Source organism: Galendromus occidentalis, unplaced genomic scaffold (genome assembly GCF_000255335.2).
Source record: "Galendromus occidentalis unplaced genomic scaffold, Mocc_1.1 scf7180000077526, whole genome shotgun sequence".
Classification (NCBI taxonomy): Eukaryota; Metazoa; Arthropoda; class Arachnida; order Mesostigmata; family Phytoseiidae; genus Galendromus; species Galendromus occidentalis.
Window position 1 is genome coordinate 814,891 of NW_003805514.1, and position 52,967 is coordinate 867,857.

At 51.8% G+C, this 52,967-nt stretch overlaps 9 protein-coding genes and 1 pseudogene across 9 annotated transcripts; 5 read left to right on the plus strand and 5 right to left on the minus strand.

Annotated features, from left to right (window-relative positions):
* Nucleotides 1–2,307: 2,307 nt before the first annotated feature.
* LOC100899939 (kynurenine--oxoglutarate transaminase 1-like) lies at nt 2,308–4,286 on the plus strand (annotated as a pseudogene).
* Nucleotides 4,134–7,803, minus strand: LOC100900082 (RNA polymerase-associated protein CTR9 homolog). Its single transcript, XM_018641240.1, is given in 6 exon segments — nt 4,134–5,108; nt 5,248–5,854; nt 5,937–6,061; nt 6,063–7,205; nt 7,313–7,502; nt 7,646–7,803. Coding segments are annotated over 6 exon segments (2,802 nt in total). The 3' UTR covers nt 4,134–4,529.
* A 1,467-nt stretch (nt 7,804–9,270) lies between these two features.
* LOC100900226 (thioredoxin-like) lies at nt 9,271–10,244 on the plus strand. The gene is made up of 3 exons (XM_003747954.1): nt 9,271–9,297; nt 9,420–9,524; nt 10,053–10,244. The coding sequence occupies exons 1-3, from the start codon at nt 9,271–9,273 to the stop codon at nt 10,242–10,244; spliced, it is 324 nt and encodes a 107-aa protein (XP_003748002.1).
* A 1,241-nt stretch (nt 10,245–11,485) lies between these two features.
* Nucleotides 11,486–13,832, minus strand: LOC100900367 (transitional endoplasmic reticulum ATPase). The gene is made up of 3 exons (XM_003747955.2): nt 13,634–13,832; nt 13,152–13,302; nt 11,486–13,064 (listed from the first exon to the last, which is right to left on the minus strand). The coding sequence occupies exons 1-3, from the start codon at nt 13,663–13,665 to the stop codon at nt 11,874–11,876; spliced, it is 1,374 nt and encodes a 457-aa protein (XP_003748003.1). The 5' UTR covers nt 13,666–13,832; the 3' UTR covers nt 11,486–11,873.
* A 9,942-nt stretch (nt 13,833–23,774) lies between these two features.
* Nucleotides 23,775–26,080, plus strand: LOC100900653 (tyrosine-protein phosphatase non-receptor type 3). Its single transcript, XM_029112751.1, has 8 exons — nt 23,775–23,884; nt 24,187–24,343; nt 24,484–24,559; nt 24,751–24,921; nt 25,022–25,098; nt 25,199–25,606; nt 25,706–25,867; nt 25,996–26,080. Exons 4-8 carry the CDS (start codon nt 24,786–24,788, stop codon nt 26,065–26,067), a joined length of 855 nt encoding a protein of 284 aa, XP_028968584.1. The 5' UTR covers nt 23,775–23,884; nt 24,187–24,343; nt 24,484–24,559; nt 24,751–24,785; the 3' UTR covers nt 26,068–26,080.
* A 503-nt stretch (nt 26,081–26,583) lies between these two features.
* LOC100902856 (RNA-binding protein NOB1) lies at nt 26,584–28,414 on the minus strand. The gene is made up of 5 exons (XM_003747897.2): nt 28,307–28,414; nt 28,028–28,159; nt 27,626–27,866; nt 27,325–27,521; nt 26,584–27,229 (listed from the first exon to the last, which is right to left on the minus strand). Exons 1-5 carry the CDS (start codon nt 28,382–28,384, stop codon nt 26,612–26,614), a joined length of 1,266 nt encoding a protein of 421 aa, XP_003747945.1. The 5' UTR covers nt 28,385–28,414; the 3' UTR covers nt 26,584–26,611.
* A 1,080-nt stretch (nt 28,415–29,494) lies between these two features.
* On the minus strand, nt 29,495–30,940 carry beg (malonyl-CoA-acyl carrier protein transacylase beg). The gene is made up of 5 exons (XM_003747959.3): nt 30,887–30,940; nt 30,498–30,798; nt 30,164–30,384; nt 29,908–30,066; nt 29,495–29,789 (listed from the first exon to the last, which is right to left on the minus strand). Exons 2-5 carry the CDS (start codon nt 30,778–30,780, stop codon nt 29,553–29,555), a joined length of 900 nt encoding a protein of 299 aa, XP_003748007.2. The 5' UTR covers nt 30,781–30,798; nt 30,887–30,940; the 3' UTR covers nt 29,495–29,552.
* Nucleotides 30,941–31,809: 869 nt separating this feature from the next.
* On the plus strand, nt 31,810–33,488 carry LOC100901087 (uncharacterized). The gene has a single exon (XM_003747960.2). The coding sequence runs from the start codon at nt 31,901–31,903 to the stop codon at nt 33,095–33,097; it is 1,197 nt and encodes a 398-aa protein (XP_003748008.1). The 5' UTR covers nt 31,810–31,900; the 3' UTR covers nt 33,098–33,488.
* A 629-nt stretch (nt 33,489–34,117) lies between these two features.
* On the plus strand, nt 34,118–35,099 carry LOC114828471 (uncharacterized). The gene is made up of 4 exons (XM_029112744.1): nt 34,118–34,123; nt 34,201–34,374; nt 34,473–34,676; nt 34,797–35,099. Exons 1-4 carry the CDS (start codon nt 34,118–34,120, stop codon nt 35,097–35,099), a joined length of 687 nt encoding a protein of 228 aa, XP_028968577.1.
* Nucleotides 35,100–38,938: 3,839 nt separating this feature from the next.
* LOC108864862 (mucin-17) lies at nt 38,939–45,452 on the minus strand. Its single transcript, XM_029112745.1, has 7 exons — nt 45,418–45,452; nt 45,043–45,303; nt 44,262–44,846; nt 40,404–44,101; nt 39,896–40,244; nt 39,648–39,865; nt 38,939–39,498 (listed from the first exon to the last, which is right to left on the minus strand). Exons 2-7 carry the CDS (start codon nt 45,276–45,278, stop codon nt 38,939–38,941), a joined length of 5,646 nt encoding a protein of 1,881 aa, XP_028968578.1. The 5' UTR covers nt 45,279–45,303; nt 45,418–45,452.
* Between the last annotated feature and the right edge of the window lie 7,515 nt (nt 45,453–52,967).

Below are 52,967 nucleotides of genomic sequence, written 5' to 3' on the forward strand. Positions count from 1 at the left end.
CCCCCCCCCAAGATTTTCAGTCGACCTGTCGTCAGATGGACGCTTTTTCTTCCCGATAAATCGAGTTCTGATTCGGTTCCTCCCGGTCTATTTCGATTCTCTCTCGGTCTGATGAGAACTATTGAATGGCTTGACGGCGTTGAAAATTCATCGAGAAATGCCGCTTACTGTTGAAGAGAATGTGGACTACATGGCGGCTAATCCGAGAAAGCTCGAAATGGTGTTGTGAAGTAGTTTCGGGGAAGTAAATTAATACTCGAATAGTTCGATGGTTGTGCTATTTGTGATGGATTAAAATCTGAAGTTCCTGCATTCCCCTCACTTATGGTCATGATTGTAAGTACGGGGTTTCGTGCTTTATCTCGAGAATCACCATCTCCGGACAAAATCGAGAAATTGTTCTTTTTCATGCGACTCAAGAAATCGGCTGCCCCCCCCCCAAAAAAAAATCGTATGGACGCGCCTGGTACCCCGGGACTGTATCTTCGTCCAACCCATCACTCGCTCAACATGTCTGGCTCTGCTCCACCGCTTCGAGAAGAACGCAGATACACTCAAGTGGGGATTGCGCGGAGCTCAAGGATATTCGCGAAGCGCGCATTACGATCTGGCTCCGGAATTTAGATTCTTCCACTGGGAATGAGTCACTGCTGCGATGAGCACTCTGTGCCGAGGGTCCTGATTATCAGTCTAGCGTCTAATGGGAATGAAGCCCGAAGGATTCGACGCTTACTCGGCTTGGTTCGCCTAAGTGTCGTATCCGGGGAGTCGAGTTCAGAAATGACCCGCAATAGAGTTCGACTCACTTCAAGTTACCACCCCTAAAAGATTCCGGAAGGGTTTGAGGGGACTTCGGGAGCTGATGGAACTCTTCAGAACAGGATCATGAAGTATCGACAGATTCCGAGTCCAGATCAAGACGTTCCGAGGAACGAGCCAAGAATCCACGTCCCGATCAGCGATTAGCTGCGCGGGTTCTAGCTAGCAGCCACTTAGTGGTCGGGCTCGGATTAGCACTGGAATCACTTGACTGACCAGGCCGTTCTGAGTTTCGAGAGCGCTTGACGCATTGACGAATTCAGACCGGTTCCGACTCTCACGGTCTATGGCTTTTGAAAATCCTTAGGAAGTGGACACATTTATTTTTCAGTAATGTATTTTATTCCAACGCCCCGCGGCCTAGCTAACCTATGTTTATCACCCCTGGCTTCTACCCGGAGCCGCGTCACAATCGCTCAATGCATGCGTCGAGACAACCCAATACCACCACGCTCTCAGGACTCTCCAGGGCTAGGTACTATCACATGCGTTTGGAGACTTCATGAAATCAGGTCAGTTTCCAGTCACGTGTATATGTATTCACAACTATGAGTGTATAACTTTGTTGGCTACCGCCAACCACGAGATCGCTTCTAAGAGATCGTCAATGAACGAGGAGATAAGGTTGGACCGCGCGAGAATTTCGCGAAACGCGGTCAATTTGAAAGAGCAAGAATGCAATCACGCTCTCTCTGAGGCTTGATTCCACCGATCGACTTCAGCGTTTCATCATCTTTTTCACTATGTCTATGGCCCTGCTGAAATTTTCCATGGATACCTCCGTGTCGATCAGCTCGTTCTCGAGATAGTTGACCAGCATTCTCTCGCGGATGGGCTGCAAGGCAGCCTCCGAACACAACGCGGAAATATCGGAGCCTACGAAACCGTGGGTTTCCGCAGCTATTTTTTCGAGGTCTACATCATTCGCGAGATTCATGTTCTTTTTGTGAATACGTAGAATCTCGAGGCGATCCTGGAGTGATCACGCGCGGCCATGGAGGATCATCGAGCAACTTTTTCTCGGGAAATCGTATCCTGAGGATCCGAAAAAGAGTTGTGAAGTACGATCGATTCTCCATGTAGGACATGGCTCGCTGTCGGAAGTCTCGATCGAGTCGGGTTGGATACCTGAGAAATGCGAGCCCCCGTTTCCGATTTCTCGGAGCCTCTTGGAGTGTTGCCTCTCACAACCCGCATAAGTTTAATGGGAAGCAGTCGCCACTCTCCACGAAAAGATTGGGTGGCAGCGACGGGCGGTACGTCCAGAAGGCGCGACACACTCATTGTCAGCTCTGATTTGTGAATAGCTCGCTTGTCACGTGCTCGATGCTGCCCCTTAGAATCAGCGCGGTAGTTCGTCATTGTCGGCATCGTAAGTGGTTTCCAGTAGCGGCATCGAGACTGGCGCTCTGGGGAGTGAATCACCTGGGAATCATTCACGAAACGCGATCCTATCAACGGAGTCATCAGCTGAGCGCCGGAGTCAGAATGGAGAAGTTCAGCCCAGCTAAAAGACTCGGGAATTTGCGATTGAACGTTTGGTAGGTTCGCATGCGAAATCGAAACAAAGGGTCTTTCCGGCTCTATGTCGAAACTGAACCACTGGTTTCTGTCTCATCAGATTATTTATAGACACCAGCTTCGAAATTCCACAGGGAAATCTTCAGCCACTTAGCTCGCGAGCATGAGCCAGTGCATCTGGGGTCTGGTTTTCCTGACATGCCTCCCCCGGAATTCATTGCTGAGGCTCTCCGGACGGCAGTCTCGAATCCGGAGGTTCACCAAGAGACTGTAGGTCAGGTGAGCAGTTCGGAGGGCGGACGATAAAATTAGTCTCCAAGGAATTCGCCGCGTCGAATCACGAAATCATCTCCATGTTCAATGACAGGAGTCCAATCGATTGATTTGGCCTTGAGGAGACTGTATTCGAGAGACCTCAGACGCGAAGTCACTGACCGACAATTAGTTGTCACCATCGGCGCTTACGAGGCACTTTTCGATGCCTTCATGGGACTCTCGGATAAAGATGACGAGGTCATCCTGATCGAGCCCTTCTTCGATTGCTACGAGGCGATGATACGCATGGCCGATGCACGACCAGTCTTCGCTACGCTGCGTCCGGTTTGTCCTTCTCGCTGGAATGTCTCGCTGTCTCGGATTCTGCCTCATCGAATTGAAACTCGATCCTCTCCCCCAGAATGCCTCGGGAGATTGGGTTCTCGATATGGATGGTCTGCGATCGAAGTTCTCTCGGCGCACCAAGATGATCGTCGTGAATACACCTCACAACCCTCTCGGGTAAGTCTTCACAGAGAGCGAACTCTTCGACATCGCATAGCTCTGCCGAGAGTTCGACGTTGTGGCTCTTATGGATGAGGTGGACGAACGTACGGTTTTCAGAGGTCATCACGTGAGGATGGCTACTCTACCCGGCATGTGGGAGCGTACCATCACGGTCGGCAGTGCCGGCAAGAGTTTCAGCGTGACAGGTCCGACGGGTAGAAGGAAATTCCATTGATGCAATGTGAGCGCACGACCTCCGTACCGATTCCTCGACTCACAATCTCCGCAGGGTGGCACATCGGCTGGGCATACGGCCCAGACAACCTCATTGGGGCTCTTCGGAGGGTTCATGAGTTGGCGGTGAATCCATGCCCGACCGTGATACAGGAGGCACTTGCGATCTCGATTGGAAACGAGATGAGCCGCTTCGGGACAGATGCCTCCTTCTGGTCGAAGCTCCCCGCTCTACTGGAAGAACGCAAAGACAGAATGTGCTCAATCTTGACCCGGGCAGGCTTCCGCGTATTCGAGCCCAGCGCCGGGTATTTCGTCGTGGTGGATTTCGACAGATATCGTGAGTGTATTATGCATCCGGATGATGTTGCTCTTGGGCCTCTTGATCGCGAATCCTCCCGCATTTACAGCATATTGCAGCGGGGAAACCTGTGAATTTGCAAAGCGATGAAAACTCCCGCCAGCCCGAAGACCTACTCTTCGCCAAGTGGCTCTGTATACGGAAAAAGGTGTTGGCAATCCCTCCGTCGGCATTCTACTCCGAACCGAACATGCACGAAGCCAAAAGCTTGCTCCGTTTCTGTTTTTACAAGGTTCGGCACTTTTCCCGAGTTCATCTTCAAGAGCCATCGAAAGTCAATCACTGGTCTCTTCCGGAGGTTGATCGATCCATACTTGAAATTCGATGTGTCCATCTGGACTCCCGGACTCTCGACCGTCTCGAAGAATACTTACTGGCAGAGCGATGAGTCGGGAGCTGATTCTGCCAGAGATTCACAGCAATAAATGTCTCTCGGTTTAATGTAGAAAAAAAATACTTTATTTTTAATTAGGATACTGCGATCATATCGACGCCGGTGAATATCGTTATCAAAGATCTCTTCATTGGCGGTGTCGAACCAGGCTTTGGAAATAGCCATTTGACTCCTATCGTAGCTCTCGACATGTGAGTTCGCTCTTCAGATCCAGATCTTGATCCATGAGTACAGATAGGCGGAGAGGGAATCTTCAGATCTATGTCCGATGTACATACATATATTTCATGGGAATGACTTGATACGTTCAGACAGGGATGGCCACGGTGTACGATCAGTTGCGGGGTACCAATGCCCGCGGCTGACGGAAACAAAAAACGTGGGGAACGTTCTTTTCGTTTTGAAGTGAACCTGGCCAAGGCTCCGAGAGGGGCATCTCTAATCGTACTCATGGGAGTCGATACGACAAGACTTCTTGGCTTTGCCTTCCGGCGCTTTGAGGCTTCGCTTCCGCTTACAACTCTGTTTTGTTCCGTCAAATTGTTCCTTCCTTTCCTTTGTCGCCTTAGTCTTGTGTAGGCTCTGTTCAACAAACTGCTGACGTTTGGCAACAAGCTCCTCACGTTCTCTCTGTCTCCTCTTTTCTTCCTCTTCCTCATTCTCCTGAAGTTTGGCCCGGAGCTCTTCACGCTCTCGTTGTTGTTTGATTTTGAACTCTTTCTCCTCCTCATCGAGTTTCCTCGCCCGAGCAACGTGATATTGCGCTTGATTGAGAAGATCGGAGCACTGTCGTGCTTCGGCCATGGCCTGTTCGGGGTTGTACTTTCCGCCTGTGGTTTGGCTGAGCGTGGTGAAGAATTTGTGAGCGATGTCAAGCTCGGAAACAGCTTGCAGCACTGTTCTCAGGTTCGACTTTTCATCCTTGAGCACTTGCATTCCGAGGCGTTGGAGGACCAAGGCGATGTTGTACAGGATTTGAGAATCGTTGGGGACCGCTCGCCTGGCCCTCAGAAGAATCTGGAGAGGGAAAAAATTGAATTTTACCGTGAGCTGGCTTCGATCCGACAAAGAGTCAATCGGTATCGAATCTAGGAGTTTCTATGCTACTCTCAGTCAGTCCCAGCCGGGCTCAAACTCTCGCTCATGGAGTACTCACCTTCTTGCACTCCTGGAGTTTCCCCGAGCGGTAGAGGACTCTCGCCAAGTACAGGAGAATTTCAACATTATCGTACTTGTAGAATTTGTGGAGGCAATTCTCGTACATTTGGATCGCCCATACATATTGTTTCAGCTCGACGTAGATATGAGCGATGTTCAGCCACACGTCAGGGAAGTCGGCTGTCGCCTCTCGGACCTGCGCGAAAACTTCCAGAGCTTCGTGGATGTAGCCTTTGTGGGCGAGCACAGCGCCGATTCCGTTCGCAGCCCAAATATTTCTGGGATCTATCCGCAGGGCTTGTTTGTACATTGACAGAGCTCGATCCTGATAACGCTTCTCCTTCTCTTTGTCCATTCTCGTATCGTGCAACGTCGACAGCCAAACGTTCCCAAGAGCAACAAGGGCGTACGTGTCGGATTTCGTGGTTTCATTGTTGAGAATCTTCTCGAACTTTTTCTGTCCCGCACCCACTTCCCGGTTATGCAAATGTAGGTTTCCGATGAGAGACCAGCAGTCTGGGTTCTGAACGTCAACCTGGAGGGCGTCTTTGAACCACACAGAGGCGTCGTGGATTTGACCCAAATCACGAGCCATACAACCCAACCTGGGAAAAAGGTTACTCCAGTGAATCCGAGTAGTGCGTGACGAGAAAAGTCACTCATCCATCTCATCCAGAGTTCACTCACCTCAAGTAGCAATCGATATAATTGGGGTACTCTTTGAGGATGTCTTTGTACAGTTGGGTGGCCTTGTCGAGCTGATTCAAGCCTTCGAAAACTCTGGCGAGATTGTAGTTTATCATCACGGACATTGGACTTATAGTAGTTTTCATCGTGCTCCGATTCGATCTGACATCTCTCAAGGGCTGTCTCGTAGAGACCTTTGGCCTCGTCGAGTTTGCCGAGCCGATACTCGAGTGACGCCATGTTGTTTAAAATTTCCGGAGGTATCTCCGCTTGATCTTCTTGTAAAATGCTCTTGACAGTCTCGTAGGCCTGCAATGCTCCCGCAGTGTCGCTCTGTTCCAAGATCTGAGCCATTTCGATCCAGGCTTCAACATCGTCTGGGAACTGCTCGGTCACTTTCTTGAGGAAGTTGCGGGCCTGCTCCCGTTTGTTCTGGTTGCCCGATTGAGCGTAGAGTGAGCCCAAGATCTTCATGGTCTCGTAGTCATTAGGATTAGCTTTTAAAACTGTCTCGAAGCACGACATTGCATTCTCGTTGTCCTCCCGGGCAATGTACATCTGCCCGAGGCCGAAGTGAGGCAACACGAAATTCGCAGAGGCAAAATTTGTCGCCTGGTAATAATACTGGAAAGCTTGGTCGTAATCTTCCTGGACGTGGAAACAACGAGCGAGCTGGTAACAGCTCTCCGCTCGGATCGCCTCGTTCTCCGTGTTGTGGAAGGCGCGCAAAGCTAGCGTTTGAGTTTTCTGAAAATCACGCTTGAAGAAGAAATGATCCGCCAGAAGATTGAGAACCATCGGATTCGCTGAATCGATCTCATATGCCTTCGATAAGATCGTCACTCCGCTCTGAATGCCTTCAGCTGACTCGGTATTCAACTCCAGGATCGCCAAACCCACCACCGCGCCGACGCATTTGGGATTCAACTCTATCGCCCGTCCGAAAGCCAGACGAGCTTTCTCGAGATTCCCAAGTTCGAAGAAGCACAATCCCATGCCCAGGCGGACGTCCGCCGGACAATTTGGATTCGTGCGGAGAGCTTTCTGGTAGAATGCCAGCGAGCCTCGATAGTCTTTCTTGTTATAGGCGATGCAGGCTTTCCCAAGCAGCGATGGAATGTTGTTATTACTCTGATTGAGCACGAAGTCGAACTGCGCATCGGCTTGATCCATTTTGTCGCCTTCGAGCAGACAGAAGTACGCTCTACCGAGCACATGGTTTTGGTTAAACATGTTGATTTTGTCCGCAGCGGTATACAAGAGACGAGCCTGGGGGGAATCGGATCGCTGAGTTGAATTCTGATACTTCTGCGAGCGTTGGAAACTACGTCTGCCGTCAAGGGGTTCCTACCCATGTAATATTTCCAACGCCCTACCTTGGTGAATATTTCGGTTTTGAGGTCCTTGTTCTTCTCCCGCTTCGCCTCCCGCACGTACCACGCGGCGAGAGTATCCAAACACCTCATCTGGTCTTGTTCGTGCTCGGGATAGTCCAGAGATGCCCAAGTATTGAAACCTTGCCGCGCGCAATCCAGCAAGGCCACCATGTCAGCTTCTTTTCCTTTCCTGGCGGAACGACGAGACAGACTATGAATATCTCTCGGATCTCTTTGACATATCCAGCGCGGTCCGGAGTTTCCAAGGCTCAAATAAAGGCCCTGAGGCTCAAATAAATCAGAGAAAACTTTGCTCTGATAGCGCCTGCTGACCTGTAGTAAGCTAAGGCCAAGTTCACCCAGATGTGCAGCTGTGCTTTCTCCTGTTTCAAGATCGTCAGCGTTTCTTGGCCGTCGGGGAGCTGGTTCAAGTCGAGCTCGATGACCTCATCTGTATCCCTGAGCGGGATCTCTATCGATCCCGATTCCATACTCATGCTGATTGTCAGAATTTGTGATTCCAAGTTTCTTGCTTTAGTCAGGAGCTGGCACTGATCGAGAGTAGAGGTCTATTCTGAGTTTAGCAGGTCCTTATAAACCTATCTGTTGAGTAAGGGACTTGGGAGAGTACCTCCTTTATGTGAGGATCACCGTATCTATCGGGTTCTGAGATGTGGGGTTCTAATGATTCTAGGAAGCGGGTTCAGAGTGCGAATACGAAGTGGGAGATATAGACGGCTTAGATGTGTGCGGGGTTCTGAAGAGACGAGGGTCCGGGTTAAGATGAGACGAGGATTCCAAGTGTTAGAGATTCCAAGTTAGAGATTCCAAGTTAGACGCTTCGCTCGGTATGAGGTGATGGGGTCGGTTTCCCCGTATGAGTTTTCTTGAATTCATACCAGAAGTTTTTTCCCCCGATTGGTGGAGAATCTTTTCTGAGACAAACGATTTCTGTCGTCGCCTGTCTATGACAATCGAGTGATTCCGAGAGACAGAGCGTTTTGAAGTCGAGCTTGAATTTCTCTATGATACAGCTGAGATTCTGCGCTGTACAGGAATCAGGACAATGGGAATAATAATAGAAGTAGTTCCTGGCTGCGGTGTGGTGCGGTCCCCGCAAGGATTGCGAGCCGACCTTCAAGGTGTGACAGAGGGGGACCTGAGCTCCGGATCGAATTCTAGAGAAACTGCGCGAATCAAATCAGTCAACATTCTCATTCTGATGAAGATGGAATATTTTAGCGCTTGGCGGATAAGTACTCGAATGAGGTCATGTTTCTCAAAGTTGATGTCGACGATAATGACGAAGCGGCGGCAGAATATGACATATCGAATCTGCCGACTTTCCTCTTCATACGCGGGTGAGTCAATACACCCCCAGAGGAGGCATGAAAGTACTAAGTCCGATTCTTCCAAGGCAAAATGAGCAGGTGATCGAGAGCAGGCTCTGAGCGAGAGAACTCTCAGATATCGCGATAGCAGAATCGCGGAAGTATCTCAATATATCCACATGGCACAAATATTTTCGATCACATTTGGGTGTTCGACCCTTGTCTCAGGGGTCAAGTCCTGCAGCGCCTGAATGGATTCATGACTTATGATAAGTCGCACGAAGCCGTTGAGGCGTACAAATAGCACCCCGTTCCCTCGGACCCTAGAACAGGTAAATCTGCGACGACGAAAACTGGGAAAATGTGAGGGCAAAAGTCCGTATCAGGGAGAAGCTCGGCGACCGTGTTCCTCATCTCTTGCGCTACACCCATCAGGCTGCTTCAGGATGTCTTGTCACTAGGCTGACCATCAGGTCTCGAGGGGTTCACGCTAGGAAGCTTCATATCGTCTCCGATTCACCATCGATGGCCTGCACGTCCCTCTTTACCCTCTCCTTCCCTCACCGACTGGCAACTTGGCGTTTGGATCGCGATCTAGAGCTCGTAAAGTTCTCGTAGAGCTCGGAGATGGTGTACACGTTGGTCAACGAGAAAGTAAGTCTACTTTGTGAGCGTGAGCTGCGATTTCCTCAAGGATTCTTTGACCGGGCGCTCACAACTCATGAGTCTGAAATTTATGAGAGATCGGTAGGAAATTAGGTGTGTGTGATTTCCAGGATGAATTCAATGACAAGATCAGAACTGCGGGTGACAAACTCATGGTAATCGACTTTTCCGATACGTGGTGTGGTCCATGCAAACAGGCCGAACCTATATTTAAGGTGAGTTGAAGTCTTTCGAGCGATATGCTTCATGAGATCGAGATCCACGTTCATCCACGCTCGGGCAACAGATGCCTCATGTCGGAGGAATGGATCCGTGGCAAGCGGATACGCGACTTGTCTCCTCACTCTCATTCGACTGTTCGAGTTGGTCTGCGGTGCGTTATCAAAATCCGCTCCGCATGGGGAACTTCGCAGTCGTATACGGGATATTATTCAGTGGTCTCTTATCGGGAACTGTCACGAGGAGGATTTTGAATGCTCTGCAGGGTATGAATGCACGATCGGTCGAATTAATGGGAATCTATTCCTAGCTCGTATCGGAAGGCTGCATAATTTCGCTCCATTCTTCGAGCAAATGATTCTTGGGCGTCAATCGATAATAAATGATTTCCCATGCACCACTCGATCTCTTAAACACGCCCAGCTTCAATCAAGCTCGTTCTCTATTTCTGAATCCCGCTTCAGAATCAGGAGCGGGTTCTGTAGTTGAGGAAACCTCTCAAGAATCTCATGTGGAAATTCCAGAGGATCTCGGAACAGTACAGCGACGTGATTTTCCTCAAGGTCGATGTGGACGAGAACGAAGATGCTGCCACCGAATACGAAATCACTTCTTTGCCGACATTCATTTTTTTCAAAAACGATGCAGCGGTCGACACCTCGATGGGAGCCCTGACTTCAGATAAACTCACCGAAGCCATCGACAGGAACAAATAGGAGCACTCCTTAGCGAACCATGATCCGCGTGCTGACCGGAATACGCCACCAATGTCCGTGCTTCTGATGAGACTGTGTACCCCTCAGGAGATAACTGAGTTCCTAGTTGAGAAGTGTAAGAAGCGCGAGCAAGAGTGGCCGTTATGCCGCTCCTACACGTATGGCTGAGGCAGGGGCTCTCCTCAACCCGTCACGTCAGGACGCTCAGCGTGCCGCGTCTTGTACCGCTTCGGATTCATCGAAACACGTCTGAGTTTTCAATGCGCGGGTGTACTCCTCCGGGTGCCACCTAGCGAAACAATTCCTACGCATATATTCATCCAGGGAAGGATATTCCTGCCGGGAGTTGCTTTCACTTGCCGCTAGCAGCTCAAAACATAGATTTCTATCAAGCTAAAAATGTGCACGCAAGCGAATCCACTCATGCAGTACATTGTAATGTGAAACCCTCAATAAACTCATACTTCATCACTCATGGCGTCGCCTGGTTAGTGCTCACTGAACGCGGATTTCTCGATGGGTGAGGGCTAATTCCGACCCCTGTCGATCGTGAATCGCGGGAGGCAATGATCTTTCTCTGTACCCCGGGACTGTATCTTCGTCCAACCCATCACTCGCTCAACATGTCTGGCTCTGCTCCACCGCTTCGAGAAGAACGCAGATATACTCAAGTGGGGATTGCGCGGAGCTCAAGGATATTCGCGAAGCGCGCATTACGATCTAGCTTCGGAATTCAGACTGCTGCGATGAGCACTCTGTGCCGAGGGTCCTGATTATTAGACTAGTGTCAAGTGGGAATGAAGCCCGAAGGATTCGACGCTTTCTCGGCTTGGTTCGCGTAAGTCTCGTATCCGGGGAGTCGAGTTCAGGAATGACCCGCCATAGAGTTCGACTCACTTCAAGTTACCTCCCCTAAAAGATTCCGGAAGGATTTGAGGGGACTTCGGAAGCTGATGGAACTCTTCAGAACAGGATCATGAAGTATCGACAGACTCCGAGTCCAGATCAAGACGTTCCGAGGATCGAGCCAAGAATCCACGTCCCGATCAGCGATTAGCTGCGCGGGTTCTAGCTAGCAGCCACTTAGTGGTCGGGCTCGGATTAGCACTGGAATCACTTGACTGACCAGACCGTTCTGAGTTCCGAGAGCGCTTGACGCATAGACGAATTCAGACCGGTTCTGACTCTCATGGTCTGTGGCTATCAAGAATCCTTAGGAAGTGGACAAACTTATTTTTCAGTAATGTATTTTATTCCAACGCCCCGCGGCCTAGCTAACCTATGTTTATCACCCCTGGCTTCTACCCGGAGCCGCGTCACAATCGCTCAATGCATGCGTCGAGACAAAACCAATACCACCACGCTCTCAGGACTCTCCAGGGCTAGGTACTATCACATGCGTTTGGAGACTTCATGAAATCAGGTCAGTTTCCAGTCACGTGTATATGTATTCACAACTATGAGTGTATAACTTTGTTGGCTACCGCCAACCACGAGATCGCTTCTAAGAGATCGTCAATGAACGAGGAGATAAGGTTGGACCGCGCGAGAATTTCGCGAAACGCGGTCGATTTGAAAGAGCAAGAATGCAATCACGCTCTCTCTGAGGCTTGATTCCACCGATCGACTTCAGCGTTTCATCATTTTTTTCACTTTGTCTATGGCCCTGCTGAAATTTTCCATGGATACCTCCGTGTCGATCAGCTCGTTCTCGAGATAGTTGACCAGCATTCTCTCGCGGATGGGCTGCAAGGCAGCCTCCGAACACAACGCGGAAATATCGGAGCCTACGAAACCGTGGGTTTCCGCAGCTATTTTTTCGAGGTCTACATCATTCGCGAGATTCATGCGTTTCGTGTGAATACGTAGAATCTCGAGCCGACCCTTCGCTCTGGGCGGACGGAGATCGCTCTGCCAACCGAAAGAAAACAAATTACGGACAGCGGGATCGATCGACTCGGGGCGACTCGTCGCGGCTATGACCATCACCTGGCCTGCATACTTGAGGTCGTCGATCAGGGTCAAGAGTTGCGGCACGATTCTCCTCTCAACCTCACCGAGGGTGTCCCGTTTCGGCGCGAGGGTATCGATCTCATCGATGAAGATGATGGCGGGTGCATTCTTCGAAGCTCTCCGGAAGGTTTCGCTCAGTCTCGCTCCGGACCAATCGCCGAGCTCGGACACCATTTCTCGTCCGTTGATCGAAATGGAATATACTGCGGTTTGATGTACGATCGCTCGTGCGATGCGTGTCTTGCCGACGCCTGGGGGTCCTTGCAGCAAAATGTTCCACCAGGACTTCACTCCAAAACTTTTCAATAGCGTGGGACGGCGGAGCGGCAACTCGACCATCTCCTTGATGAGCGCCAGTTGCTTTCTACAACCACCGATATCGCTGTAACCGACGATCTCCTCACCCCGCTTGATCGGGGCACCCGCGCATAGTATGGTGGTGTCGGCGTCCACAATACAATAATCAGTGGGATCGGTTCTGATCACTCTGAATGCGACGGAGCGCTTTCGACCCCGGACAGTGAATGTATCCTGTGCATGGATTGGCTTGGCGTGGTCGTAGGGATAGTGGAAATACGGATAGAGGAATTCGTATAGAAGACTACCGTTGAAACCTTCGACGGTATCCTCGATCGGTAGCACACGGATACTCTTGCCGTTTATGATGTCACCACAGATCTGGATTGTGATCTCTCCTCCTATACGTGTACGGAGATTGTTCCGGACGCTCTCGCTCACACGAATTTTCTCGTCCAGACAGCTTTCATCCGTGAGAAGACGAGCAACCGTCTTGCGACGTTTTGGGCCCTGTAATCAATTGGAACGTGCACGTCGCGGAAATCCGGATTGCTTACAGTTCGAGCAAAATAGAATCCGTCCATTCTCTTTTCTCACCTGGAGAAGGACGATGCCACCATGCGGTAGATCCAATTCACGGATCTTTGTCGGTGCAAGGTACACGCACGAGTCGTCTCCGGACACAGCTTCATCGACAATGAGACGTTTGGGCACGGGCTTCGTTTCATCCGAAAGCGGAACGCTCGTCCTGGAAGATGGTTAAAAGCATTCGATTAGCTTGATTCCGGATAAATGCTTGTCAAAAACTCGCTGTGGATAGGTGTCGAGTTTGTGGCAGACAAATACACCTTTCGGGTCGTAAAGGAGCCCGCGAGTTTCACGGGACACGGTATTGATCAGATTACTCTGCCGCTTCCAGACCTGGTGGCCGTCAGTGGACTCCGCGGATGCTCAACGGGATTCGCCGAAAAGCGAGCATGACAACTAAGCCAAGCCCAAGCTCCAACTCACGGTGTCCCCTCGGCAGTTTGAAATACTTAGTCGGGAGAGAACCCTGGTGCTCATCTGGAGAAACTTACAGTGGACGTTCCCTAGATTCCTCTGCAGCCATAGTGGGTCTGATCGGAGCAATTATCCTCAAGAAGCATTCCAAAATGATGAGTAGAACTTCAGCATGATCAGATCCATGCCCTCCACGCCATGGGCAGGATATATTCAACAGTTGGTCACAGAGGATACAGGTTCGAGTTACGATTCACGACCTGTCCGACAGAGACATGACGTCTTCTGGGACACTGTCCACGATTCCATTGTGATGAGGGAATTTAGCTGCACAGACGAATCGGCAATATGGGCGTTTTTTCAGCGCGGGAGGAAGCCGTGTTGATTTATCGATAGAGAGAGCGCACGTGACTGTGGGGGTGTCTAGCTGTGCAGGATACAGGAGGGCAAGTACACTGACCCGTCGTATACGACGACGGGAGAGGGAGAGCGATGCTGTTAATGATCTTCGCTTCGAGGAGGCGAGCAGCGGCCAGCGGCGAGCGGTGCACATCATGGTGGGGTTTTAGTTTAACCCGCTTGTTCCGATGTCACTACAAGGCGATTATTCGAGCAAGATTTATTGAATTCGCCGGCTTTCTGGACGGGATTTTCAGCGGACTCGATTCCGCCGACCGAATGAAAATGTTTCGATGTATCACTCGACAAGTAGCGCCCCCGGTCGTCTCCCCTGAGCTCTCCGCGGGAGTCATTAAACCTGAGCATCGATGAACAATTGTCGAGCATCGATTGCCTCCATTCAGGAGTTCATGATGCGAGACTCAACTCGGACTTGGAGAGTCGAACAAGTTTTCCAGCTTTCCGACTTCCGATCAGGTACTTTGTCGCGGGATCTGTGACCGCGGTATCGACAGAAGCAAAATAGAATGCACGCGACCGTCAAGGAAATGCCGATCTCTCCGGGCGACGATCCAAGGAGGACGAGGAGCATTGCGGGCATTCTCCCTGGGTCTGACTGCGCCGTGAGTCAAATTCAATGGTTTTGGGCCGCTTGCCGCGAACGGAGCATCGGAGCGCGACCACGTTATATATTCCGTCAGCAGGATGGATGAGTCCCCGCCGAGCCGCGATTCGGAAAGTTCGGAGTCTACTTCTAATACTTGAAACTCTTTCTCACAGCGACCGCACAACGACACAGGCGCTATCGGAGGCGATTCTCTCGAGTTCGGCTCACGACCGAAACGCAGTGCAACTGAGGGCCTCGTTCTGATGCACCTCAAACTAACGCAGCAATAGTCGGGTGAAATCCGTGCTCACTCGAGGCTCAGTTTTCACCGCAGGGAATTGAGGCAGGGCGCGTATTACGTTCGGTGTACAAAAAGTCTGGTCCCCCATGCTCTTGTGCCCTCATGCTCCCGGCAGAGCTCGTGACGTCAAAATCCTAGGTCGACCCTTCAATGCAAGTTGAATGACCGTGAGATTTCAGTCGACATCTTTGCATTCTCGTCGCAATCACCGCAACCTTGGAGGTGCCCGTTTCCCATGTATCGTACGAGATCTCTCCACTAATGAAATACATTTCGATTAGAGACCTCTGCATCAAGGAGCTCAATGTCTAGAGGAGTTTTCCCGGAATCACGAAAAAAATCTCCGGGAAATTACTCAATCGAGAGGCTCAGCGAGACTGTGATTGAAAGGCCATTGCGACATTTCTAATCTTGTTTGTAGTAAATGTTATGAGACCTCAAGTGAGTCAGTGGGTCTTCGACTACCTGGTGACCTTTCAAAGAGTAAGCTCCGATGTAGACCCAGCCTGCCATAGGCTGTCTTCTCAGAGAAGCTCTCCCTCTCGTTGCCAGACCACCGCTTACCACCATAGCTCTGTGGTCTAGTAGAGCGCAGTGTCTCAGTTCTTCTAGATGGACGTTCGTTTCGTCTTTTAGCCTTGTGACACTCTTCAGAGCCAGCTATCAATTGGAACCACCGAGTGCGACCACGAAAGCCTCTGTGCGCTTTCGAGATGTGTTCCTACCAGAGCTGTTTGGAATTCAAGTGGTCGGTCTGAGAAATCGTCCCTTCGATTCGAAGGTCGCAACTCGTCGACTATCTGATGCATGAAGAACCCATGCCCCCTGGCTACCCGGAGCTCGACCGTCAGAAATGTGTATATCCGAATATTCCGTGCGCGGAGACGGGTACCACGGAGCCCTTATGGCCCGAGCGGTGCCGTCAGCGTTCATTCGAAAATCAACGACGCAACTCGGAGGCGAAAGACCCGCTGCCGCGTACTACGTCTCTGAATCGGGTAGAGAGAAAAGGATTATCTCCAAAGTCGCGCAGCAACAATGATCTCACTGACTTGAGGGCGTCCCTGAGTCCTTCGCCGGAACCTCGAAGCGTTGTGCTCGATTCCGACGATCGATCACGGCCTCTGCAAAGATACTACTATCCAGGCAAGTCCGATAGAACTTTCCACATCGCGTTACCGGATCCCGTCGACGACCGCAAATCACAAGTCAGCCGGTCGTGTCCACCGATACCGACCATCAACGTCGATCAGTTCTACCACTGGCTGGATAATAACGAGTTCAAGCCTCGAAAGAAGCTCGTCGACGCTCCGGAGTACAAGAATCCCTCGCTAGTACAGTGGGCAAGCATGAGTCCGACGAGACTGGACGAAGCTCCACCGCCGAGCGATCCGAACCGGTCGTCTAGCCCCTCCGAATCGATACACTTGAATGTGCCGCCCAGGAGTCGCTGCGACAGTGGAGGCAGCAGTACTTCCAATAGTCTGCCGGATCTCTCAGAGCTCGCCGATGTCGCGCTATCGCAAACCGAGCTAGAACTCCACGAGCTTGCCGGTGCACTGCATACTTTAGGAAACCGAGCTCCATCCCGACTGAGAACGGGCTCTCCCGACGGCTGCTCACTTAACGAGATCACGAGTAATTATTTGACAACCAGCGAAGGCGGGAGTGTTCATCGGAACGGGAGTTTGGCCGGTAGTTGTTCTAATTTGAGTGACGCGAACGCAAGTTTTGCGACCGGCTTAGATGGCGGTCCAGACGTCGACAACTCGTATGTGAATCGAACCGATCGCCCCTCAAGTGATATGAGTGGAAGCTATGTGAACGTCGACGATGGGGTCGCTTCGAGACTTTCGCCTAGAACGGATGACGACGCCGATATCAGCGATCTCCTGCGTACAATCGAAATGCTGGAGAGCAGATGTACGATGTTTCTTGACGACTGGCTGGTGAGTCCCGTCTGAAGTTTGTCCCGGAGTATATTGGGGTACAGAGGAACTCTCATTCATAGAAATCCACAACTGATTACATACCGTTATTTTGCTACTGAAGAATCATCAAACGAACAAATGAGCGTTCGCACAACCTTCGAACACGTTCGCATCGGCGATGACGACAAGACGGCGAGCGATGATCGCCTGGCTATTAGTAGGCTGTCGCTTATGTATGCGCATATGTATTCAAACTGGACCCAGAAACGTACATTGACTGAATATACATTCAACCAGCCGACGATCGCGATCTACGCACTAAGGATTGTCCGAACGACGAGCAGCCCGCTTTGTCGACAACCATTTGTTTGATTCGTTCTCAAACGATTATCGGTCCGTCGATCACTCGGAAGCGATTGGCGGAGTGCTCTGGTCGTTGATGCAATGATCTGGTGGGAAGAAATCCTGCATGTCCCTATCAGCATCGTCACGCAGCTGCTCTTGTTACGAGGGCTCTACGGGACTGCTCCCAGATTGCCTGGAAGATGTCGCGCAAAAAGAATCTCTTTACGATATGTGTACGGCGCGATTGAGCTCGGCCTCATGGCCTGACAGCTCTACGCCGCCGCAAGAATCCACTAGCCACGGTCTTGGCTTCTCGCGGGCGAGCGGCCACTCTGTTCTCGACTCGATGATTATGTCGTAGTCCGTTGATAGTCGAGAGCTGCGGAAGAGCGCCCACGACGCAATTTACGATTTCTCCGAAAATTCTCGGAGTTGTGAAAAGCTCGGTTTTCCCGCATGACTCAGATTTTCCGAATCCACCGCTACGCAAAATCAACGACCGGATGAATCACACCGGATTTTCGGACTTGAGTGATTTGTCAGCGAAAAATGCTTCCCTCGAGCTCTGTACAAGCGGCGATATGCAGTAAACGAGCTCGGCGCTGGAAAACTCCGAGCCAATTAGGAGAAGCTAGCTCATCATGGAAACAATACGAATAGTCCAGAAAATCAGATATTAGAGCTTTGGGTCAGACGTCAGATACCCGGGGCGGTGTTCCCTAGGCGGCGGCAGCAGCAGCAGGGATGTCGGTGGCCGGCCAAGTCCGCGGCTGGTGGCAGCGACGACCGCGCCGGCAGCGGTCGGTAGGGATATGGCCGAGGGAGAGAGTGAGACGCCCCGTGAGCCGCTAGCTGTCCACCACCAGCAAACGGTACAAGTTCGCAGAGAAGTGCGCCGGTGAGAAGCACCGCGGAGTCGAATGACCCGAATTTCGGCAAAACGTACTCCTTTCTGAACAGCATAGTCGGCTGTCCGGAATAGGATTTGTGTTCTGTGATATACTGGGATTGTTCTGAAAGCCTAAACTTCGAAGGATTCCACCGACTCCTCTGTCCTGGAAGAGTTGGGAATGAGAGTTCGGAATGAGCTCAAGTTGGATATTGTTTTCGGGTCATCCTGCCGATTCCGTGCATGCGGCTTCTAAACCAGAATCTTCATCGCCAGTGTTGTAGTCGCGGGATGAAATCCCGGATTCCGAGGATTTCCGACTCCCCGTCGAAGAGGACAGTCTAACAAGCGTTCGTTGATTGTCAGATCTGTGGTCGGGAGTAATTTCCAAAGTTGACAGCATGAGCTCGGATCAGACGTCATCTGTCCCCGACAGCGAACAGAGTCGATCACGGTACGAATCGTTGTTGGCGCGTCTCAAGTTGCCCAAAATGACGACCAAGGTGAAACAGAGGTACAACATGAGCAAAGTCCTCAAACCCGCTGACGATGACGACGACGACTCTTCTGGTGGTCAACAACTGGAATGTGGACGGTTTTTGGAGTACTTCAAAAAGCCTTCGTCTATTCGTCATCATGGTGTGTCGGGACTCCCACGTTGAAGCAGTGCAGCTGGTCGCAAATATCCATCCTGCACAAATCAGGAGACGAGTGCTGCTCGAGCTTATCGACGGCTTCGATATCCGACTCGGGTCTGAGCTCAGGGGATGACGTCAGTGCGGAGTCTTCTCCCAAACTTCAGAGCGCTTGCGATCATTCGAGTAATTTTTGCGAGGCTCCCGAAGAACCCCCGATTAAGCCTCCCAGACTGTTGAAGAAACGGAAGCAGAGTCTCTGCAGCAATCGCTCCACTGGCGTTTTGAGTCTGACGACCACGATACCCGTTGTGCCAAGGGATCCGAACGACATTCTATTGATGACACCGCCGGTCATCCTTCAGGTTGGTAGCCCACGGATGCTCGAGTATGGCAATTTCGGCGTCGAAGACGATATCTCCTCCCTGTCGAAGTTAAAGGCACTCTTAGTTTAAAGCTCAATCGACACGGATGGCTTCTTTTTTGGTTCGGGGATTCGCGGTTTCGGTTCCGAGTGGGGAAGCACTGGCTATCTCGCCCCTGAAATAATAATGATCCTAATGACGATTTTGATGGCAATGTCGAAGCCGGCTCGCTACGCTGGCTCTTCCCGGCTTTTGTTTCGTTTTGTCTTTCCCCCACTCTTCTTTTCATTGTTCATCGTTCGAGGCGAGCATCCTGCTCGGGGAACGAATTTGTGCGGAACACGGTGCGTCGAAAAGCGCTCGTTGCTCGTCGAGGATATCCTGACGGCGCGGCGGCGGGAACCAGAATTTGATTTGGCGAAACTTCATTTCTAATGGAACAGTCTTCCCGAACCGATGCTCAAAAAAAGCAATGACATTCGGGCGTGTTCAGAACCGGGGACATCTTCTTGGGGGCTGGAATCGATTTCACCATCGCAGACCCGCATGAATCGAGCGCATTGACGCACCGCGCTGGACGGGAGATCGATTCCCTTGTACAGGCAAGCTCGCGTACTCCGCGACCGATTCTTTGCCGAACTTTTCCGTCAATCGAAGCCGAGGAAGCGGCCGAGCAGGAAGAAAGATTGTCGATGTCCGACATCGCCGCGTAAAAAGTACGGCTTGTGCACGTTCTTTCCGGTACGTGTGCGACTGACACGCCGAAGAACTCTCTTTTCGTCCGGACTTTCCGACCGGAATGCCGGAACGACATCCACCTAAATCCCATGATAAAATCACTAGTCAAAAGAATATATATTTTCCCGTTATCCGTGATCGGCGCGATTCCCGATGACGTTCTCTGGCCATGAACAGAAACTCGGGTCAACTGCAAGGGACCGCGTCTAGTCACGTTACGGATTCCGTCGAAGGAAACACGCGAGGATTCCGAACGTCGAACAGAGCCGGCTCAATCCGAAACCTTCCGGACGAAAATTGGTTTCCGCTTCTGGACTATGTCCTCAGCGGTCAGTAACGGAATGTTTGCACCGGAACGAGAAGATTCAGAGATAGAGCGACGATCAAAGTCACAATCCTTGGAATGGACTTCTCCATCGTTGCTTAAACCTTCATGGAATACTGTGAGCGAAATTAAGGTGCCTATCCGTCGTCTGAAGTCAAACGGTGTCGATTCAAACCAGCGGGAACAGAAAACGTTCCTCAGTACTAGATATAAGACTGAACGGTGGAATCCGGACGATCCACTCGACATCGAGATGCATCTGATTCCGTCGGCAGTCACGCGACGCGACCGAGACGCAGATTCGGGAAGTTTGGCGGACCCGGTTCGCAGGCGAGCTGGGATCGACTCGAAGGTGCCTGCTTTGGTCCCATTGTCTTCCCTGCCCATCGAATGACTCTCCTTAATCTTCCGCAACCAATTCCGAGGACTTGGGGAGCGTCTTTGCCAACCACAAAAAAACGGCCACTACAGACCGTCACGGGCCTTTCCAAGTAAATGAAGCTTTTCTGCCCTACTCCGTGCGCTTCGGCGGGAAACGAATCCCCCGAAGCGGGTTCTGTGAGTGAGCAATGAGATTGAATTGTGTGCGACGAATCGCTGAATGCTGTCGCCGACGACCACGGGTTGACGGTTGTCAATGGCCACCGAAAGTAATTTTCGACATTTCTTTCTTCTGCGACCGCTGAACGAATGAGGTCCCGTCCAATCATTGAAGTCAGCGAGAGAAGAAGTAAACATCGCTGAACGCTTGTCGCAAGCCTCGCTCCTCTTACCAGAGTCGAAATCTGCACAATCAAGGGTCTGAACTTTGCAATGAGTCACAAGCCTTCGAACGACGGATTGGTTGGAGGGGTATTGCGTTAAGTCATCGTTTAGCACGAGCGTCCTTCAATACTGTCTACTTCTGCGAAAGTTTCCATGATTCATCATGCGCGCCAACGCGCTTTCCATCGGATTCGAATCCAGAGGGAGCAAATTGAAAGCTGTGACGGCGAACATGACTCGGTCACGTCGTGGATCGTCCAGCACGGTTACGGAGGCCCATTTCATTGATTTCTGCCACAACCCCCGATGGCAACACTCATTTGCTCGGAAAAAAAACAGCATAATCGGAGACAGGTATGGAAAATTGAGCATGTCGCGCATCTTCTGCGTCGTTCGCGGGTGCTCGAGCTCCCGGGTGAGTAGATCAGCTGGTCATGGATCACGGACTAGAAGCGATCGAGTCGGAAATTCATTCGACGACGATACCCGCATCGAATTGATCATTGGAAATTCCTCCGGTTTTCATTGGAATGGAGCGGTCCGCTCATGGTCTAGATTCCCGTCGAAATTTCTCCATATTCTTCACACTATCCCTCGAGCGTTCCCTTAACCGGGTTGAGTCAAAAGTCAAACACTGTGCTCGTTTGAGCTTCCGTCTCAAGCGAGCGACAACGCAGTTAAACGAATGCAGCCCGAAAATGAGGCGTCTAAGCGACTGCCTTTCGCCTCGCGGAACAAGATGTCTCGGAAATCCGGAAGGGGGGAATGTGTGAGTATCTTCGCCCGCGAAGAATCGCTCGAATTGGATTTTGAGATCCGGAGCTCCCGAGGAGTTTCCCGCAATTTGCGAGGGAGTAATGCCGCCTCGCTTTCCTCAGGTTCCTTGGTTGCAAGTCAAATCCTGTTTCGGACAGATTGCTCGCTGGTTCGTCCTACCGGAGATGATGTGTCGGAGGAGAACTCGAAAGGTTTCTAGAATTCCACGACCAGCAAGCTCTCACGATTGGCGGGAAAAGCTTCATTACGGAACCGAGCGGAGATGCGATTTCGGTAGTGAAGGTGGGACGATGGGAAGGCGGGATTTAGATGGCGTCGTTACGACATGACGGATATCTTGTTACATTAGAATGCTCCAGACACCCGATCGAAAACCCATGTCGCTACAGCGTCGGAGGATCTTTGTTGCTTCGCATTTTCTGAGTCCCGTCGGATCTCACTCATTTGTCCGCATCAGATTTGGGATAGCCCAGAAAAGGGCTCGGATTACCGTATGCCGCGGGGGAAGAAAAGTCATCGTAGACTTCGCTGCATTCGCCGTCTTTCGGAGCTGCGGACTTCTCCCTCGGGACAACCTTCAGGCCCGGCGCTGATTTATCTGTGGTCAGTCACCGTTCATTGGAATTGGGTTAAACTTGGAGCCTGAGCGAGTTTTATGATGAATTCGGCTTTGCGCGTCAGCTAGACAGACGAGCGTTCGTGGAACCATTTGGCGAGCTCAGTTTAGCATCCCCGCGGGATGCGCTTAATCCAAAGCGGCTCAGAAACACCTATCTCCGATTCTTTTGTTAAGTCCAAAGAACCCCGAGTCACTCCGAGCAGCTGCGTGATGTCGGAGTTTCTGACCGCCAAAAAGGAAATATCATCGGAAATTCTGTGGTTTGCGAGCCATGGGCTGAGTCAGCCGAGGGAGTCGTTCGTATATTCCGAAATCGACTGATCCGAAGTGCCAGGGGCGGGACATCTCCCTGTTAACGTGAGAAGTTATTGGTGGCTCGGAAATTGAGACCCGAGAGTTAGCGTCAACCAGATTAGGTGAATGGCGACCCCACAGCGGACAATTTGCTAAATACATCGGAAAGTCGCGGTGTCGGTTCCTCATCTTGTGGCTGCTTTTTGAGCCGATTCGGCTGAGTGGATGCGCTTTCGCTGCTACTCACGCTTGACTCTGCGATGCTGAGGGTCCTTCGGAAAGGGGAAATGCAGCAAATGCCCGAATAGTCAAATGTTGATATGCATCGACCGCCGTTGTCGGCTTTTGTAAGAGCGATAAAATCTCGATTGGAATAACTGAAAACGTCAACATCGGATTCATCCACCCGGCGAACTAGATAGTTCACGACCGACGACGGGTTTTCGCCCGCCAAGACCGAAACCGAGAACAAAGCGAAACGTTCGCGCGGTAACTTGCTTTCACGTCGTAGGGATATCGGATGGATCAGTCAGATTGGGATATTCGACATGTCGTCTAGAATGGAACATCCAAACAAATGCCAGTCTGAGCTTTTTCGCAACAGTAAGAATGTCGACAGCCAAGACTCCGTTGAGCGAGTACTGTTCAGCAGAATTTCCATCTTGTCTTTGGGAGGGCTAGGTACTTCTATTCATTCGTCAGGCGTCTCTTGTGAGCCGGCTTCGTGCTTCGAAATGTCACCAGCTACATATGTCGGAGCATCTCCATCGGTGACATAATTTCCTTTCCTGGAAGGAAAGCTTTCCGCTTCATCTGACGAAGAAACTGTCAGGCCGCTAGGATTCCCGAATGTAGAAACGGCGTTTCACGTATAACGACAGAAGGGAGTTTTCGTTTGAAATCCCGCGTCGAATGCATGTTGGGATCTCGGTTTGGAGCCTGAGCTTCGTTGAAAAGGGACTCATCCGAGCAGGATTCATGTCTTGAAGCGGGAGCACACTCGTTTCCCGGGCCAGAAATCCGGGGAGCACAACATGAGGAACACTAGGGGGAGCAGGCCGTACACCGTTGCAGCTGTGCCCTCCTCGGCTAAGTTGGAGGCATAAGAGCGAGGAGAGTGACGGTTGGCGACCGTGGTCGCATATAGCACTGAGACTGAATCGCGGGCGTATACGGAATCGATCCCGACCCGACAATTCTCAGAAGTCAAGTGATACGGATCCCGCCTCACAAGACAATAATTTCGTTGCAGCCCTCAGCATCGAGTGAAGATCATCCCATACATTCGCGGTCTCCAATCATCTCGCACTCAGTGAGTTTGCTCTCCCACGGTCCGAGGTGAGTTAATATTGTTAGGACTGACCTTTCGTGGTTCTACTCGAAGCTTTTACTGAGAGGGTCATGTGGCTGGCAGCTCGGGTCGCGCTATGTGTGTATTGATGGCCCAAGCGACGAACGACTGTTGGAACTCCGAGATCGTGAAATCTCCCTCAGTTTTGGCGTTCGAGGGCGAGGAGATCATCTCCGCCCTATTAGTCCAACCTCTCTGGGGTATCACATCGAATATTCTCTACTAGATCTCGAGCGAATTGACTCGATAAATTGAATAAACTGATCGGATCGTTTCCATTGCAACGCAGGAGAATCGGTGTGGAGATCTCAGGCGGGATCGATGCTGAAATCCCAGTAGTCATTGAGCGCGTGGATGACGATTCTCCGTTCAAGGGCAGAATTTTCAAAGGAGATTACCCATGGACCATAAACGGAGTTCATGTGCAAGGTCTCAAGAACGCACAGGTAAATATTGACTCCGATGACGCCATCGTCCGCTTGCTCTAGATAGATCGGTGACTCCGGGAATTATTTCAAGGAGAGCTGAAATGAGATTTGGATTATTCCTAGTTGTGAGCGTAATACATATATGGCTGCTGTTCCAGATAGCGCAGTTACTCCGCGGTGACAGCCATCACGACACGGTGAAGGACGATGGGATCTCCGTGAGCGTACTGCCCTGTGAGTCTCCTCCCAGCGAGCAATCTCGTGGACTTGAATACAGACATATAATAATAATATATCAGCCACCGAATTGAATATCCTCCACTCTTCTGAAATCCAAGCGCTGGTGCAAGATTTCTTGAGGATCAGTGAGTCTTTCATAGTCTGGTTCCAATCCTCGACACAACGCTCTTTCATCTACCCCACAGGTTCATCGCGAGCTTTGGAAGCGTCGATAGTCGAAATGGAAGCAGCCGTTCAGTCTCGATCATTGGGAGCTTGGTACTCGAGCGTGCCACGATACGACCTTCGACAAACTCATTCAGCGTCCAGAGCTCCGGGGAACGTCGAGAAGAATAGATATTCCGACATTGTTGCCTGTAAGGATTTCTGCCATTCTTCACCGGTTACATAGATCGCATCGTGGTTCATCCCCGATTCTGGAATGAGCGGAAATAATATCTTCTTTCGTTTGCGTAGACGATTCCACGCGAGTTTTGCTCACGCCGAATGAATTCAACGGGCAATCTGATTATATCAACGCCAATCATGTTAACGTATGTACATAACCGCCGAGACATATAGCCCTCGCCTCCTCCAATACACCAATATGATGTGAGTCCGGCTTCGAAGCGACTGACCTTCCCCTCGTTCCAGATGACTTTGACGGGTTCGAACACCGTGTATCGATACATCGCGACACAAGGACCGAAGTCGTCGACCGTGAGCGATTTTTGGCAACTGATCCTCGAACAAGGGATCCGTCAGATTGTTATGCTGACAACGCTTCAGGAAGGTGACATGATAAAATGCTTCAAATATTGGCCTGAAGAAGGCACGAAAATGAAGGACCTACTCGGCTCATGGAGCATCCAGCAAGTTGGCATGTCGCAAGAGGACGCCTGGATCCAACGGCAGTTCGAAGTGAAAAACGAGAAAACCGGAGAAGAGCGACACGTCACACATTTACAGTATGTCAAGTGGCCTGACCACGGTGTGCCTCAAGATTCGCAAGATTTCGTCGATTTCGTTCATCTCGTTCGGGAATTCAGAGCTGAAGCGCCGGTGAGTCAGAGCTGGAATTCACGACACCGGCGGTGAAGGATACATTGAGTTCTCCATGATGATCGATGCTCCGGTCTGAAGGGTCTCTCTCTCTTCCAGATTGCACCTGTGGTCGTTCACTGCAGTGCCGGCGTCGGCCGGACGGGCGTATTTATCATGATGGAAACCGCGATGGGTCTCATCGAGGAGGGTCAGGCGGTTCGACCTCAGCAGCTGCTCCAGATCATGAGGGAGCAGAGACCTTCCTTAGTCCAGACGGAGGTGAGTTTGCCGAGGAAGGAACGATTTTTCCCTTCTCTGCCGGTCAGCCGCCAGGCGCTTTTCCGTCGTGAATGACCTGGAGGATGCCGCTCAATTCTACTCTAAATAGAAATTTTCCTTTACCGCAGTCCCAGTTCAATTTTGTTGTCGGAGCTATTCTCCGAGTTTTCATCGAGGGCAGCGTACAACCCTGTTCGTGACTCTAGTCTTCCCCTGAAGGTGTACAATTGATCCAAAGCTTCGAGAAATCTCTCGGTGCAAGACTCAGTGCGAATGTAATGATAGGTGGTATCCCATGGACGAATCTTCTATAAGTGCGTGGATAAGGACTGGTTGAGGATGAACTTGATGTAAATAAACCCATACTGGTTTCTGGGGATTGATGTATTCCTTTGATGACGGAAAAAATCCCGCTCAAACGGCTTACTATTTTTCGACAATCAAATCGCAGGATCGATCCTGCAGCTTTTCCTCAAATCAGATGCCGAGCTAGAACAAACCAAAGGGAGAGACATCTCACGGTGGTCGGCTGGGAGCTCTGGAGACCCTTCAGTGGAGACTCGAAGCCGGAGTTACATCTGGATCTGGGAATCTCAGGCGGACTCCGGGAATCCACATACGTCAGGGATCTCATGATGCGCGGCATCGTTTCGGGCAAGAAAAGAGGCGTATCGAAGCATCAAACTCATTTATAGTCAACGCCTGAACTGCTGTATGTACACTTGACAATCAACGGAGTCGGACTCAGAGTCTATTCTTTTTCTTCTTGTTCCCGGTTCTAACTCGGTTCATGTAGGGATCTCTGTCCAGACCTGGCTTCACAGCACCGATATGACGGACATCGAGCATAGCTGCCCTGCTCTGAACATCCTTGGCCGAGAACGGGCTGTCTTGAGCCGCGTAATCCGGATCTAGGGCATTCAATTTCCTCAGAGCTTTCTTCGGGAGTTTATTCTGCGGCCTGGGCTGATATTCGTTGAGAACCGGATTATTCGAGTGCTTCCCGCCTCTGAACAACGGAATACTGTATCGTAATCCTCTCTGATTTATGGGTTTCTTGAAGTTGATGAACATCTTCATTTCTCCGTTCTCGTCGATCTCGACGGCAACTTTCTTCAGGGTCCCTTTGTTCCCACAGGACTTGCAGAAGATTCTAGTCATTTCAGATGTACGTTGGAAGCAAGCGAAGCAGCGGAGAATGTAAGTCTGCGCCCGGCGGATACACATTCCATCCATAGAGAGACATTTCAACCCCATCTGAATCAAGACGTTCTGCATGGAGAAGTCAGAAGTGATGCACGCCACCAATGGCATATCCTCATCCTGACTCGTTATCCCACCGAAACCCATGGTTCTCTTAATCTGAAAGGAAGCATGAAGCTCTGTGAATGATCCAAAACGGTCCACATTCGATAAATAAAATCTCCTCACGTGAGGAGATTTTACGTACAACGTACATCTTGGATGTTGTCTGTTGTGATCCATCCCTCGTCGTCATGTTCCTCTTCCTCCCCACTGTCCACTTCGGCATCTGAGCTGTTTTCCATTTCTGCACCACTGTCTTCAATATCGACATTCTCAATGCGTTTCAGCAGGCATTCCTCTTCCGCCTCTCTACGAGCATCCTCCGTCTCGGGCACGTCCTCTGAGCGATCTGGGGGCGAAACGATCGATTCGCGGTTATCAAGAGGCTGACCAAGAATACGTCGAATGACAGTTGAGAGGGGACACGGAATCCATTAGCTACCGTATTCTTACCCACGAACTTGTCGAGCTCGCTCCCGTTCGAGACAACAGGCATCCGAACCCCGCCGATGAGCGTGAGCTCGCCACTTCTCTTGGGATTTATCAAGGGAGCGTTCTGTTTAGGTGTAACACTGAGATGGTCGACGTTGCCATGAACTTCTCTTTCGAGGAAATGAGTTAATGCCAGGATAGAGAGATCGGTTGCCGACAGGGACGGATAGTCACCAGTCTTCTTCGAGAAGTCTGTCACAGCCTAGAACAACATGATGAAGTTTCATAAATTCCGAGTGTCCGGCTCGCCGAAGAGGGTCCCAATAGTCGAGTTCACGTCCTCGATCAGCATTGTCATCCTTGCTCAAAACTTTATCACTACAGCCACGCAGCGTGCGGGAACGCCGGAAAACCAGGACTTACACAGAGGCTCTCTGTGGTCGGCGTTCGATCCAAGCGCAACTTGTACGGTAGAACTTGAAGACGTTGTCGCGTCGCTGAGTCCCGGATTTCTTCGACGACATTGGGCAAAGAATAGATGTTCTCACCGATCTCCTGCGGAGTCGGTAAACGGGAGCTGAATTCAAGTAGGGATATCTAGCCCCTCAAATAATATAGCAGTCTCATGAACTCGGTCCTGGAGAAGGGACAGGAAGATTCAGTTGTAGATAGTGAGGTAGGATGATTGCGAGATTCATTTACCTGGAGGTTGACATTCCGGATGAAGGCATTTGCATCCACCACCAAATGTTTTACTTTCGTTCGTCTTTCCGAAGCCATTGTTCCAGCTCAAGATTCAGAACAGCCACCATGTGTGGACGACACCTGCCTCGTGCTCGTACGAGCGCCCAAGAACAGCTGCGAAAGACGGGCGAGCTTGAGCGTTCCCGATTCGAAATCCTACCGAGTGCCGGCCGCGATGTAAACAAAGAACGTCACATCCGTCTTATGTGGAACCCCGAGTGGAACGAATGCAAACTGAAAGCCAGAGACCTTCGTCGACCGGGAAAAGTTTTCGTTCGGAGGCTCCAACTGATCCACAATCATCAGTGAATAGATTCTGGTGAGTTGAGGTCTCAGCGACCTTTTGCAAGGAACTACGACGGAACACAGTTCGAGTCGTCAGTCCGTATGGTGGCGTGTGAGCGTGTTGTGTGAAATCTTCTCTATGCTCTCTTACTTCCAAGAGCCGTTCTGAAACAGCGCGACGATATTCCGGCGTTTTCGAAACACTCTCAGACCACGCAAGACCCTGAAGCACGTCAAACCGCGCTGAGGTTCCGCCTCGCGCATTAGTCAGAATTTTCGGAAGTCTCAGCCGCCGACCAGTAGCACGGATCCGACGGCCGGGAATTTCAGGTTCTCCGATGAGTTTCTGATTTTTCGCGGTGGATTAAAATCGAAATTCTTCTGCAGACAGTTTGAAGATGGTTCTAATCGCGTCCTGGGACGAATTCTCCCGAGCGGCCGAACGACTATACCTGAACAATCCGGACCGATGTCGCTTCATCCTGAAGAATCGTCACAAGGATGGCCGGCTACACGTCAAAATCACAGATGACAGTACGACGTACCAGTACGTGACCGAAATCGCACAAGATGTGAAAAAGATCGAGAATCTGACAAGTCTTCTGCTGAAAGCGATGGTTGCCCAGCCGGAAACTAAATGAGTGCGGACTGTATGGATGTGCAGATTGATTGTGAGGAAGCAACTGATTCCATTGTGTGGCTGCGATATACTATTACGATGAATATATACTTTTTTCTACATTCAATCGTCTTGTCCTTCCCAAGGGTCTCCCGAATGCGCAGATATCGATTCCGAGAAATACGCCCCCGGATACGTCCGAAGGAGCGCTTGAGGAGGACATTGAGCGAGCCCCGAGCTTGAAAAATCGGGCTTTATTGTCGATGCAATCACGAGACCTTTCTTTTCCCGGACGCACAATCATAATTGAACTTGATGAGATTGGCTGTATGCTCTGTTATTTAACGCTCTCAAGAGGGGTCGCAGGGTTTTCCCGGGGCCTACTTCGTACGTCTGCGGATACTCTTCTGTTCGATCCCTTGTGTATATGTGGTGCATGGTCTGCTCCCATTGAACAGGAGAGCAGATATGCTCGAGAAGGGCTTTCCGAATACCATCCCTTGAGCGATGAGCTCGAGCCGAGACGTTTGAGATGACCTGCAATTGGATCGAATCGAGCTTAGGTACCTCGTTCCGAAGCTGAGAACATTCGCGGCTCTGACGGATAACCATCAAAACTCATATGTGTAACTCCCTGGGCCGCCGGCGACATTACCTCAATCGCCGGTTCTCTCACTTCTACCTGCTCCAGAATCTTTTTCAAAACATTCCTCGCAGGTTTCATGAGACTCGTATGGAAAGCTCCCGATACTCGCACACGTTTCGACCTCTTGATACCGCAGGCACGACCATTTCTCTCCAAGAATTCCAGAGCCTGGAAAAATCACGTGAATCAGGGGGTGTTCTCCCGCACATTCCGCCAGAATCTCGAGGGGCGGCACCGGTCAGAAGGAACAGAGAGGGATACTAACTTTCAGGTCCCCACCGATTACTTTGCAATCCGGTGACAGAAAATTTGAGATTTCGCATACAGGCTCCGGTATGCCTTCCTTCTCTATGCACCATTCTCGTGCTAGTTTCATGGAATATCTTATATTCGCATCGGGGCCAGTGAAAACAGTCAGAAGTCCTGATTCTCGCTCCTCGGAAACGGATTGCATCGCTTCGCCGCGAACTTTGACAACCTGAACCGCTGTAAGAATTCGAAATGATTAGAAGGCCTTCCTGGAGTCCTTTTCCCAGTCCTTCGGCGGGAAATCTTGAGAGAACAATCAATGAATTGTCGAGCCGAGCTCCGATCTTCACCTTCTTCGAAGGACAGGGCTCCAGAAAAAACGAGCGCCGAATATTCTCCCACGCTGAAGCCCGCTGTAACCACGCAGCGGTCGACTGCATATGGATTATCGTACTTCAATTTCTCAAGAGCAGCGAGCGACGTTACCAAGACTGCGGCTTGGCAGTTTATCGTCATGTTCAGTTCGTCCCCTGGACCCTCGTTGCACAGTTTCAATAGATCGTAGTTCATCACGCTCGAAGCATACTCGAACATTTCTTTGACGTTCGGCACCCCTCCCAAGTTTTTAGCCATGCCGGCGTATTGAGATCCCTGGGAGGAGAAGGCTGCTTAATCCATGAGCTTGCGTATGAAAACTCGAACGGACAGTAACCGGTCTTGACCGTCCCAAAAAACTCACCTGTCCTGGGAAAAGAATGACTGTGGTACTCAGCGGGCTAATGATATCGCGGTTTCGAACGCTCCGTTCCAATCGTTTTAGAGTGTCGGAGTCCACATTGTACGCATTGGTGAGAAATTGATCGTTTCCGATTCCGGAGTCGGAGTCGAGACTCGTCGTACCATCCAGAAGTTTGCGCGCATCTGGTCGAGTTGTCTTGGCATCACTGCACACGAAAAGCTTGCCGGTGCGCGAAAGACTCCCATACACACTGCTGAGCTTTCTGATCAATCGCATGCCCGAAGCTCTGCACAGGATCACAGCCTGACAATCCTCAAAGGAAGGCTGCCGCTCCGAAGAAACGAGCGGATAACTTCCCTGAGAGGGGTACTCCTGGCAACCGGGGGATTGGAGCGCGTGTTCTCCTCTGCTTCGAATTCTAGATCAGTCAAGCCGAGTGGTGAGCGCCGCTTCCGTTCTTTTACTAAAACTCGGAAGGAGAGCTTGTCCTGAGCCCGCCGCCTGATCGCGCTGCTCTCGCAGACGATGCCGAGCCTGATGGCACACTACGAGCCGCTCTCCGCGGTTTTGTTGTGGGAGAAACACGCGCAGAAGTGCGTCAGCTGACCGAAATACTAGTGGATCACAGGAGCATCTCGCGGAATCTCCAACCGCATCCCGCGGATGACTCTGATCGGTTCCGCAGGATTTCACGCTCCCCTGGAAAGAACACTTCCTCCTGGAGGTCACCAATGACCCTGCAGGTGCGCGGTATAGACAGGGACCTCACGCGCTTCAAAATAGCTCATCGTATTCCGGTCAGCTATCGTTTAACTCTGTCCTTGCGATAAAGCCTCGCTCTGACGAATACCGGAGATGAGTTTCTTCGTTTACTCGTGAATCTTACCGTTCGATGGAGGATTACTGAGCGACCGACTGATTCGTCATCGTTGGTGTTGTGACTTTCTCTCCGCGTGACGTTCTCGCGCGTTCGATGAGCGCATCGCAGACTGTCGGAACGCGTCTGAGTTGATCATGGAGTGGACGAATTTGCTCTCAGCGAATGAGGGCCTGAAGCGGGCGGCTGTCATAGCCGCAGTCGGAGCAGGATCCATTTACGTAGTGTACAACCTGCTCGACACTTACATCACTCGCTCACCAGGAACAGGCCCGGCTGAGGGTCAGCGAGCGGTGCGTTCCTCTCGGCTAAGATCCACTACACCTCTGAAGCAAAACGGGAGCTCGACGAAACACACGAGCCTGCACCAATCGCCAACATGTACGTCGCCGGCGCCGATGTCCGTGAGGGAATCGCTGGAAATCGCACGCAATCTCTCGCAGTCCCCCACTCCCCCCCTTCCTCTAGTGGACGAATGTCTTGATATGTCCCATCCGATTGAGGAGCAAACCGATCAGTTGACCGAGCTTGTCGAAGATCTGAAGTACAACGGAGCTCGTCTCATCGACGGAGACGAAGTCGATTGTCTCGGCTTCCTCCTCACAACCGACGACGAGAGTCTCTTATGCGAGACATTGGGCATCCTGAGTAATTGTGCAGCTTTCACACCAAACCAGGACCAATTCCGTGAGAAAGGGGTCCTGAACCAAGTGAAGAAACTCACTCGACACGAAAACGACGTGATCAAAGTGCAAGCGCTGACAGCGACGTCGAATCTGTGCGTCAACAACGAGAACCAGGCCGAATTTTTCGATGAAATCCCCCATTATCTGAAATTAGCATTCCAGGATGGCACGAGTATGGTCTCATTGGTGGCGTTGTACGTCCTGACAAATCTCACGGTGAAGTTTGGCTCCAATCCAGAAATTCTCAAGCACACGGGATCTCTCGCATCCAAAGCAGTATGTGCCGCCAAAGATGAGTCTCTGCAGGCAATGAAGATACTTGTTAATATTTCTTGTGAAGAAGAAGGGGCGGAACACCTTGTCAAGGCCGATCTACGGGACGATTTCTTCGATTTGATTCGATCCGAACCTCCGATTTCACAGCGCTGTCTGACATTGTTGGCGAATCTAATACCAAAAATCGCGGAAGGTTCTCCCATGGAGAATCGCGTCATCCAGTTGAAAGGAGACATGTTGGACATGTGGCGTCGGGACGATCTGGAAGACGCCCAGAAAGATCAGCTCCGCAGAGCTTTGAAAGCTCTCTCTGTACGGGGCTGGGGACGTCTATCGGAGAGCACGATGGACCTAGTTAACAAACAAGAATGAAGACCGCGGCCTTAATTCACAATCAAAGTAGCATCGGCGAATCGGGATTGTTGTCTAGACTCGATCGCGTACGCAAACGAGGTATCTACTTCGAGAGTAGCGTACTCTCACGCCTCATCCTCGTAGGTACTCTTCACGAAGAGAAACAATAGCCTGAGGACCGGATTCGTAGACGAAGTCCCGAACGAACCTTCGGACGCCAGCTCAGGGTTCATTCGTTAATTGCAATCGACCATATTTGTCTAGTACCTTACTGTGCTGTCACAGAGTCGGAGTGTTGGTTTCTTAAGAGGACTTGAGCCTCGAACGAGGACTGCGACGCGTACTTCTTTGAGAGACGCCGTCGAGACCGACGTGAACTCATATTGAATAAATCAAAATAAAGACCTTGCATGAAAACTCCACGGGCAATTCTTCTGATCGGAGCCGGCGAGCATGAAGGTGCTCCCGCTCCATATTCGTCGCGTCGCGAGACTTTAAGGCACTCTGGGACCGCACAGATGATTTCCAGATGAGGCTCACGACGCGATCTCAGACGGATCGTGGAACCGATCGGCCTATTCCTCCCTGGATTCATCAGCCCTATGCCTCCCGAGCATGAGGCCATCTCGCCAGAGAATTCTTCGTCGAGAGACGCTCGCACGGGGAATCTGGAACAGAATAAGCCACAATCCCTCGAACGGTAGAAGCAGCGGTGCTGTCCCCGGCGCAAGACCCGACGGCGCAGGCTGCGGTCTCGTTCCTGCCGGATCGACCGTGAAGATAGTGGTAGCATCGCCTGCATTTTGGAGTTGACCTTACAGGTTTCCTAGGTCGTCGAATAATTCTATCACTGATAGCGATGGACACGCGCTCCGATAGATTGAGATACGAACGGGAAACAAGAGCAAGGTCGTGCCATTACCTTGACCCTCACATGGTTATAGCGGCAAATCATGTAAAGCACTTCCCGTATAAAAGCTCGGATATCGCTGGGGATTCTTCACTTCTGTCGATAGTTGTTCCGACGATCCGCGCATGATGTTGGTGAGTTTCTGTGTCCGGGACTCGTGCTCGAACGAGGTGAAAGACAATTCTCCGAAGAGGATGCTCTCGAATTCCAGGTCGAACCGCTGTTCTTCATTGGGCTCTTCAGCTACACGAGCGCCAAATCGGGCAACGAGTTCGTCGATGCCATCGTTTCTCATCTTCGAGTGAGTCCGTTCTTGGTGGATTCGTTGAACACGACGAGCTACAAAGGAAGTTTCCAAGTCCAAGATAGCATAAAGATGTCCAATGTAAGTTTGAGCGAGGTTCCCATTGCTTTCTCCGGCCGATACAGCTGAGACGAGCGTCCGGTGAGCCTCGCTGATATTCCTCGTTTTGCCGTTTTCAGATAACGGCAGAGAATCTCCTGAATCTGAAACGAGTCGGGGACGCTACAATCAATGTTGATGCCCTCGGGGAACTGCACCTCAAGACTAGCCTCGCCTTAAACGACATCGTTGTGAGGGCATACTACGATTACCAGAGTTGGCTGAACCTGAACGGGAAAATCGGTCTGAAGCTCCCCAGTCTCACCATGGACATCCACGCAACTGTAAGTCGAAGCTCCTTTCGACTAGAGCGGTCACCGCAAATTCTTCTCAGGGCGTTCCATGATGCCGCTGGGATCGCGTTCAGTCCAGCGACTGTTTCATGACGCCGAATCGTTTTGCAGCTCGGGAATCTGACCAGTATGACTCTGAGGAATTTCCGAGTCCGCGACGTGTCAGCTCCTAAAGTGGTGGATTTCTCTGGTACCTCATCGCTCTTCAACTGGCTCGGAGCCCGTAGAGTTGAGATGTTCATCAATCAATCGACGAAGCTGATCGTGGAGAATATTGAGAGCTTCGTTCATAGTGGCATGACGAGCGTCATGACTAATGAAAGACGCTGTATGCCTTTGAGGAAATACGACTCGGGAGTCGCTTCCGAGCTCGAGTGGATCGACGCGTCGGGGATTTCGGAATTTCGCGATTAGTGGGGGGCTGGGGAAACCCGGGCTTAATCAGCGACGAGGGAAGGGGCAAAAGGGTAGGAATGTTCGTGTTTTGCACTTAAATCTTCGATATCCGGTATCATCATATTTTTACAAAGAATAAAGATATATTTGTATTTACGACCTCTGTTTCCCTGAACAAAAAACTCGTTCATAGCTGGGCGGAATCGCCAGGTCTCAAAATTTGGCTCGACCCTGTACGTCGGAGATTTTGTATACCGTTCTGACAACGTCCGAACCCTGAAATTGAGTTAGCTGGAGAGCTCCTCGAGCATGAACACAGGTCTCCAGACGGAAAGAAATGAGCCTGATCTCCACAATGTAGGTCGGTATCCTCGAGCTTCCCTGGATCTACTACTGCGAGGAGACGGCCACTTGGGAATTACGATGATGATGGCGGTCCGAAGTATGTCATGGACAGTTCCGACCTCTGAGATCAATGAAAATATTTCAGAATCCTACGTGCTAGTCGGTGGAATGCGACACACACGCTGGAGGCCTGAAAATCCCATACCCTAGCAACTGATCGTACTAGGAAGAGGCTCTCTGCATCATCTTGAAGCTCTCGTTCCCGATTGGAGCATACGAACGGAGAGCCGTAGGTTCTCGCTGACGGAGCCGCCACTCGCATGCTGCGGTCCCCGATTGGCATCCTTCCAGGAATTCGTAGAATTGAAAAGGCTAAATTCGTCCTAAAACGCCATCTCTTCTTTTGGTTTTTATTCGTTTCACTGTTTTTCTTCTTTAATGAACAACAACAGAGTGGAGTAATGTGGGTTATGCTGCAATGTCTTCTAAGACAGACCATCAGTTGGGTCTCCCGTTTCGACTTCCAGGTTTCGTTAATAAAAATCTGCACATCCATCGTATCGCCTGGCGTACTAAGCAACCCGGCATTGTCATTATTTCATTAACGATTTCCCCTTTTCCCACACCCCTGCCAACCGATGCCGCCTTGTCGACGGGATAGCCAAGTTCACTCGGTCTCGGCGCTCTCGGAAGCTTCGCGGCATAGATCGAATTTCCAGCATTTGTTATTGCTCCGAGTAGCGGGCAACATTTCGTGGTTCGGAAGAACTCGGCTTGTCCAGGCTACGGGACAAAACGAATCGGAAAAAAATACAAGCGACTTCATATTCTGATATTTGCGGATGTTCATCTACGAGCCTTCTCTCTGTGTGTCTGTGTAGCGGGTGCTTGCATTCAAACGGCAGCGAGATCAATCTATTGCATGTTGACAGCAGATTAAACAGCAGCAAGTCGGGAGGACCGTCCTCAGACATCTCGATGTTGACGGTCGTCGGCAATGTGGAGTCGGAGATCCGTTCCATTATCGGCTCGGAGCCGAAAGGTATCGGGTTTCCGATGACACGATCGCCAGAGTATTTCGCCGAACTCAAAAGTCAACAGTTGTATACACAAAGATGATATAGATAATAATAATAGCATTGATTTTATAATGAATGTTAGCTGCGAGAATGTATACTTGAAAGTTTCTTGCTCGGATTCTTTCCCGTCTAGCAGCTACGGCCTCGGTGCTGAGCGAACTCAAAATGAAACGGTGTTGAATAATCCAGAAATGAAAGTATCGCATTCGCCTCCTGAAGGATTCGTGTCCTACGTCAATGAATCCAGTCCAAGCTGGACAACGAGCTCGATGATTTGCATGTTCTAGAGAACTTGTTCAGGATGTACGAGTTCCGAGAGCGCTTCACGTCGTGATTGGCTTTTTGAGGAGCAATGCTGAAGTTGGCGATGGGGTTCTCAACGATAGCGTCTTCGTGATTCTCGAGTTCGTCGTCAATAATTTCACGGAGCAGATGTTATACAGATGGCTACTGCTAAAGTGGGAGGGTATGGGTCGCTTCGAGTGTCGGAATAGGGTCACCGTACATCTGGATTTCGTACCGGGTCGAATTGGTGTTTGGAAGGATTCACGGCCGTCTTGTGGTGTCTAATTTCACGGGGTCAGAGTCATCGTTGGGCTGAATGATTGTGGTCTCGTATTTTCGTCTTGCTGTCTGTCTCGCCCGCCGGTGGGGACCCGCTGTCCGAATGGTTCACGATTACAGACCCTTTTTTCACGGGAAATACGCTCCGGGAGCCGAAACTCAAATTGAAGATAGCGATTATCTGTCGGTAGTAGTAGTGGTTGTAGTAGTTATAGCAGTAGTAGTACAGCTACGCAGATGAAGTAGAAATATCAGAATCACCAGTATGATTTTAGACAGTTGCGAACCGCCGTGGCAATCGCCGCTCCGAAACCGCTCCGTGGGACCTCAAGCCCGAGAGTGATGGCGTTTCTCTGAAGCTACGTGTCGAAGGAATTGCCCGGCGGCAAATCAGATTACTATTACCTAAATGTTTCCTCGTTTGCTGTCGAACTTGGCAAGGCAAAGGCCAAAGGACCACGTGTTGATTGGATCTGTACAGCTTCAATATTTAAAGAGCGATTTCGTGTACGTTGTGTAGGGTCCGATTCAAAATCGAACCAAAGCCATGCATGAGAGAGGCTTACGCATCGATGCATGCGTCCGACGGGACATTAGTCTATGTATATGTATGACGGGTGGTCGGACCGTCGTCGACAGCTGATCGATGGATGAATCGACGGACCAATCGACCCATTCACCCGTCCGCACGCAAGTTCCTCGTTTTTCGACACGCTTAGCCTCTCGCGAAGCGGGCTTCCGCCCTTCCGGCCAAGGGAAACTGCGAACATTCGCCCTTTGCCGACAGCATCATCATCACCATCATCTTACATCATCATATATATATATACTCATCGCAATGATCCATATATATGTATATATGTATATATAATATTTATATATTTATATAGAAATCTGTACTGTGTTCGTATGTACAAACTATATACATGAACTCCCAACTTATCGCCTCTCGTCGAGCTTTCCGAAACGCGTCTAGTACGGACAAGAGGGACTGGCTCGCGTTCGGTTCGTGGATCTGTTTGTAGCATGCTTGTCGTCTTCTGTGTGTTGTGTTCAGCCAGCTTTCTCCCGGCTGGTCGTCTGACAAATCAGAGTTGCTTCTCAGAATAATAATAATATTAATAATATTATTAATAATGTCGGGTATATGCTAGGATAATACGCTCTACGACTACCCGCTCTGTTTGCCTCTCGGCTTTGACAATGTTCTGACAAGATGAGGGGAAGTTTTTGGGAGCGAAGTATCATTCACCGGATCATGATGAGCTCATCCCCTCTCGTCGTCATCGTCGTCGTCGACTATATATGTACAAAAACACATCAGTTGTCGCCTGCGGAGAAACCGAGGTGAATCCATGGCCAAGCAGACAGTAGTGACACTGACCACAAACTCTGCAATCTCGTCGCAATGTACACCGTATTTACACTGTTCATGATCTTACGCATGTTTGTTTGCTTGTCCGCGATATCGTCTGCAGTTGGAGGTGTCTATTGCCTGTGGCAGCCTTGCGTCGAGAATTCGTCCACCTCGAAATCGGATGTCATCATCGACGGATAAATTCCATTTCTAGTCAATGAAAGTCTTCTCTTCCCCCGGTGTGAACATGGGGTCTTCCGGGTGTTCTTGACCCTCAAGGACACAGCAAAGAATCCGAGGGGGTGGATGGATGCAATACTGAAGCCACGTTCGGAACCTCTCGAGGACGCTTGCATTAGCTCAGGTGATGTCACCTACTTTGACAGTCCGTGGCGTCGTTGATCCACAACCGATGACTTTTCACAAGTTGACGGCGCGGCGTTAGAGCGGCACGACTCGGGGACGGTCTGCCTCGAATGATGGTCTACGTAGAAGCTACAGACGCTGTCCGCTCAATAGAAACCCGGCTTGTAACCTGCTCCGGAGCCGCCGTTGTTGGCCCTCGGACGCGGCGGGCCCACGTTCGAGGCTTTACCGTGGTGTGGTCCGTTGCCCATATAAGCCCGTTGGCTCCCCACAACAGCAATCGCTGATGGACCTACGGTGCCGAGGGAGCCTAGCGCGGATTTACCGCCACGCTGAGTCACGACGCTATTTGAGGCTTGGGGCACGTAGAAAACCTGCTGAGGTCCGTTGGGGGTCTGCACCGTTGCCGTTGGAAAACTTCCAGAAGGATAAGCCGTCGGAACTGCGATTGACGCCGACGCAGACGGATTCGACAGATCGCTCGAGTCATTTGCACAGAGGCCAAACTCGCGTCGCAACCTCTGACTGAGTGGTTCACGGCGGCTTTGAGGTGAGTCCAGCAGAGAGGATTCAATGTCTCGTTCCCTCTCGGGAGTGTCCGGGAACAGCGCCGACTTGAGCAGCGTTGACGAACCGCTCGGTCCGCCGAGAAGGTTAGACGTCGTCAACAGCTGCATCGGGGGCGCCGTTACAGCGGCAGGTAGACCTGAAAGGAAGAATGGCCTGCCGTGAGATTTTCGGCTCGGATATTTTCCCGATCGCTTCTATCCCGGATCGATTGAAAGTACACGATGGTATCAATAATTTCGCGACTCGTTCCCCGGACTTCTCATCTCCAGAGATTTCGTGACTCACTCGATATGATAGAGGACGGCAGGTGCATCGTCGGATTTGAGGGCTCCGAGCTACTTTTGCTCCGGTTCAGCGAAATTATCGACGAAGGGGTCGTTTTGTTATTTTGCGAAGAAGCCGTAAGTTTCGAGAGATTCCCGAGCAGCTCATCCGACAGAGGAGCCAACTTCATTCCCAAACCTAACTTCGGTCGACCGATCGTGTTGTTGTTATCGTTGTTGCTTTTGCTGCTGCTGTCGTTGTAGTTGTACGTCGCGTTCGGAGTGGACGCAGCGATTGCCGATTGTACCGATCCCGGAGCGGGTTCGCTTCGTTGCCGTTTCAAATACTCCGACAAACTAACTTTCTTCTTGCGGTCTTTCGGTGGTTCGCTCTCGGTGGACTGCTGCGAGAGCCGCCTAAGAGGCTCGATCGGCGGCAGCCGCGTGAGAACATCTCCACAATTCGTTGCTGATGTCCCCTTGGCTTCCGGCGCCGAAGGTTGCGCGTTGTCCACTTCATCGAGCGTCGGTGTCGTTGAGCCTTCCACCGCCACATCGTCGTCATCGTCGTCGTCTTCCATCGATTCCTTCGAAACCTCTACTTTACCTCCAGACACTTCTGCAAAGTCAAGTCGAACACTGTGTTAGGATCGGCGGGATGGAACGATTGTTCCCGCATCACGATCAACTGGTTGTCCCCGATAGAAGGGGAGAATTGATGTCGTTGAAGTTTCGCATCGACCGACTGAGATGGAATTCTTTTATAGGTAATACGAACCAGGAGCAGGGGGTGTCGAAATCCTGCATTTATCCTCGTCGGTCAGAATCTCGTTCTCCGCGAGTGGTGGTGAGGCTGTCGTTGTTGTTGATGTCGCTGCTGCTGCTGCGGCCACTGTTGCGGTTTCCGAGCCAGTCGCGAGTGCCGCTTCTTGAACAATGTGCGATGTGCAGTTCTGCCGTTCGTCCTCTGTCTCGGTCGTCTTGACAGATTCGCCTGGCGAATCGGTGCTTTCTCTCGGCTTCTGGTGCACGACCTCAACAGGTTCGTCTACAGAGCTCCTGTCCTGTCTAAGTTCTCGGAAACGATCCTTGCGGTCTTTGCGATGTTTTTCTTTCTTGTCTCTGCTCGATCGATCTTTCTCCTTGAGCTGATGGCGAGCAGGAGCTCCTTTCAAGAAGAGCGCCCTCGCAAAGGGGTCAGTCTCGTCGCACAGAATGTCCTCCGAAGGAGAAACGTGATCGTTTTTCTCCTTCTGTTTCCTGTTCGACTCCTTCAGCGAGTTCGTGGACCTGCTGCTGGCGGCCTCTTTTTCGTCCTTGGGCAATTTCACATCCTTGCTCGTGTGTTTGTTCGACGAGCACTTCTCTTTCGAAGATTTGCTGCTTGACGAGTCACTCCTCGAAACCTTTGCGGCTGCTTTTACTTCGTCTTTGAGAGTCCTCGGGTCTTTAGGGTTCCTGTTCCGGCCACCGCCGCTGCTGCTGCCACTGGAACTGCTGCTGCTGGCGCTGTCCTCTCTCTGAGGTTTGGCTTCTCCAGCTGCTGAGTTCTTCTCCGCCTTGAGTTGAGGCGCGACATCTTTCAGCTGATCGCCTTCGGACTTTTCATGAGCGACATCGGTCTCCTTGTTTTTCCCTTTCGAGCTCCTCGGCTCCTTGGACTCTTCCTCCATCGCCTCGGGGCTCGCCTCTCCGGTGGTGGTCGCAGCCGGGTTGGGATTCTCTTGTCGTTGCTGTGCGGAACTTCTCTCCTCGGACTCCGAATCGGAAACCGCTGACGACCGTCTCTTGCTACCGACCTCTTTTGATGATTTCCGGGATTTGGTCTCTTTCACGAGCGAGTTCCTCCCAGAGGATTTCTCTGCGGTCTTCGGCCCTTCGGCCGTGACCGGCGCGTCGGTCGAGTCGTCCCCTTGCGTCACAGGGGTCGAAGAGGCTGAGCTCTCCACGGGTTTCTCGAGCTCGACACTTTCGCTCTCGGTCGCCGACTCCACGGACGTAGACTGGCCCAGAACGGCGTTCGGAGCGTCCTGGTTGTCCGCATCGAGCGTTTTGTCCGTCGTTCGTGACATTGACACGTCCATATCATCATCATCATCATCGACATCACAGTCGTTTTGTCCGTCTCGGGGTTCTTCAGACGCCGCCGTCGTTGCCGCAAAGTCGTCCTTTTCGTTGACGTGAACCACATCGACAAGCGGTTCCTTGCCGCCGCCGCTGCTCCCGCCGTCATCGTCGTCGTGATGATCGTCGAGATGGGGCGAGTCGGTCAGCGGACTCGGGCTGTCGATCGACTCTCTCATTAGACGTCGTTTCTTCAACGGGGTCACCAGATCGGCACCGTGCGTTGTGTTGTCGTCGTCGGTGGCACTGTGCACGTCGGTGTTGGCGCTCGAGCCCAGTTGCCCACTGTGGTTGACGCTGCCGGTGTTCGAGGGGGAATGGGCTTCGGGCGTGCTGTCGCCGTCGTCACACATAGCTTGACGCAGCCAGCGTTTCTTCGCCGAACCTGCTCCAGACGCGCAGTTGCTGGTCGCGCCTTGCTGGGCACCGGTGACCGCCGCCGTCGTGGACAGCGAGTTCGATCGCCGTAGATGGGCCATCGCGTTGCCGACGCTGTGGCTGTCTCGGACAAAACACACGGACTCTTCCTCTTCCTTGAGACCGCTGCTGGGCGGATGCGAGGGCGAATCGCCGCCAGAGAGATCCGAAGCCCCGTTGTGCTTCTCCTGCAGCCAGCCCTGCATCAACAAGCGCTTTGACTTGGCTGGCTGAGCGAAGCAATCATTGGAGTTCTGATGATGACTGACCTCCGAACAGCCGCTTATAGTTCGGGCCCTGCCTCGTTTCATTGGAGTGTTCGATGCGCTTTTGCGGCGGCCCTTCTTGCCGCTCGAGGCCAGACCGCTGCTCGACGACGACGGCCTCTCGTCCGATGAGCCGTCGTTGTTGGCGACACTGAAACGCCGTTTATCCGCCGTTTCCTTGCCGGGCGTATGCCGATGTTCGGCGGCCATCTGCTTCCGTTTCTGCTTCTGCTCCATTTTCTCGAACGCCCTCATGATCGCGTCGAGTTTGCGCTCCTCGCGAGTCATCTTACGCTCGGACCCTTTGTCCTCTCGGACCTTCTCCGCCGATTCGCCCTGCTGCTGGTGGTGACTAGTGGTGACGTGTATTCCGTCTTGACTCTCGGCCAATTCGGTTTTGATGTCGAGCTCATCGGAAAGCTCCTGTTTCACGTTCACATCCGCCATCGAGGACGTTCTGCGTTTCCTGACCGCGGCACATTTGACCGGCGGCGACGACGACGGGACAGCGTTCGTCGACGGGGACGACGTCGCGGAATCCGCCGGCGGGGCTATCGACGACACGGCCTCGTCGACTTCGATCATGTCGTCGGGATCTTCTTTCTCGGTTTTGATTTTTGTCGCAAACATCGCGATCGCGCCCACCGATGTCGGTGAGCCTACGGCGCGTGCGATCGCTGCTGTCGGCGCCGCGGTTGCCGCTACCGATGCAACGGCGGCCGCTCCACCTGCCGCCGGTGGGCAAGCCGCTGCTGACGCCGACGGCGTAGGAGCGGACGCCGGAGCGGCGGCGGTGACGGCAGCAGTAGCTGCAGCAATCGTTGTTGTTCCTCCTCCAGGCTCCGACGACGTGAGCGGGGACGACGCCGGAGGGCTCACCAACGTCGCAGAGTTTGAGCTGAAAGTCGGAGAATGGAGCGACTCCTTCGAGTCCTTCGCGCATGGCGGCAAAAGCGTTGATGGCGCGGAGCTCTTGTGAGTTATCGGGGTGATCGGTGACGATGCAACAGAATGATTCGTGGGAGGCGATAACGAACGGAGATTTGACAACGATTTTCGTTCAATTAATGAAAGTTTCTTGGGACGACTTGGGGTTCGAGGTTGTTGTTGTTGCTGCTGCTGCTGCTGCGCGTGATGCAGTTGTTGCGATTGTTGATGATGATTTTGCGGGGGGAGCTTGCCCCGACAATTGGACGCTCGATATTTACAATTCGATGTCCGACCGCAGGCGCAATCCAAGCCCGAGGCCGGCGGCAGCTCGAAGGCGATCGTGATCTCTTCCTCGTGCCGAACACCTCGAGGACCCGCCACGATCCACAATTGTAGAAGTCCGTTCTGGACCACGTGACGCAATTCCGAGTTAGGATGACAGGATCTTCGCACCGCCCGCGCTTCGTTACCGTAACGTCGGGAGTCAACGCATAGCGTCTCTTCGAAGTCGTCGTCTTCCTCGTCGTCTGATGAATCCGTGCGTTCGCGATCCGAGCTCGCCGTCAGGAGTTTGCCCGTCGGCGAGTAGAAGAGCACATGGTGTTGACTGGTTTTACGGTTCCCACTGAACTGGTCCATGATCATGAATCGACCCCGGATCTCGGCGATGGGGAAGCCCGGCTCGAAATGGGATGTGGCGACAAGACCTTTCGTGTCACCGAGGCTTACTTCACACAACCTGCAGGGCAAATTGAAATTTTAGTTCGGACTTCCACCGAAATAATGGAAATGATAATTATTCGGAAAACACCGGTCGCATCGAGCCCGTCGACGGAGGACGGGAGCGTGGGAGCTCTGAAGACGTGTCGTTGCCAAAAGTATACGGAGGGGGAGCTCACCGATAGGACTTGGTCGAATGCAAAGCCATTATTCTCTTGAGCAGCACTTCTTGTGCGGCCGAGTTCCCTCGCAGAGTGAGGATCTGAACCTCCGGTGTGTACTGATTGATAATTGACTCTTCGTACAGCTCGTCGTCGTCGTCATCGTCATCGTCGTCGTCTTCCAGCATATCCTCTGCGTCGGCGACATCGATCTCGCTTTTGATTGGTGCTGAGCTCCGGAGATGGTTTGTTCGGCTGTATGCTCCCGATTGGGTTTTCTTGCCACTACGAAGTTTGGCGAGCGCGTCTTGAGCCAGGAGTTTCCGTTTCGCGGACAGTTTCCCATTTTTCAGAGCAGGTCGCTTGCCTGGCGTTGTCGAGGGAGATCCGGAGATCGCCGACGTCGACTGAGAACTCAACGGGGATTTCATGCCACGCTGAGCCTTATTCTCCTTCATTTTACCCTTGACCGTGCTTCGATTCCTGAAATTCTTCAGTATCTGCTTCTGTTTGTTCTTGAGGAAGCGTCGGTTGAAATGTTTTTTGGCGAGACCGTTCGAGATACCCATTTCGGAAACCCCTACGTCGACGAAACCGTTCAGTCTGAAACGATGATGAAGAATTAGAAGAGCTCAATGAGCCGAACCGGTTTCGCTCGACAATTCAATGACATGTTATTATTATCGATATCGATGTTATCGAATCTGTGGAAGAAGAATGGATCTTGTGATCGTCGCCCCGCCACGATCCGGATGATAATGAACAGAATTCTCCGGGGCTGGAAATATCCCCGACTCACCCGTGATCTTCGGACTTCTTCATATGGACCGAGCCGGGCTCAGAGGCGCCGCCGCCAGCGGAGTTCCGGAGCGGAGAGAGTTTGTCTTTCTTCCGCATTTGGAGAGACTTAGCTCGGGTCTTGTCCACCCGACGCGGCTTGCACTTTTCACAGAAGTACGAATCCGGAATGTTGTTCTTATCCAGTCCCATGCATTCGACGTGCTGCCAAACGCCGCAGCCATCACAGCAGATCATGTACTCGTCGTCGTGGTTGAAGCCACTGAAACAGATTCGGGAGGTTTAGCCCGGTGTCAACCCAAAGCGATACGATAATGTGGTAAGGCGATTCGCTTCTGGATCTAAGGAGAAGGAAAAAAACGTTCCGAAAACTCACCAAACGCATCGAGTGATGCTCTCGTCGCCTTCGGACCAGTTATCGCTGCGCTTGGAGAAGGCATCGTCGAAGGCTCGGCCTTTTTCCGTCGACTGCTCAGCGTTGTGGACGTTATTCTCTTTCCGACGGCGTTTCTTCTGCTGTCGCAAAAGACCCTTCTCCTCTCTCGTGAGACCGGAGTTGAAGTTATGATGTAGACCGGGTCGCTCCGGAGAGCTGTGGAGGTGTCCGAGCCCCGACGGACCGCCATGGGCAACGACGGTATTGTTTTTCATATGATGTTGTACGTTAGGATGAAACTGATGATGGAGAAGATGGTTCGTTGACGTAGACGTTTGATAGTGTGTTGAGGGGGGCAGGGTCGTTGTCATCGTTGGGGGTCGACCCGCCGCTCGATTATTATTCGTGTTCGGGTGATGAGTTGCACTTGAATGGGCTTGATGATGATGATGATGGTTATGATGTTGGATCTGGACTGTCTGAGTTACGTGGTTCGCACTCGCATGCTGGTGAGGAGGTGCCGCGCGCACTTCCTCGAAAGGAAGATACGACGGCGGCGGGGAAGCCGGTGGTGTCGGCGGCGGAGGGGCGCCATAATTGTGATCTTGGTAAGGTAATCCGATGTGAACCTTCCGAGGAGCGGGATTCGACGCCACGACCGGCTGGTGGTTTGCCGGCTGCGTTTGATACGTGTAGAAGGTTTCCATCGAATTTCTCTGATTGGGAGGTTGATTCGCGGCACCGGCCAACAACGCCAGTCCGCTCAAACCCGAGGATGCTTGCGCAGATGTCGCGTCGACCGTGACGCTCTTCGTCGGCGTGTTATGTTGCCCAGCTGCCTGGGTTTGGTGTTGCATCGTGTTGTGACAGTAGAGTAAGAGGGCGGCCGCGGCCTCCTCGTCGTCCGTCGGGCCCTTCGGAGACGACTGGACTCTCTGCTGTCGCTGAAGCACCGTGTGGTGTCCACCGGTGTTTCTCCTCCTGTTGACGATGTTGCTGCTGCTGCTGATATTGTTGCTAACAGCGCGGTGGCTGTTAGTCTGACGCAAGTGGTCATGGTGTTGGCCGAGGATGGCGACGCGCTCGATGTCCGGCTCACCGTCTGAGTCGGGCAACGGCTCCTTCGAAGACGACGACAGGGTTTCTTCCGTGTCGTCGCTATGATGTCCAGCGTCATCGTCGGCGTTCGGATATCTATTGTTGTTGTTGACGTTGCTCGACTGCCTCCTCCGGTCCCTTCCCAGACGACGGAACTCCTCTTCCTCCTCGTGTGGTAACAGAGGCGGAGGTGGTAAATTCGAGAAACTTGTCATAGCAATCTGTATAACAGGGGTGATAGCTTGGTCACCCCAATCAGTAATCGGTTGTTCGCACGAACTTGGCTCCTTTCGTGGTGGGCATCAACAACATAGGCACAGCATGGAGAAAGATACATCTTAATCCACGATTCCTGTAAAGAAACAAAGGATCAGCTCATTGGACGTCATCCCGGTAGATCAGGCTGTCGAGAGGGCTGGGGGGAGACGCATGGACTTCAAGAAATACGATGAACGACAGGCGAGGAGCGTCACACTCGACTCGACTAACAGGAGGGCTTCGGCTTCCAGCTCGCGATTCGACTCCGGTTCGACACTCGACACCCCCGGTCTAGAGCCAGACCGCGGACACCGAGTATGACAGGATTCTACATCGAGGATCGGAAGAACTCGCCAGAAAAACGTGTACTCCACAGCTCGGTGAAATTGATAATAATCGATTCTGTCTCCGTAAACGACATCTACTCAATAATCTCGCCCCTTGCGTACCCCCGATCCATGGCGTTGCGAATGGTCGAAAACCGCGATACCTAGTACTGACTCCGTCGACCCCCGTCGACCTCTCCCGATTCACGGCAGACGTCGATCCCATCGAATCGAATGGGAAACGGAAGAGAGTCGAGCAGGCGTGTCGCAAGCGACTGAGTAATTCTTGAATGGAGCATGGAGTATCTGCTGCCGTAGCCGCGCGAGCGTTTGAGCGAGGAGAAATGCAGCGATGAAGGAAGAGAGTATTTTCCTTACTCTTGTCCAAGGTTGATGTCTATACACACTTGGAAATAAGCCAATGAATTTTCTCGACAGCCGACTTCTTTGGTTTCGCAATGCTCCCCTTGGCTGGATCCGACTTTGTCAGAGTTTCATGATGTGCGAGAATCGAGTCTCGCTCACGAGGGAGAAATACTGTCCTTGAGTGTTCCTCAGGGATCCAATCGCGGCTCGGTCGAGCCCACCGCTCAGCGCAACTCCGACTCCGCTCTCGCTCGCCCTCGAAAGACATATCGCGAATAAAAGCAATTAGCGAAAAAATCCGCATCCGACACTCGGTTACGATTTTTTATGATCCGTAACCCAGTGGCCCACAAATCCAGTGCAGTGTTAGTAAGAGCGGCGGAACCGGTCGCACACCGAGCCGCTTCAATCGAAAGGTTGTTGAACTACTCTCTCGTTCCCAATCGTTTCGCGAACAACAAAGAACTCCTTCCGGCGTCGCTGATGATGAGGCAGCAGCAAGAGCCGCAGCAAGTACTCGTCGTCGTCTCCTGCTTGTCGCTCTCTCCCTGAGATTGCTGAACGAGTTGGAAGTGAGCGACCGAACGCCCGCCCGCCTGTGTGCAGTCCCGGCAAGCTTGCCGCGAGAGCAGCCAGTGATCGCCAACGATGGCTTTCTCTTTTGGCGCTGCTACCATCACGACTAAGCGGCAGCGCCGGTCGACCCGCCCGCCGGCCGAGCTTGCTGGCCACGGCTTCGACTCAAAATTCGAGCGACACAACTGCATCACGCGCATAGCGCTTAACTCGTAGTCAGCGAGCGATCCGTGCCGCCGCCGTCGGAACCCACACCGGTGGTGACTCACACTCCGGCGCCGCCTATCGAGCAAGACTCGAAACTTTTCTGTTGCGCCCTCGACTGAAGACAACAGACTGTGAGAGGGAGAAAGCCAGCCGACTGGGCAGGTGACAGCAAAGCGGCAGCCGCAATCGGAGAAGCTTCGAGACAACTCGACCGGGCATGTTCCCGCGCGCTGATGATCAGAGAGGAGGGATTCAATCAATTTATTCCCCTTGATCACCGAAGGAAATTTTCACGAGTCTCGAGGGAAGAAGATGCGCCGCTCATCGAGGACACCATGCATGCATGAGGGGTTCCTCCCCCGTCGAATCGCTGCCTCCATCAATCGATCGTTCAAGCGAACGAGCCAGCTCGGCCAGTCAGTCAGTCGGACGAGCGATCGATCGATCAATCAACTCCGGCAAGTGAAGGCCGGTGTCCTGAATGAAAGATTAGTTCCGAAATTTCCCACTTCAATTAGGCTTTTCAACAGCCTGTTCACAAATCCAGCCCTAATGAGACACTTCGGTAACGACGCGACTGTCTCAATGTCCCTTCCAACTGCTGGTCCGTATCTCTGACTGACTGAGAGTCTCCACGCGCGCTTGGTCTCCCATTACATTGTAGCGGGGCGACTATCCGAAGCTGCGCGCGCAACTGACTGCAATCGGTGGCAGCAGTGTCGACTCTTCGCATTCGGTCGCGCGCACTTCATGCCCCTTGGCTCAATGAGCTCCGATCAGTCTCACTCATCAGAGATTTCGTGATCTCCAGCTCTGGAATCTTCACGTGGATGATGAGTACTCTGCATATCTCTCGTTCTCGGGATCCCTCGAGACATTTCCCGGGTGTTCCTTGAAATACCCTCGCCAGAACTGGATTCCATCCTCGCAAAAGGGGCGGAACTCCCCTGGAGCAACATTCTAAGAACAACTTCCCCTCATCGGCATTCTGTGAGCTGAACGAATACCAGAGTCGGGGCTCGTCATTCTCGCTAGCGAGCGCTCGCCTTGCATCATTGTTCTCTCGTTCACGTTTCGAAGTCCTCTCGAACCCGTCTCCGGGTTTCGAACGATACAGTTGATCGTGAGAGGCACGGTACCCGGAGCAAAGATCGCCAGTGGTCGGTGCGGAACCAGAAGAAAATAGAGAATGAAACGATTCTCTCTGGGTCTTGAAAAGAGCTAAAATGAACCTAACAAGAGGCTCTGACGGAATAGATCTACTATAGGTCGCTCTCAAGCCCGCGGACAGTCGGAACGAGTCCTCGGAAGAAGCCGCATCGTCAAAACGTTCTGGCCTCTGTGGCGAGTCGCCATTTCGAAAATTTTCGTCGCGCGAAGCAGAACGGGGTGGGGGCGGGAACGGAATGGAGGAAAATTCGCCAGCTCATCCAGAGAAAGAACTCTGCACAACCGATTCGTCTAATGACTGAGACCAGTGATAGGATTGTATATCGTCGTATCCGTACATGGGAGCTTCATCTTCACAACGATGAAAGTCAGAAGAGGAAAGTGAAAGAGCGAGCGCCAGTGCCTCACCGGCAGCTCCAAACCGGTCGCGTAACCATGAGTTCGTTAGAAGAATATTTCGGAGTAGGTCTGTATCCGTGACGGTTAATAACTCACTATCCGTAGTTTTACTATTCGGATTGTCGCTCTCGCGCTGATGTCCGACGCTCTCCGACGGGCGGACCGGACGCTCAGACTCCGATCGGGCAGCGGGTGTTGGTGAGGAAAAACCTCCATGATCGATACATGGTCTATAGACGCCGATCCTTTTTCCCCCCAGAGATCGAAACACGATAACGTCACATTGAAATAATGTTAGGCGGCGCTCTAGCCACGCGATCTCTCGCTAGCTCGCTCCCAAATCCGTCTGTTCACGCGTTCGTCTCGACGTATCGCCTATCTGTCTATCTGTTCATCTGTCTGGCTGTCTTTCTGCTCGCTTCATATTCGACTCTTAGGCGGCAGCGCTCGCTAGCTCATGATGCAGATCATGATGATCATCGTGATGATGACTTTCAACAGAAACATCGAAATAGTGAAATGACTGTAGCACCCATCGAGTCGTCGCGAACAAGAGTCGAGCCGCGAGCGAGCGAGAGTTTTTCGCTTGTCGCAGAAACGAAACAACAGCTAGCTTGATCGTCCGCTTGCTGCCAACGCTGGCCACCAGCGCCACGATGCCGATGCTAAGGTGCATTTGCTGCTGCGAGGCGGCCGGCCAACCAGTCAGCCAGCCAGCGAGCGAGCTAGCTAGCAAGCGCACGAAGCAACGCGCGAGAGTAAGCTAGCCATTCGGGCAGCTACGACCAACGAATAGATGGACCAATGATGGACCTGAACTGAACGTAGTAGTCGTCGTCGTCGTCGTCGTTTTCATCATCGCCGTGGCCGTCAGCAACATCAACAACAACAACGACGACGACGGTGGCGGCGGCGGCGGCTGCAGCGGCTCTCTCTGGACGGACACGCAGACAGACGAGACGCGGACCCACAGACCGATTGGCCGACCAACTTGACTGAACGGCGGCGGCGACGACGACGACGACAACAACGGGCCAACCGAAAGGCAGACCAAGCAGCAGCGGCAGCGGCCGCACAACAACAAAGAACGACTGAGCGAGAAGCAAGCGACGACAAGATGGCGACCGCGGTAGAAACACCACTACTGCTGCTGCTGCCAATGCTCCAGCAATACTGCTGCCTATAGCAGCATTGGAAACAATCATCGAGTCCTTAATAGGAGCACGGCTTCGAACGAGAGCTCAGCCTGAGGTTCTGGGCGCTCACGCCGCAGTCAGACATTGAGAACGAGCAGCTTAGGTATTCCGAATTTCAGAGCAGACAACAACAAAATACCCACTCGGGAGAAATTTCGACTTTCATTAGGCTTATGATGGAAATAATCATCGAATGCTCAACATCCGCACTCTCGGGGGAACGCTCTTCATGAACGGATGAGCACGGAGCCTCACACGAGATCTTCGATAGAAGAACAGTCTTAAATTCGCGCGACTTACGATGCCCATTACGTTCGTCTGCTGAATGTCGATAGAAGTCCTGCGCTCAGCTCGAGCGAATTCCCTAGACGTGAGCTCTATTCGGCGGGATCGGACCACGACACGCGCCGTCTCCTCTGTAAATCTCAGACTTGAGCAGGCCCCGAAGCGCAGTCGCTCACGACATAAGGAATAAGAAGTATAAACACACAGCTAGACACTCCAACTGTCTCCCACACAAACACATACACAACATAGAGGACGGAAATTTCTTGTCACAACATTGGATTCATTGACAACCCGCAGCAAGTGGCGTGGCAATCGTCGGAGAATTCAAAGTTCAGCTCTGAAGTCAAACCTTCACAGCGCTCACTCAAGCCTCTGTCGAAGATCACTGCTAAGCTACAGCGTTCTGACCCCGCGTACAGAAGAAGCATCATAGCGATCTTCAAGAATTTGCTCACCTTCCAGAAGAGAAAGCAGCTTTCCGGAAGCCCGCCGGCACTCGGCTCAACGACGCTCACCAACTGCACGCAAACTGTATTTTTGAAACGGCAAAATTGAACAGAATCTCGCCGAAAACACAGATCTCTCCGAGCGAGTTCACATATTTGACCGCAGGCCAGCACAATCGCAGCGGCGAGCCCAGCTCTGCTCGTTTGAAACGGCAGCGAGCAGGAGCGCCTCTAGCGGATAACATCGGAAGCACGCCTTCGACAGGATGGCAAAGCAAGCCTGGATTTCCCTTCTCTCTCGAGATCGACAAAGAATGACCAATTGATTTTGACGGGGAATAGAGTCCGAGGCTCTGTGGCAGAGCGATGATCGAAATAGTTGGATATTGAAGGTCCGAAAACTGAAATTTACCCGTTTCGTCATCGAATGCGTCGCAAATATTGACCATCGAGATCGTCCGAATCATCCCAAATTTATTATCAGAAGCGATCCGAGGATGCTGGGGTCATTTCCCCATCACTCAAACGATGTGAAATGTTTTATGAACCACGTAAATCGCCCAAATCAATAAAGACTACGCAGCGCCCGCTGTAGAATGGATGATCGCGAGAAAAACAGAGATCATCGCCATCATGCTCGATCGAACGGCGCTCAAGCACTTGGGAAGTTCATGTCATGCTGCCTCGGGTGTGCGACGTAAGGATCGTCCCGGGCTCTGGATCCACTCGTCACTAGGAATCTCACCCCATGTTCAGTTGTCCAAGACGCTCGAACGGTTTTGGGGTGGACAATCGAGACTCGATCTTGACGTGCATCTCACTCTCAGTTCCCATGTCCATGGTCGTCGATTTTTTGCCGTTGCTTTCTTATTGGGAATGGAATATGATAGTGATATTACCTACTTTCTCGGCGTGATCCCTTCGCTTTCGCTGGCTCCCTCATTATTATTCCTCTATATTGTGCATCTCCGTAGGGTTAGGTGAGACTGTCGAATTACCCTTATTCGCCGCGCGGCGCGATTATTCATCACGGTGCTCCTGTATTTCCTTGGTCAAGTGTTCCGATTCTGAAGGAATCCACGCAGAGGATATTCCCATGCTGCGACGGAGGATTGTTTGTAGGAGCCGACATCCTTGCTCAGCGAGAGCTCGATTCCTCCTCGATCGTGCCGCGCGGACCAACTGGGGATCGGGGTTCTCTCCTCGTGGGCATCCTCAGG

Coding starts and splice junctions, on each gene's coding strand:
- LOC100900226 (XM_003747954.1), top strand. CDS start 9,271: ATGGTGTACACGTTGGTCAACGAGAAA. Junction 9,298..9,419: donor ACACGTTGGTCAACGAGAAA/GTAAGTCTACTT, acceptor TGTGATTTCCAG/GATGAATTCAATGACAAGAT. Junction 9,525..10,052: donor AGGCCGAACCTATATTTAAG/GTGAGTTGAAGT, acceptor TGGAAATTCCAG/AGGATCTCGGAACAGTACAG.
- LOC100900367 (XM_003747955.2), bottom strand. CDS start 13,665: ATGGCTGCAGAGGAATCTAGGGAACGTCCACT. Junction 13,303..13,633: donor GAATCTAGGGAACGTCCACT/GTAAGTTTCTCC, acceptor ACCATCTTCCAG/GACGAGCGTTCCGCTTTCGG. Junction 13,065..13,151: donor GTGGCATCGTCCTTCTCCAG/GTGAGAAAAGAG, acceptor AATTGATTACAG/GGCCCAAAACGTCGCAAGAC.
- LOC100900653 (XM_029112751.1), top strand. CDS start 24,786: ATGGAAGCAGCCGTTCAGTCTCGATCATTGGGAGCTTGGTACTCGAGC. Junction 25,607..25,705: donor AATTCAGAGCTGAAGCGCCG/GTGAGTCAGAGC, acceptor TCTCTCTTCCAG/ATTGCACCTGTGGTCGTTCA. Junction 25,868..25,995: donor CTTCCTTAGTCCAGACGGAG/GTGAGTTTGCCG, acceptor CCTTTACCGCAG/TCCCAGTTCAATTTTGTTGT.
- LOC100902856 (XM_003747897.2), bottom strand. CDS start 28,384: ATGGCTTCGGAAAGACGAACGAAAGTAAAACATTTGGTGGTGGATGCA. Junction 27,522..27,625: donor CGAGCTCGACAAGTTCGTGG/GTAAGAATACGG, acceptor TTTCGCCCCCAG/ATCGCTCAGAGGACGTGCCC. Junction 27,230..27,324: donor CAACAGACAACATCCAAGAT/GTACGTTGTACG, acceptor GCTTCCTTTCAG/ATTAAGAGAACCATGGGTTT.
- beg (XM_003747959.3), bottom strand. CDS start 30,780: ATGGCTAAAAACTTGGGAGGGGTGCCGAACGTCAAAGAAATGTTCGAG. Junction 30,385..30,497: donor AGCCCTGTCCTTCGAAGAAG/GTGAAGATCGGA, acceptor GAATTCTTACAG/CGGTTCAGGTTGTCAAAGTT. Junction 30,067..30,163: donor TAATCGGTGGGGACCTGAAA/GTTAGTATCCCT, acceptor TGATTTTTCCAG/GCTCTGGAATTCTTGGAGAG.
- LOC100901087 (XM_003747960.2), top strand. CDS start 31,901: ATGGAGTGGACGAATTTGCTCTCAGCGAATGAGGGCCTGAAGCGGGCG.
- LOC114828471 (XM_029112744.1), top strand. Junction 34,375..34,472: donor ATAGCATAAAGATGTCCAAT/GTAAGTTTGAGC, acceptor TGCCGTTTTCAG/ATAACGGCAGAGAATCTCCT. Junction 34,677..34,796: donor CCATGGACATCCACGCAACT/GTAAGTCGAAGC, acceptor ATCGTTTTGCAG/CTCGGGAATCTGACCAGTAT.
- LOC108864862 (XM_029112745.1), bottom strand. CDS start 45,278: ATGATCTGCTGTGATGGCTGCGGCGTTTGGCAGCACGTCGAATGCATG. Junction 39,866..39,895: donor GCGTCCACTCCGAACGCGAC/GTACAACTACAA, acceptor CAGCAGCAAAAG/CAACAACGATAACAACAACA. Junction 39,499..39,647: donor GCCGTCCTCTATCATATCGA/GTGAGTCACGAA, acceptor TCTTCCTTTCAG/GTCTACCTGCCGCTGTAACG.